At 32.1% G+C, this 67,230-nt stretch overlaps 1 protein-coding gene across 1 annotated transcript; it reads left to right on the forward strand.

Annotated features, from left to right (window-relative positions):
• Nucleotides 1–546: 546 nt before the first annotated feature.
• Nucleotides 547–27,960, forward strand: LOC127711581 (carbonic anhydrase 1-like). The gene is made up of 8 exons (XM_052217670.1): nt 547–760; nt 2,925–2,954; nt 10,466–10,639; nt 16,647–16,795; nt 17,756–17,848; nt 18,833–18,896; nt 19,379–19,530; nt 25,589–27,960. The coding sequence occupies exons 1-8, from the start codon at nt 688–690 to the stop codon at nt 25,700–25,702; spliced, it is 849 nt and encodes a 282-aa protein (XP_052073630.1). The 5' UTR covers nt 547–687; the 3' UTR covers nt 25,703–27,960.
• Nucleotides 27,961–67,230: the final 39,270 nt, after the last annotated feature.

The raw sequence follows: 67,230 nt of genomic DNA on the forward strand, positions 1-67,230 counted from the left end.
CTTTTCAACTATACTGATTTTTATGTTGTCGAATGTTCATTTTCATCCTGTCTTGTGCAAAGTCAATGATTTATTTTTTATTATTATTTTTTTTTTTTTAGTCTTTACTAGGCCAAGTTATTCATTTTCAAAGCCCCACTCCCCCCCCCCCCCCCCCCCCCCCCCCCCCCTTTTTCCCATTAAAATTCATTTGTCATCTCCTAAATAAGGGTACGACCGTTTGGTTATATCCAGCTGGCCAGACAAGCGATTTTGCCGAAGTAGGAAGACATGACGAAAATGAAAAATCTGCAACACCAAATGCAGGAATAGATTGTGTTATAAAGTGAAAATAAATTTTACCGCGGAATAAAAAATAGCCCAGTGTAGCAACAAATGTAAATAATGATCAATCCAGAAAAAAAACCATCTGCTCCCAGTCCTCCCGCGTGAAATGGGCCCCTTAAAACATCTATATAGTGTTACAAAATATATTTGCGATGCCTGATAAATTATTTTTTGGACTATTCTTCAAGTCATACTTTCCTTATCACCGTTTGGTATTGGCTAGTTTTATTTTGACCATACACCGGATAAATAATTGGGGCATACACAGGGATATCCGTTAGAATTGTCTCAAGCGTAATAACTAAAACGTGTACATTAAATCGAATTTGACTGTGTGGAAACACCCAATCAATCAGCCAGATGTGTACACGGATTTCCAGATTGGTATTTGTGAAATCTTCACGATCAATCTTTCATGGGTTGATCAGAAAAGGTAAACAAAAATCTATTTTTACAAAATGTTAACATAGACATGATTATACACATAATTTACACAACTTTTAAATTTCCGCTGTGTTTACACACAAATCGCACTGTTGTAGTTGTTTGTCGTAACGTGACAAAGGGATTTAATTATACACATGTTGATGTACTACAGGATTAGTACTTGATGCGGATAATGACCTCCTTGCTTACTCCCCTTGTTTATGAGGGTCTTAAAGGAAATTTATAACAATTGAGGCACGTTAAGTATTAACCTTACCATATTAAAAACAGTCGCTATGTTTATTAGATTGTCTATGTTATTTTCATACCTTAAATTATAAAATTTAGATTGTACTTAACAACGTGTGAAAGTTTCTTTTAATGGAAATAGAAAATGCGTTAAAAAAAATTATATAATTCAAATTGCATGCATGTTGTACGTACATGATGAGTTTTATTATTATAAGTTTCTGAATTACAATTTTGTCCATGTCGATTATATTAAAATTTTAATATGTTTAATTAGATTGTTTGCTACAATGTACTAAGTCTTGTAAAGTTTACTCTTTAGTTGGTTGCCTTTATTTGTTATCTATAGCCACTTCATTTAAACTTTTGTGGGTATAGTTGTCTAATTGGCAATCATACAAGTTAACATCTCCTTACTTTTATATTTTGCTAACTATACAATATATATGAATGAATTAGATTATACTTAACCCTTTTAATTTGGATAGTGTATGAGTTCTGTATACATTTAAAAATTACGATTTTGTAAACTGAAATAAAAAAATGAATGCTGACTATATATGGTATCAAATATCGATCCGATTTATAATAAATTAAACATAAAACTTACTAATAACAGTAATAAAACAAAAAAAACTTTGAAAAAAACCCAACTTTGGTAATAATTATTTCATTTTATAACATGGGGGAACAGTTTTAAGGTGGCGGGTCATCTCTTCAGTGAAAGACTCTTCTTTAAAAATGAAAAAAAATCGATTGATGTTGTAGTTCGCTTAACGTCCAGTGACAAATATTCAATGCATATTCAAGACGAGAAGAAATAGACGAGAGATACAATAAGTTGGATGAAGGGCGTGCGGGAATTTCGTCTCCAACTGGCAAAGGGAGAATATATGTTGAAAAAGCGAAAACTTGCCAACGACTACATTCTCCCTTCACGGTGCATCGTAATTAACGTCCCAATTCTAACGAGAAGTGACTACGTATTTATACATTCAACACAATCAAACAGGGGACCTTGCGGGGGAGTCGTACCACTCAGACGTAGAAATTGCGGCCAATTTTTATACCAAGAGGTTACCTCTGAAACAAAAAAAATGCAAATGCGTGTATTGTGATTATTAAAATATTTTCGAGGCGACCATATTTTTCCACAACTGAATTATCCACTTTGATTAAGTAATTGAGCTCAATGTTGATCAAGTCAACACATGTTTAAAACAAGAATGAACTTTAAGTTCATTGATATTGCTTCTATGAATTTTAATTGTTGGGTTATCTTTTAATTTATATGTATTGACGTCTCCTTTTATTTAATGTAACTAACTTGTTTATCAAAATAATGAATTTTAATAATCATAATAATAAAAGACTATTCGTAAAATGCAATTTATACAAATTAAATTTCCCTTCAACTCTCTCTCGACCAAGTGATTTAAATGATGCGTTCAGATAAGTGTATTTTTGCCACAACTTTCGCTGTGACCAAAAATGAATTCTTGGCATCCACATATTTATTTTTTGAATGGCTAAAATATTCTTCCCATATTATACAATGTAGTCACCAATTATAGCATACCCTGTAGCTGTTCAATAATTTGTTAGCATGGTCAGTAATGAGGTTTTGCCGAAATAGACGGCCAACATTTTTTTCGGGCAAATTTGATTTTAGAAAATATAGTTCAAAGAACATTGTTGAGAAAAACTTATTGTGGTTGTCAAAAAGAAATGAAATATATGCTTTCTCTCTTTTTTTTTTTAAATTGCAAACGCACTTGCTACATGCATGCTTTCAATTTTGACAAAATAACACTCCAGAACATGTGAGTATTCATAATTTTAAGCGTAATAAAATAAAAACGGTACAATTAATGTTTACTGTCATGAATGTACTAAATGGTTATTTATCTGTTTATTTATAGCTCATTCCTGGGGATACCGACAGGGAATAGGTATGTACACATTATACATATATGGGGGTCGTAAACAGTGGTTCAGAATGCAGTTTGTCGCAAAACGGATAATAGTGTTATATTAACAGTTGCTGTCATGAAATACACCCCATATAAGTAAACATTGAACAGTCATGGATGTGCCTGTTGTAAGTCAGGAGTCGGTTTCACAAAAAAACTTACGACTAAGATTGATCGTAAGTATACTGAATTGTTCATGACGTAATTACGATCAATCTTATAGTCGTAAGTTTTTTTGTCAAACTAACTCCAGGAACCGTAACTTCACCCTATATAATTCAATGGTTGTCTGTTGTTTCTGTATATAATATTTCTTTTTCGTTTATTGTTTTGTACAATTTATTTTTGTATATAATTAAGGTGTCCCTGGTTATGGTGAGGGTTCGGCGCCACCAAACATGAATAAATCCGTAACATTCTGTATATGCCTGTCCCATTCCAAGTCAGGAACCTGTAATTTAGTGGTTGTCGATTGTTGCTGACAGTCATATTTGTTTTTTTATTAATTATTTTGTACATAGATGAAGCCGTTAGGATTTTTCGTTTTAATTGTTTAACATTTGTCGTGTTTGTTATGTTGGGGCCTATTATAGCTTGTAATTTTGTATGGGTTTTTGCTCAGTTTTGAAGGCATTAGGGTGACACATGCATGGTTGCTTACTTCTACGTCATTTGGACTATATAGTCATATATACCACATCTTCATATTTCTATATGGTCTAATTACAGATCAATGCATATTGTAGGTTAGAGTTCAGTTGTTTGGTTTCGCTACAAATCAAACAAAATTAACCCAAACTAGCCATTTTGCACCATAACATTAACAATTTCGTAATACTAGTATCTCTGCATGTGGCTGCCCTTAATCGCCTGTAGTTCAGCAGTTGTGTATTATTGTCTGTCAATTTTTATTCCGTTTATTGTTTTAGCATAAATCAGGTCGTTTGTTTTCTTTTTTAAATTAATTCACAATTTGTCGCGTTAGGGCCTTTCATACTTTACTTTCCTATGTGGGTTTTGCTCATTATTGAATGTCATACGGTGACCTATTGTTGCTTCTACGTCATTTGGTTGATAGTTGTCTGATTGGCAATCATACCACATCTCCATATTGTTTTTAGTTTTATCATCATGTTAAGTAAATTGTGACCAATATATTTCCTCCTTCGAATTAACTAGTACTGCTTTCATATTCATATAATTTGTCAATCTATGTAGATTGTGATTCAACAACCGTGTTGATCTCGTGGTAACGCGACTAGTTCGTTTGCGGAAAGTCGTGTGCACGATTCCTAGCGAGGGCATATATAACAAAAAGATGTTTGGCCAATTTTCCTGCATTTATTTTACCGAAGTGCAATTTTCTCAAAGTCCATTATTCTTAACTAAAATTCGTTGGTACTGCATGCGAATACATGTCTTCCTGTGCACTACTACCTTATGAGCTAGCTCGTAAAAAGTCCGACTTTTTGTCTATTGCAAAGCATAGTACATTCTCATTTGACATTGAGACTAAATTGCACAGAATTTTTATGTAATATTTGTCGCCGAATGTTAAATTTCTGATGTATATGATGAGACTTCCGTTCGATTATTCTCCGGTTTTATTACCCATACATCTTTCATAGCGAATATACATGATATACAGAGAGATGTTTTCGAATGAAAAAAAAACCAAAACAACGATAATCACTAGCATTCACTGTGAAATACCGCCACCACAAGAGTGGATTTATTATTTAATCCCCTTTTGTAATTAAAGGACAATATTTTACAACACGTATTTATTTAAAATCTCCCAATCATAGATTAAGAAATTTTTATGAAACTAAGGTTCTTCCAAGTCCTTCAGAAAAAGTTGATCGTAGATGAATTCGGCTATTCTTTATGTCTCGTTTGGTCATATAGCTCTTAATAGGTTTGAGTCTTATACATCATTGGCTTTCAAATGTTAGGATTTTAGCGTGCCTGATGAAGGTAAATTCAGTGTTCAATTCATTTAGACCCCCCAAGGATGACTGGGGAATAGAAGTGTGGTCACTTGGTCTTCTTCCGACCGGCAATAAAACGCTTGCCAAAGTGGGCGTCTGTTTGGCTGTGCGGGATGTAATAAGATAAGAAAACTTTATTTTGATTCGGCATAAGTTAAAAGACACAACACAAGCTCTAAGGAGCTTTTGACCGAATATAAAAACATATACATAACATAAAAACAGTCTAATTTGACATATAAAACAACCTGTTATACGAAGTTAAATCTCACTTACATAGCATGCAATAAAAATTTAGCAACAAATTTAAAATGAAATAAAACATGCTAGACCAGAGCAAACAAAAGCAACATAAATAATAAACATCTCAAGAATTATCTGCAAGCAGAACATCGACATTCCAAACCATTCCAGGACTGAACAAGACTTTTAAAATGTGAAAAACTATTTTCAGTCCTGAAATGGTTTGGAAGGCTGTTCCATAAAGTAGCAGCAGCAAATTTGAAAGATTTTTTACCGTAACGGGTTGACTTTACCTGTGGAACATCTAGAATATTTACATACCGGAAAGAATACTTAGATTTTTTGACACTCACCAAATTTTGTAAGCACACAGGAGCTATATTATTTATAATCTTAAAAGTTTCTAGAGCCATTGTTCTAATCCGTCTAATCTGCAAGGAGGGCACCTTAGCTTTAAGTAAGAGGTCCTCGTAGGGGCTGGTAAAATCCTCATATACAAAACGGAGTGCTCTTTCCTGCACCTTTTCTAATTTTTTGGAATTTTTCTCAGTGCAAAAATGCCATGCCAAAGGACAAAAATTAAAATTACTAAGAATAAAGGTATGAAAAATAGTAAGTTTACTAAGTCTATCCAAAACTGAGCCCAAACGTTTTAAAACATTTAATTGCTGTGATGCCCTCCTACAGATTGAGCTGATATGAACATCAAAATTTAACTGATAGTCAATTTCAATGCCTAATAATTTAACTGTTTTTTCACATGTAAGGTTCGAGTTTTGAATACGTATAGATGGGTTTTGTTCAAAGGTCTTTTTGCCAACAGCCAAAACTTGAAACTTATCGGGATTTGCTTGCATTTTATTCACCCGGAACCACTCAATAAGTATTTTTGACTCAGATTCCAAAGTTGAAATTAATAAATCAAAATCTGGAGTACAGAAAGACAAAGTATTGTCATCTGCATAGTTATATAAACTACCATTTTTAACAAAAAGAAAAATATCATTTATAAATATGTTAAACAACAATGGCCCTAGTATAGAACCCTGTGGTACGCCATTATGGATGTCAGCCAAATCACTCAGAACATTGTTGACTTTAATTTGTTGTTTACGATTAGATAAATAGGACTTTAAAAGAGCAACTGCATGGGGGGATACACCATATGCTGATAATTTATCTAGCAAGATATTGTGAGGCAGGCAGTCAAAAGCCTTAGAAAGATCCATTAATACCGCTGCAATGTACTGGTTTTTATCGAGAGCTTCACGCCAATCTTCTAACACTCTGAGAAGTGTGGTCTGACATCCATGTCCACGTCTAAAAGCACACAAAAAAGGATTAAATATTTTATCAAAGTATTCAGTTAGTTGAATTTCATATATTTTTTCAAAGATTTTAGAAAATATGGGTAAGACACTAACTGGTCTATAGTTTGTTTTTAATAATGGATCACTCTTTTTATGAAGGGGGGTCACTTGGGCTTCTTTAAGTTTGTCAGGGAAACAGTTATTTTCAATTGATAAATTTACAAGAGTTGTCAGCTGTGGTGCAATATAAGATTTACAATTTTTTACTATTTTTGCTGGAATACCATCAGCTCCTGTAGCCTTCTTTATGTTTATTTTATTCAAGATTTTATTGACATTTTCGTTAGATACTTTCTTAAATTCAAAGTCAGAAACATGCTTTCTGTTACTCAAAATTTCTTTTATACTTGGGTGATTTGAGGGGTCATATACCACATCTGCTCCAATTTTGTCTGCTACTGTGGAGAAAAAATTATTAAAAACATTTGAAACTTCATTTGGACTATTTACAATTTTGTCATTTTCACACAATAAGATTTTTTGTTCTCCACAGTTCCCCTTTTTTGAGAAAAATGGTTTGACTGTTTTCCAAAACTCGCATGATTTTGACCCACCAGAGCAACGTTCTAAAAAGTATACTTTTATTGATTTTCTCTTTATCTTAGTTACCAAATTTCTTTGTTTTCTAAATTTCTCCCAATTTTTGTCACTCCGGTTTTTAGTATATTGTGAATAAAGCATTTGTTTTCTATATATGGCCCCTCTCAGTTCTTTATTCATACATGGCAGTGGTTTTCTTCTTTGACACCTAGATTTGACAGGTGCATGTTTATTTAATATATTTTTAAAATCTTTTTCATAATCATCATAAATACTATTTAAATCTTTCTCAGTACAGTTTTCTGAAATCTTTATTTTCTGTAAATCATTTGTAAATTTGTCAATATCAAAAGTTTTGTAACTTCTATATGTTACGTCCCTGCATTTTTGTGCAGGTAAATTCCCTTTCACAACTGTAGAAATAATATTGTGACAGTCACTAACACCATTTGGACTATTTGTTGTTTTAAAACACAAATTCTTTTTACTTGTAATAAGGGATGGGTTACAACCCTTTTTAAAACATGTTGGACCTTTAACCAGTTGTGATAAGTTGAAAATATCACATATATCATGTAAAGTCTGAGATTTTTCAGCAGACAACATATCAAAATTAAGGTCACCAAAAATAATAATATTTTCATATGACACAAAACATTTATCTAGTGATTTTGTAAAATTATCAATAAAGTCATTATTTTTCATGGATGGAGGTTTGTATGCTCCCATAATAAGCCATTTGGCATCATTTATATAAATTTCATAGCAAATATTTTCAAGTTTATCAGATTCAAAACATTGTTTTCTACTGGAGGGAAAGTCTGATTTAATCAAGGTAAGTAAACCACCGCCGTGCTGATCTCTGTCACGCCTTTGTAATTTATAACCATCAACTTGAAATAAGTTGTCTTGGAAGGTATTGTCCAATTTCGATTCGGCGATCATCAATAAGTCAACTATATTGTCTGTGAGAAGTTCTTTTACCTCATCAAATTTGAACCTGAGACTGTTTATGTTTACATATGCCGCAATAAAGTTCTTTGGATGCAGACGTCTGGTCTCTCTCAAATCTTGGAACAAAAGTTTGTTTACACCGGAAGTAGAGTTTGACGATAGACTGTCATTTATAGGTGCGTTTGACTCCTCGTTAAAATCAATAAAATACGAATCGCTAAAATCTGGTAAATAACATATTTTGCAGAACCAGCTGTCAGTTGAATTTCCAAGTAGTTCATATTCTTTTAAGGGTAGATTTATACATTTTAGATGAAATGTACAAGTTTGCAGCCACGTCCGGTCAGAATAGGAACGTTAAATCCGATGCCTCGTGTAAAGAGAGTGCCACGCTCTCTGCATGTTAAGAACCTTTGCAACAACTCTTTGAGGGGTCCGTAGGTGGCCTGTTGATGAGCAAAATTTCTGTCCTTATCCAATATACCCTCATTTTCCCGTGGCAGTCCAAATTTCCCCGACCTTCATCCCGGATGGCCTCTCTTACAAGACCTACCTATTGTATTTATTGTTAACTTGTTCTCGTACTGAACATGCATGAAATATTTGCCACTGGACGTTAAACAACCAACAATTAATCAATCAATTCATTTAGACTCTAATATAAAATTTACTTTTGATATTGTACAACATTATTGTCTGCAGTAAATTTATGCGTAAGTACAGCGGCTGGTATTTGTTGAAGAATTGACGACATCATTTTATGCAATGCAGATTTAGTGTTTTTGTCGTTTGTAATACCGGTGTGATACTAGTGTGCCGTGCTGGTCCTAAATCCGAACTGATTTTTTATTAAATTATTTTGCTATGCTACTTTTGAGATAAGAAATAAAGAGAGGAGGGAAAGGGGGAGGGTGTGTGTGTTGAGTTCTTAAAGAAACTCAGTCACATGATAATGTGTCTATCCCAAGTCATGCATGAACCTCGTCATTGGTTGCCTTTATCATCTTTGTGCTATTTTTTATATTTTTCTGTTGTTTGTAGATCGTTGGTCATATCCCAAGTCATGCCTGAACCTCGTCAGTGGTTGCCTTTATCATCTTTGTGCTATTTTTTATATTTTTCTGTTGTTAGTAGATCCTTGGTCATTTGTAAAATTTATACATAACAGGTAAAGGTTTGGGCGAGTTAGAGCCAAGCATAGGATACATATATAGTTGTCTGTATATTTAACCGTGGCCAATATATCTGTTGGGAATGTTTTGTGTATTGTTTTTGTCGTATTGGTAGATATCCTGGGCATACATAGAAGTTTTATTTGACATTAACACGTACTAGTATGTAAATAACAGCGTACATAAAGCCAATCTAATTAAAATATTGACCTCTGATTTCGTTATCCTCATAAGCTGATGAGGAAAACGATATCAGAGGTCAATATTTTGATTAGATTGACATAAAACATATAGTTCTTATCAATTGGCTCGGTGTTCTCGAGGTAGTGTGCTCGTATCTAGTGCGGGAGGTTGTGGGTTCGATCCCGGACTAGGTCAAATTAAAGACTTGAAAATTGGTATTTGATGCTTCTCCAATAAGAACGCGACAATAAGGAGTAAGAGTAAAGAGTTTTTGTCGACTAGTAGTCAGCATAATGTGTCCAAGTAGGATGGCATGTCTTCCTGTGGACCGTAACAGTGAGAAATACAATGTAGCATGTTAAAAATCAGACTCAGCGAGGTCGGTTTAGTACCAAATATGTTTCATATTCCAATCACATTAACAGGTTATCGTCCTGAATATGCATTTAATTTACCACTGGACGTTGAACAGCCATCAATCAATCAATATTTTTCTGATCACAAATGAACAACGTATGTTTTAATGTGGATGTTCTATGCAAGGTAAACATGCAGGCGTAACGTGAAATTGTGCGTAAAGCGTACTATATAGGATAGATGAGGCCCCTCATGGGGTGTCCAAGTAATCACATAATCAAAAATTGTTTGCCAATATAATCACATAATCATTAATTATCTTTTTAAACAAGATAATCAAATAATCAAAAATACAGTCCCAGATTATCAAATAATCAAATAATCTTGAAATATTTGGTATTGTAATCAAATAATCACTATAAAAACGGCCAAGTAATCACACAATCAAAAACCCCACGAGGAGGCTCATAGATGTTTGCCATAGAATAGCTTGCATGGTTCAAACCTTTCTTCACAGGAACACACGTAAAATATGTACTGCGTAACTGATTATTCCTTTACTTTAATTTTAATTTTATTTTTAATTTTATTATCGTATATGTACTAAATTTATATGTATCTGAAAACACACTGAACAATAATAGTATTTTTTTCACTGCGATTTTTGTTCATTTATTTAGTACCAGAACAATGGCACACATTGTTTCCTCTGTGCAATGGGAAATTCCAGTCTCCGATTGATATTAAGACAAGCGATGTTGTGTACGATTCGTCCTTGGAAAACTTTAACCTTGGGGAGTTGGAGAAGACTAGGGATGTCGACATGGTTTTGTGTACCAATCATGGACGTTCTAGTAAGTGAAGTTTATATTCTTTAAAGATACTTAATTGTCGCACCTTGGGTAAATTAGTGACTAGTGATGTTGTGATTGGTTTAACGCCGTCACGTGTTGAACCCTATGGATCCGTAACATAGGGGTCTGTAGTTTTCATATGAATATCATGACGTAACGTCACGTCTACTATTAATGATGACGTCACCTATTAAGGTTATTGTATTTCATTGGTTATTTTTATACAAAACTTGCACAGGCACTTGTCTCTGAAAAAAATATCCTATATATACCTCAATATAATTTTTTTTCAGAGACAAGTGTCTGTGAAAACTTGGCAAAAAAGACCCGTTTGCGATAAATTCGTTATGCGATTCTACCAACCATTTACGGATCCATAAAGGGTCAGTAAAATCCATAGGGGATTCAGTTTTCGGTTTCGCCCCCTATGGATTTTTCTAACCCTCTATGGATCCGTAGAGGGCCAGTAGCAAACCATATAACATAATAATGTTTTCTGGTAATTTTTGTGTATCGTATAAAACATCAATATACAATAGACTAAATTTCGGCTCATTAAGAAGTAACTGTTTAAAAAATATTTATAGAAAATATAAAGAATTATCGCTATTTTGTTGTATTTTTCCTTTTTTTTTTTGTGATAATTTTTCATATCATGCTACTCGCTTGAGATAAAAAATTATCGTCAGAAACTAAGAGCGCACATGCCGTTATCAATGTAAAAATTAACGACGTCATAGGCAAAATAGCAATAAACAGATTATCAATGGTCTTTCAAACTCGAGGATGTTTCTCTGCCACATTTCATCTCAGGGTTGTCGCCCTTCGATGAGATTGAAGCTGAGAAACACCCTCTCGTTTGAAAAACCATCGATAATCTATAAATATCTCCAATACATCAATCTTCAGTTTTTTCCTTTCTTTTTTTTAATCAGAAATTGCACCTTGGGTAAATTAGTGACTAGTGATGTTGTGATTGGTTTAACGCCGTCACGTGTTGAACCCTATGGATCCGTAGCATGTAGGGGTCTGTAGTTTTCATATGAATATCATGACGTAACGTCACGTCTACTATTAATGATGACGTCACCTATTAAGGTTATTTTATTTCATTGGTTATTTTTATACAAAACTTGCACAGGCACTTGTCTCTGAAAAAAATATCCTATATATACCTCAATATAATTTTTTTTCAGAAACAAGTGCCTGTGAAAACTTGGCAAAAAAGACCCGTTTGCGATAAATTTGTTATGCGATTCACTACCAACCATTTACGGATCCATAAAGGGTCAGTAAAATCCATAGGGGATTCAGTTTTCGGTTTCGCCCCCTATGGATTTTTCTAACCCTCTATGGATCCGTAGAGGGCCAGTAGCAAACCATATAACATAATAATGTTTTCTGGTAATTTTTGTGTATTGTATAAAACATCAATATACAATAGACTAAATTTCGGCTCATTAAGAAGTAACTGTTTAAAAAATATTTATAGAAAATATAAAGAATTATCGCTATTTTGTTGTATTTTTCATTTTTTTTTTGTGATAATTTTTCATATCATGCTACTCGCTTGAGATAAAAAATTATCGTCAGAAACTAAGAGCGCACATGCCGTTATCAATGTAAAAATAAACGACGTCATAGGCAAAATAGCAATAAACAGATTATCAATGGTCTTTCAAACTCGAGGATGTTTCTCTGCCACATTTCATCTCAGGGTTGTCGCCCTTCGATGAGAAGCTGAGAAACACCCTCTCGTTTGAAAAACCATCGATAATCTATAAATATCTCCAATACATCAATCTTCAGTTTTTTCCTTTCTTTTTTTTAATCAGAAATTGAAATGTGGAGTGCATCAATGTGATGGCAACCAAATTACACAAAAAGGTCAAAAGACATTTAGAGGTCAACATGCTTCAGAAATGATAACTTGAAGACATGCGTCCAGTCAGTATACTAAATATAGTTCCTTTGTCGATTTGGGGTCCAGAACGACTTTTGTCTCCTGTCGTCGAGACTTATATGTGCTGTTTCCGGTTGCAGCGTCTACAATTATTAAAGTTTGTGATAATGTCACTTTTAGAGGAACCACTAATAGTGGGTCAATGATATTTTAGTAGGCAGTTGTATTAGCATTAATTAGCACATCTCATATTCATCGAGAATATTTGGTCTCGCTTCGTCAGTCATAGTCCATTGGTATTTTAAATTGCTGCCATTTTAATTTCAATAATCACATTATACTATCAAAATTAATTATAAAAAGGCGAGATATATCTCTTAGTGGCCGCCTAGGACTCGTCCCTAACTTTACATTTGTGTCGCCTGAGACGAAGGTCAAGAAGCCAAGAAAAGAGATTGTGGGCTGAGGCAAAGAAACAAAAAGAGAACAATTCGGGGGACTTCCTGTTCAAAGTCAGGGACCACCATGGGCGAGGAAGGTAGTCAAAATAAGAAAGTAAAAAGAGGAACAAATAATGTAAATAAAAATGTACAAAAGAAGGGAAAGGTTTTTAACGGCACTAATGTAAATAACTTTACAGTTCTACCCAAATTGAACTGTTTTTAAAAATGCAGATCAGCTATTCAACAAATTGTCGGAATTGATCGTCCGAACCAGACACAACAAACTAAATATAATTGGAATAACAGAAGTAAAATCAAAAGCAAATAGATATAAACCATCAACAGCGGAATACTCGTTACCTGAGGTAGGAAATTACAAAATATTTGAGAAAAACCTAAAAACAGAAGAAGGAAGAGCCTTTTAATGTATGTAGATTCCAACCTAGATGCTACAGAAATCCAGATGAAGACCGAATTTCAAGAAAACATATTTATCAAAATTAAGCTAAATCAAAATAATAAACTTCTAGTAGGTTTGATTTATAGAACCCCATCCAACAGCTCCAAGGAGTATAATGATAAACTGGTAAACTTAATGTCAGAGGCAACGGAAATGGAGTACTCCCACATACTCATTATGGGAGATTTTAAATATCCTGAAATCAATTGGGAAACATGGAATACAAAAGGGGAAAGATCAAACAATATTGAAAATAGATTTCTTGAATCACTACAAGACAATTTCTTATGTCAACACACAACAAAACCTACAAGATGGAGAGGAGCTGACACCCCAACATCCTAGATTTAGTAATTACAAACCAGGAAGAGATGATTTCCAACTTAGAGTATATGAGCCCGCTTGGAAAAAGCGACCATTGCGTCCTATCTTTTGATTTTAACGGTAACATGTGTAATGTAAATATAAAAAGAACACCAATAATTGCAAAACTGTATAATCATGGAATCTACAAAGATTTTATTCAAGAGCTAAATAAAATAAATTGGCATGGTAAACTTAATGCTGAAAATTCCATTGATAATAATTGGAACTATTTTTTAACCATTTTAAAGGATCTAGAACACAGATTTATACCAACTAAAACTATGACACAAATAGGAAAAAAGAAAAATGTATTCCCAATAGATAAAAAAACTAGAGAGCTGATTAGAAGGAAAAACATTTTATCTAAAAAAAAATCATAACTAAACAAGACCCAGAAACAAGAACCGAATACAACAAAGTCAGAAATCAGGCCGCCAAAACATCGGTAAATAAACAAAAGAAATTATTTGAAAAAGGATTATCTGATAATGCCAAGACAAATCCTAAAGCCATATGGAGTTATATTAAATCCAAATCAAAAACAAGAGAAGGTATAGGTGAACTACATGTTGACCCGGAAGATGTAAAATCTGAAAAAAACGGATGATGATAAACAAAAAGATGAAATATTATCAGAATATTTTACTAGTGTATTTACAAATGAACCCCAAGGCAATATCCCAGAACTTAAACCAATTTCCATACAAAACAAAATAGAGATATTTAATATTGACATTGATATGGTATCGAAGCACTTTCAAAAAATAAAAACAGATAAATCTCCTGGCCCTGATAATCTACACCCAAGACTGTTGTTTGAAGTTATGGAGGGCATAGCTGAACCACTAAGCATAATTTTAGCCAATCACTAACTCAAAAAGTAGTCCCAAAGGATTGGAAAAATGCCTTGGTGAGTGCAATCTTCAAAAAAGGGAATAAATCACAAGCGACAAACTATAGAACAGTAAGCCTAACATCAGTGGTTTGCAAAATTATGGAGAAAATCATAAGAGAGCATATTATTAGCCATATGAAAGAATATAAATTATTTTCAAATGAACAGTACGGATTTATTTCTGGAAGATCAACAACGCTACAACTACTGCAGGTAATAGATAAATGGACAGAAGCTATAGATAATGGTCATGAGGTTGATTGCACATATACACAGACTTCATGAAAGCCTTCGACAAAGTACCACAGAGGAGACTCGTAAAGAAAATTGAGAAATTTGGGATAGGATAACAGACTTTCTGTCATATAGAAAACAAAGAGTCTCAGTGAATGGGGAAACATCAGAGTGGAAAGATGTAACATCTGGAATACCCCAAAGCTCAGTATTAGGCCCCCTGTTATTTGTTCTATACATAAATGACCTGCCAGAATGTGTCACATCGGATGCCTACTTATTTGCTGACGACACCAAAATCTTCAGGATCATTCAAGACAAAACAGACCAAGATATACTGCAAAATGACTTAAAATAACTTGGAAAAGTGGAGTGATACATGGCTCTTGAAATTCCACCCAGAAAAATGTAAACATAAATATAAGCAGAGGGGTAAGAGAAGACAGCACAACATACAACCTACTAGGTCATAATATTATCAAATGCAGAGAAGAGAAGGATATTGGAGTAGTTATAGACGAAGATTTAACCTCTTAAAAGCATATATGCAAAAAAGTGAACAAAGCTAATTCTATCTTTGCAGCAGTAAGAAGAACATTTAATAATTTAAATGCAGAGATCTTCCTTCAACTATATAAAACATTAGTGAGAACACACTTAGACTATGCTAGTTCAGTATGGGCACCTTTTAAAAAGAAATGTATTGACAAAATCGAAAATGTACAAAAAAGAGCGACACGCCAGATACCTGGATTCAATAAATTAAGCTACCCAGAAAGATTGAAAAAGCTTAGGCTTCCAATATTGTCATAAAGAAGGGTCCGAGGGGACATGATTGAGACTTATAAGATAATAAATAGAAAATACGATCCAGAAACTAGTTCATTTCTCAAATTAATATCAAACACCGAAAATAGGCATAGCACAAGAGTTAATAGTAACAAAAACATTCACCAACGATTTAAAACCAGTCTGAGGAAAAATAGCTTTGCAGTAAGTATTGCCAAATTATGGAATAAGCTACCAGATACAGGTACAAAAGCTCCTTCTATTAATGCTTTTAAAAATAGACTAGATAAGTACTGGGAATACGAAGAAATCTATTATTCTGATTATCGAGCTGAAATAACCGGAAGCAGCAACAGAAATAATAGAAATAATAACACAATATATGAGTCTGGTGAAGAGGAACCGTAAGGATCCTGTACCGGAAAAAATCATTAAGTATCATTAAGTATAGCGATCCTACTGTCAGTCGTGGTGTTTTCAGAGTCGTCAAAATTTAGTTTTAAAACGTTGTTAAAGTTTTTTTTAGCCATTAACAACTTTTTTAAACCTTCATTGTGTTTACCAAAGCTTGAATATACGCTTCTTCATAATAAGCACACTGATGCATGCTGACAGCAGCAGTTACAGGCGAGACACAGGATACCGCGTAACCCTTAACGATTTAAAAAAGGATAGAAACTACCTTAACAGCGCACCTTCGCATTGATTGAGTCATTTGGTTATTGTTTCGTTGTACCCACAGATTCCTTTGTTCACATATCATGCATATGGACCTTTGCAAAATCCGCCATTTTCCATGCCATTTCTTGCGAACTGTTCGACCATTCCTCTTCATTTTTTTTTTATGTTAAAAGATATCGCTTTGTTTGACTTTGAATATTTTATTGCACTTATATATATATATGTATGTATTTCAGTACAAGTCAACCTTCAAGGACATGATATTAAGGTGACAGGAGGAAGTTTACCAGGGACGTATAAAGTAGAACAATTCCACTTCCACTGGGGACCAAATAATAATGTTGGTTCAGAACATACATATGACGGAAAACAGGTGACTGCTGAGGTATGTTGTGTCAAATAGAAAAGTGTGTTGTAATAAAAGAATATGAGGTCTTATACTAAGGAAAGTTGTTTTTTATAACAGAAAAGGTATGATAAACAATTTTGATGTGGAAATATGCAATATGTTACATAAGCAGTTGCTGAGCCCATCCTTAAAACATCTTTGTTTGATGTTGCCTACCCATGCCTTGAAGTGTTGGGAAGGTAGGTAGATTTTATTTTTGTTCGGCCAACAACATAAGTAACATGTTTTAGACAAGAAAAACAACGTTAGAGCAGGAAAAAAAATCATTAAAACAAAATTGAACCGATTTGTGTCATAACATTTTTCGGGTAGGCTGATTCTAAGGTGGGTAAGTAGGCAACATCAAACAATCTAAATCTTATTTTTGGCCTGACTGATACAAAGCAAAAACCTTAATTCCCTCGAAATAAACTGATTCAGAAATTCCAGTTCTAGTCCATGTAATCCATACTAGCCAGGGCCTCGATAGCCGAGTGGTCTAAGTAGTTGATATCACTACTGTATCACTAGCCTGTCAACACTGAGGTTGTGAGTTTTAATCCGGCACGTGGCAGTTGCGCTCGACTCCAATCTTAATTGACTATGACTGTCAGTTTTCCTACCGAAGGTCGTTGGTTCTCTACGTGAACTTCGACTTCCTCCATCAATAAAAATGACCGCCAAGATATAGCACATAAGTGTTGAAAGTGGCGTAAAACGCCAATTAATCAATCAATCTGTGCTATCCACATTGTTCTTTCAAATGACACTTTGTCCAATCCATTCATTAGGATTACTAGTTCATATTGTTGATGCAACATTTCAAAAGTTACAGATGTAGATGTGGTCGAAAAAGCACTGCTGTTTTAATATTTCGTTTCTTTGCTATTGATACTTAAAATAAATCTTTATTAAATTTATGGAGATGTTTACTAGTATAATAATGTATTTTTTCAGCTTCATATTGTAATGCATCTAGATAAATACTCAAACGCTGGAGAAGCCTTGAAAAACGTAAATGGACTTGCAGTTCTAGGTTATCTAATAGATGTAAGTTGTTTTGTTTAAAACTGAAAGTGTTTATATCGCTTTGTTTGTAAGAGAATGATTTGCAAACCCTTTCTCAGTCTATAACATTGTTGTAGTTGACACCTTTTCTTACAAATGTGTTACTCTAAAAGAAATGATAAAAAATGAACATTGATTAAAATTATATCAATATTTTCTACATATATTCAATATGTTTCAGTATTGTCATGATTGTTGTCCTTTGTGGTGTTGGTGTGTAGTGATTTCTAAACCAACTGAGATTTAACCCACATCTCAGTTAATTTATTTATATCTTTAGGATCATTTTTAGCCATGTTGCATAAAGTGCAGCTTGGCTTATGGTGTTATAAATGTAGAACAGGTTGGCTGCAAACAGGGATGACCTGTTTTGTGTAATAAAAACAACTAATTTTTCAATTTATAGCCTTCAATCTCAATGAAAATCTGAATCTCACTTTAATATACATTTGGAGAATTTTAAAGTTTTGCACAAGGGTTCATATAAATATTATATTAATATATTCCCGTCCTGTTATGCATGTACTATTTGCCAATGGACACTAAACACCATCATCATCATTATCATCATACAATGCTTCTTTACAGCTGTCTTAAACTCATTTGACTTTGACCACATGGAAAAGGAAGATGAAACACTTATAGGGACAACTTAATGTTAAATATATGTTGGATAATATCAGTGAGAAAGCAATGACATCTGTTGACCGAGTTCGAAATTAGACACATGTCTATCTGTTATAGATGCCTAAGTAATACAAAAGTTTGATTAGTTGTAATGATGTTCCAATCAACATAGCAATTTGATAAATATGAGTAAAAAAACGTTTCAGGAGTAACTGTTTGCGTGTCTGGCGCAAATACAAAATTTCAATCCTGGTATCTATGATGAGTTTATTTGCATCTAAATATTAGAACATATTTGGTTCTAACTATAAAGCACTAATGTATTCATAATGTTTTCAGGTTGGTTCTCATAACAAGAACTATGATGAAATAACTAACAAACTGAAAAATGTTCAAAAACAAGGTATGTATATTTCAATTATTCCATTGGAAGAGTTCAGGTCATTATGGTTTGGCTAAATCAATAATCTAAGATTAAATTCTATTCAGTACCACCAAAATAATTTTCTAAAAATTATATTCTATACATTAAACATGTTACAATCAAACTCTTATGCTAATTGAATATCTGACACTTTAAAAATGTTTTGGTTTGCAACAAAAATCGAATTAACTGTTTGGAAATTTTGTTATTGGTTCATATTATTTAATCATTTAAAATTGATAGTTACAATGAAATATCATAATTGTCGTAGAAAACCCATTCATATAAATAATTTGCAAGCTGTTACATTTTAGAGAATGTAGATTTCTTTATGTGCTTTGTTTGGCATTTACATCCATTTTTTTCTGTGCAATTACAACTGAGTTCAGGCTGTGAATTCTTTAACATTTAAAATCATTTAAAAACTGCTGTTAACTATAGTATGATTGTCTTGTTCACAGATGACATAATACCTCTTCAAAGATTCAAACTTAGTTCACTACTACCATCGTCTACGTTTTACTACAGATACTTTGGATCAATGACAACTCCACCATGTGCTCCTGTCATATGGACCATGTTTAAAGAAAACATTTACTTATCAGAAAACCAGGTAATGTACCAATGACATGCAAAATTTGTCAACGCTTTTTTGTAATACTAATTGAATTTTCCAAAGATATAGTAACTTTTGTGTTTCCCTACACTGAAGCTATAGCTACATATAAGAATCTCTTCTGTGCTCCTGGTTTGTTAACACCCCCCTTGCGCTTTGTTAATCCACAGTTCATTGACAGAATCCAAACAAATTTGCGAATTCATCTACGCCTTGTGCTCTTGCTGTTTTAAATTTTGATCTGAGTAATATTTAGGGTTTCAAATTATAAATAGAATTGAGAATGGAAATGGGGAATGTATCAAAGAGACAAAAACCCTACCAAAGAGCTGAAAACAGCCCAAGGCCACCAATGTGTCTTCAACGCAGCAAACAAATCACGCACCCGGAGGCAGGTTTCAGCTGGCCTCTAAACAATAATGTATACTAATTCAGTGAAAATGGACGTCACACTAATCTCCGAAACATATAAATGAACCAAAATTAGAAAACGCACAAGACTAACAAAGGCTAGAGGTTCCTGCCTTGGGACATGCGTAAGATTGCGGAGGGGTTAATTATGTTTTTTGAGATCTCAACCCTCTCCTATACCTCTAGCTAATGTGGAATAAACAAACACACAGCAATATGCACAGTAAAGCTCAGTTTAAAAAGAAGTCGCAGTCAGATATTAGAATAGTTAACAGAAAAAAACTAAGCAAAATGACGATGAGCAACACAAGTTAACAAAGTACTACTGGCAGTTACTAATATGCCAGCTGCAGACCTCAATTAAACTGATGCCTGATCTTCGCTATTTCAGTGTATATTATTTGGAAACAGTAAGCTACACATGTTTCTTTGGACGCTTAAGTCATGTATTGTTACAAATAATTGGTACACTAGTATTGGCCTTTCAATATAAAAATTATTGGTTGTTATTTTAATAGTGATAAAGATAGTTTGTATCAACAAATTAACAAACTTTAATTTCAGTAATTAACAACCATTTGATGTAACCATTTAGTTTTCAATTTATTTCTACAACGAAATACATGATATTTGTATGGCATGGTATTGGTTGCAAAAATTTGATATTTTTCATTTAAATGCAATATTTCTTATTTAATTGGTATATTTCTTCATTTAAATGTAATATTTTTTTATTTGAATGGTATATTTTTTCATTTAAATGCAATACTTTTTATTCAAATGGTATAACTTTTCATTCAAATGGTATAATTTTTCATTCAAATGGTATAATTTTCGTTCAAATGCAATATGTTTTATTCAATTGGTATAAAATGTCATTTGAATGCAATATTTTTTATTCAATGGGTATAGTAGTTTTTTATTTATATGCAATAATTGCATTATGGGAAATTCTTTGACGTCATAAGGTCAAATTTGCAACAACGTTTGTGATTGGTCGGTAATTGTTTGGATTTCTACCCTTTTTTTCTAAACTTGAGTGACCAAGAATTAAAAAACGCGTCAGAATATCGCCCCTCTAACTAAATTTGGCGTTCGTTCGAGTTCGTGCACTTTCTGTTAATGCCAATAATGGCCTGGACGAGCAAAAAATGCGAGTGACAAGTAATAATAATTAATTTGACACACAACTTGTTCATGGATAGAAACAGATGCCTGCGTGCATGGCAAAAACACCTCCAATGAAAACCTTTTCTGAAGAAACTCTCCTACAGTCTACACATTGAAATACAAAAAAAATACATAGCTAGCCCCCTCCCCCTTCTAAGTCCAGATACATGTAATCATGACGTTCTTTAGTGATATATCATTTTTTACTTCTTGATCCTCAGAGACGTTCAGGAAGGCACACATAAAAACAGAATAAAAAGCATCCAGGACGTTACAATTATTTGGACTAAGCCTCCTCTTTTTTACTACTTTTTAAAAAAAAATCACCTAATTACGACAGCAGAACCAGAAACCCACAAGTAGAGACATAAGCTGTTATACTCCGGAACTAATTCTTTAATAAAGACAATTCAGGATAAATTGGAACCAGTTACTAACCCATGTTACAACAATAGTCCTATGACATAGGACTTCACTATATGAGGCGTGAACTTCATATTTAATAATATCTATAATATGTGCTCTCATGTCTTATGCTGCAAATCATTTTACATTTAGGATTCGTTGCTGAGCTTTTTTTTCTGTTCTCGTCTCCGAATCCCTTAAACAGATTTTTTTCAAGCCCCACAGTAGTTCAATAATTACTATATGTCTTTGCATAAATAAGTATGCAGGGCATATTTCAAAACATATTTTGTCTTCAGGACTTTTAAATGATTTACTTTTCAATACTGCATTGGGAAGGGGGTATACAAGTTTATTTTGTGACACATTATATAATATAATTAGGTATCCAACAAATTAAATGATTGTACGTTTAGCTATTATCTAGACCCGTACAAAATGTATATAATTAGACACATTTAACAGGGGCGGATCCAAAACCTCGGTGTCTAGAGGAGGGGAGTAGGTTCAAATTGAGATATTTGTATAGAGATGTATATATGCGAGTATTGGCAGTAATGGTTATGGTGTGTGTGTGAGGGTAGGGGTTTCAGATCAAAGATCGTTTCTATAATTCTGTATCTTTTAGTTTTTACCATTTCACTCTATTCTTTATCCTTTAATTTGGGAAAAATATTGATTGACCAATAAGGATATATATAAAATCGATGTTAATTAAACAAAACTTGCAGCAATTTTGACCCCCCCCCCCCCCCCCCCCAAAAAAAAAAAACTATTTGAATTAGGTTTTTTATTCTTCATTGATTTTCTGATGTCGTTCCTTATCCTCTCTATGTAAACCCAATTCATGTCCTGATAAATGGTGACTCATGCATAGCATCATATGTGGTTATTAAAACAAGAAACATATTCATATTATAATAATTAATGTATGCTAGGACTTATAAATAGATGTCATTAGTCCCAGGTCATGTAATAAAGTAGGTCTTATAAAAATACAATAGCATTTTAATTTTGATGATTATATATATGTTTATATATTTAATAATGCCATTTTTTTGGAAAAAAAGGTAAAGGGCAAAACGTTTTTAAAACATATCAATGGGGCGCGGTTTTTTTTTTGTTCTTCGGTAGTGTGCCAGAAGAAGTCCATTTCTGTTTTTTTTTGCATTGGGAAGATCTTCTGGCTCTCTTCCACCTCTTCTTTTTTGATAGGTTGACGGCAGAGGCACATAACAAACATGGCGTCGTTTAGTCTAAATGAAATTAATAAATTTATGAATGCAGATATATTAGAATGTGAGCTGTTTTATAAACGTTTTTATGGTATGACAGCCTTAGTAGGACATCCCTGTAGGACGATAAGCTGGATAAATATAAGAACTACACTGACAATAACAGTTAAGGGACGATTATTTGATATTCTAGGGAAGGGATTTTGATTGATTGTTTAAATTTATAGATGAAGGATGGGGAAGGGAAGAGAGGGCATTATTATTCATTTCAATCTGTCGCTAATCATGCCTATTTTTCAGCTCTTACCAGGCAACCATATTCATATATGAAATCCTTCTGTCCCCCACCCCAACAAATAAATAAATATCAAATGGTTTTCCTCTTATTTAACACAAGTTTAAATTGATTGATTGTTTGTTGCTAATTTTAACGCCCAGTGAAAATTATTTCATGCTTGTTCAGGAAAACACGAGTTTAGAAGTCACGTATATAATATAAAAATGAAGAGATGGAATATGATTGCTAATAAGGCAACTATCCACCGGAGTTCAAATATTAAGTGCATGTAAGCAATTATAGATAAGATAAGATAAGATAAGATAAGAAAAAATTATTTTAAGTCGGGTTACATGAAATACTACAAACATAAGCTCTGTAGAGCTTTTTGCCGTCATGTAGACAAATGCTTTTTGTAGACAATCGTAAGGCCTCCAACAATGACAAAAACCTGATACTGTAAAGTCGTCTATAAAAGGCCCGATTTGAAAAGTGTGAATAATTCAAACCAAAAAACTAACAGCCTAATTATACATAACAAAACAATTTACAAAATATCAAATATGAGTCGAGACAGGAACCAACGTCAACCACTAAACTACAGGCTCCATCCCTGGGACAGGCAAATAAAGAATATGGCAGGGTGGATATAAAAACGAAGATGTGGTATGATTGCAAATGAGACAACTCTCCACAAGAGATCAAATGACACAGAAATCAACAGCTATAAGTCACCGTACGGCCTTCGACAATAAGCAAAGCCTTCACCGCATAGTCAGCTATAAAAGGCCCCGAAATCAAAAATGTAAAACAATTCAATCGAGAAAACTAACGGCCGAATTAATGTACAAAAAAATGAACGAAACACAAATATGTATAACAAAGCAACAAACGGCAACCACTGAATTACAGGCTCCTGACTTGGGACAAGCACATACATACAGAATGTGGCGGGGTTAAACATGTTAGCGGGATCCCAATCCTCCCCCTAATCTGGGACAGCGGTGTAACAGTACAACAACATGTTTGTGAGCAACCCATCCCGAAGCTGGGACAGTGGTGTAACAGTACAAGAAAATAACAACCTGCACAAATCAGCAAATGAACTCAAAAGATCGGTACGAGACACAAAAAAACTAACATTAAGACAATAGACACAAAGCACCGACATAAGAGTATTTGCAATTACTGGAAGTTTGCTCTAACCTAATTACAACCGATACTGAAATAAATCTTGTTCTCCCAGAACTGAGTTATCAATCAGTACACAACGCGCGGCAAAGGATTTATTAAAAAAAGAAAACAGTCTTGATAAACGTCTGGTTTACGTTGTATATAGATATAAGAAGATGTGGTATGAGTGCCGATGAGACAACTCTCCATCCAAGTCATAATTTGTAAATGTAAACCATTGAAGGTCAACGTACGGTCTTCAACACGGAGCCTTAGCTCAAACCGAACAGCAAGCTATAAAGGGCCCCCAAAAAATTAGTAGTGTAAAACCATTCAAACGGGAAAACCAACGGTGTCTAATCTATTTAAAAAAACCGATATACTTGCATATAAATCCATATACAATGAAACGGTTTTTGAAAAGTGGACCGAACGTTTTGACCATCGAAATTTTGCAATAGAAATACTAGTTATGACCACAAGATTTTAACAGCCAGTGCAGGACTCGCACGAACGTTAGATTTAGTAAGAGGGGCGATATTCTGACGCGTTTTTTAATTCTTGGTCACCCATGTTTTGAAAGAAAGGGGAGAAATCCAAACAATTTCCGACCAATCACAAACGTTGTTGCAAATTTGACCTTATGACGTCAAAGAATTTCCCATAATGCAATTATTGCATATAAATAAAAAACTACTATACCAATTGAATAAAAAATATTGCATTCAAATGACATTTTATACCAATTGAATAAAAATTATTGCATTTGAATGAAAATTATACCATTTGAATGAAAAATTATACCATTTGAATGAAAAATTATACCATTTGAATAAAAAATATTGCATTTAAATGAAAAAATATACCATTCAAATAAAAAAATATTGCATTTAAATGAAGAGATATACCAATTAAATAAGAAATATTGCATTTAAATGAAAAATATCAAATTTTTGCAACCAATACCATGCCATAATATTTGTTCAATGTCAGATGACTACAAAAGGAAATGAACAATATTTTATAGCTGACTATGCGGTATAGGCTTTACTCATTGTTGAAGGCCGTACGGTGACCTATAGTTGTTAATTACTGTGTCATTTGGACTCTTGGGAAGAGTTGTCTCATTGGCAATCATACCACATCTTCTATTTTAAATATATCTATTATTTGACAGAAACATTGATATATTTTTACTGCTCAAAAACAGTTAAAATAGTTTGTAACCACTTTGTTTCACATTTCTGCAACGACAGCCCTATACATGTCATCACTATATCTCTATCCATGCTCTGAATTGGGTGTTCACTTGTTAATGTTGTCAGTCCATCCATCTTTAAAAAAGAATTATACGTCTTCAGAATATTATGCTTCATTTTTTCAGCTGCAGGAATTTAGAAACCTTAGCAATACAGATATGGATCTGATACACAACTGCAGAAGTCCACGACCATTAGATGGTAGAATTGTGACTTCAAATTCTAACAGTTCTTCTTAGCATGAACATTCACTGTTATCAGAAGTCCATTACTAGGACTTCATATTTTATCCATATGTGTTAATGTTACACTGTTTGAAATACTGCCATTTGTGTGTTATGATATTATGAATTCCACTTTTGCTGATATTAATCATTTGACTCCACATTTCGGGTGATGCTAATACAATCAATATTTCTTACTCTTATTCTTTTACATGCTTAAAAGAGCATAACTGGTAGTTATTTTGTAGGAACTGTTAAGCAAGCTTTTTGAAAGCAAATTAGAAAATCATTCGTAATATTTTACTCCATCCTGGTGTTCAAATTGGTGAAGACCTGGGGCTTTTTTCCCAAAAAATCTTACAAGTAAAATTACTTGTAAGTTATGAACATTTCATTATAAACTAATTACAATTGATTTTAATCGTAAGATTGGTTTGTGAAAAGAGTCGCAGACCTTTTATATATTGAATAAGAATATCCATTTCATGCATTTATAACTTTAGGATGTTCACATGTAAGGTGTGCAATATCCTCCTTATAATCATAACCCCTCTGAAAAATCCAGAGGCAAAGTTTTATCACAAAATATTTTAATTTTTCTGATGCCTGTTTTGCAAAAACAAGAACACAGACCTATCTTTGTTATGTATACTTTTGATGTATTATACATTGTGAACTGTCAGATCAAGTTCTTGCGCATTTATTAAAAATATTTTTATTTAAATTTCGGCAGCATACATCCCTTATTTAATTATATCTTTTTTGTAGTTAAATCTTACATTTAATGTTAATATTGTTTTTTAAAAAACTTACTGTAAACATTAAAAATATCTCAAGAAGGTTATTTTCTCTTAATTTTTATCAATTTAAATGCTCTAAAATATACCCTTCACAATTAGTTTGGTACAATGAACACTACTGATAGTGACTTGAAGGCTGTAATAATTGTTCCAGATGCAAATTAAACACCATCATAAAGGTGTATGCAATGAAATTGTGAAGTATCCACATTCACAGTATGACAAAGTGAGTAAATTAATTCCTAGTCACCCTTGACCGTCTTTAAATGAAGCGGTATCATGATTTTTTTCTATTATCTTTTGTTGCGTAAGGAGAATCATTTCCTAAAAATACACATACAATTAAAATTATGATTATATTAAAATAATTAATTTTATCATGATTTTGTACAGCATTCTGACACAGAGATGCAATATACTTCTGTTTATGAACATAATCCATAAGTCAATATCCTTTGTTAATTGTCAATCAGCGACAACAATTCTTTTCTTCTTGTGATAGATCAATGATATTTTCTATAAAGATGCATTACTATCAGTACATATCCGTGTGACAACTATTTCGAGGTCATGCCCATAGGTCATGATCCAGCGATAATTTTCTATGTTTAGTTTTCTGTTTAAGTTAATTTGATAGGAACTACTTGTAATAGATCAATGATATCTTCTATAAAGCTGCATTACTAACAGTACATATTAGATGAATGACTATTTTGAGACCTTGTCACCTAGGTCATGGCCATGTGACTTTGAATTAATTAGTAATTTTCAATGCTAGGTTTTCTGCTAAAGTAAGTTTGATATGAACTACTTGTGATATATCAATGATATTTTCTATAAAATTGCATTACTATCAGTATATATCAGTTTAAAGATCATTTTGACACGCTGCTCTCGATGTCGTGGTCCCAGCTTCTTTGAATTAACTAGCAATGTTGCTGTCCATTAGATTGTCTTTTACTGAATTTTCTGTCAACAGGCAAGACATATCTCTGTGTCAACAGTTTATTGAAAATCATTATTAGGAATATTTGCTTTGTTAAAATTGTTCAATTTTGATCAAGTAAATGTGTTGAAACCTGTGTTCGGTCATTATAAAAATGTAGAACATCATTTATAATAACTTCTCTTTAGATCGTATCGTATAGCACTTTTTGGAAATAGTTTATAGACTATTTTCATTGTTAGTTTTATGAAAACAAAATCAGTATGTGTAATGTAGATTATCATCCTCAATAATTCATCTTTAAAGTTTTTTTGTGTAATTTGCATTTTGGTTTATATTGAAAAGTTAAATGTTAGATTTTAATCGTTCTTGAAATAACAGTTTCTTTCCATTGAAAATGTGTTTTTGTTAAAAAATGATTTACTTCAGACTATGTATATTTTTTTTTTATTGAACTCTAGAACATATATGCAATTGTCTGAAATAAATACTCAATGCTGTGTCGGTTAGGCCAGCTTTCATTAAAATGTCTTTTCTTATTGTCAGAAATAACAAATAGCAAAACCATTTGATAAGTCATAAAAACTCGCATGAAAACTGATGAAAATATAATACACCATTTTGTATTGTGTACAATCATCAGTCTTGTGAATATTTTTCTTAAACCAAGATCTCATAATGTTATTGGATAGCATGCGTTTATCATGTTCTTTTAAACATAGTGTCAAATTTCTGAAAGAATTTTGCATCAACCATAATATATTGGTGTAAATAAGATACACCAAATCTGGCTATCGCCCTCATTGTTGTTACTTAAATATTCAGCGTATCGGTCTCCTCTGTTCAATTGCGATTTTCTCTAAAACTAGTATACAGGTAGACATGATAAATAATAATAATAATAATAATAAAGAACAGCAATAACGTATAGAATGTGTTATACATATATTTGTTATAACATATCAATTTAAATACACATCTAATTGTTGAGTCCAAATAGGAACAGTAAACATGTGTGAAAAAGAACATCACGTTGTTATACTAGGCGAGTCAACAAAATAGAAATAAGAAGATGTGGTATGAGTGCCAATGAGACAACTATTCATCCATGTCACAATGTGAAAAAAGTGAACAATTATAGATCAAAGAACGGCCTTCAACGCGGAGTATTGGCTCACACCGAACAGCAAGCTATAAAGGGCCCCAAAAATGACTAGTGTAAATCATTTCAAACAGGAAACCCAACGGTCTAATCTATATAAAAAACGAGAAACACCTATGAAACACACCAACAAACGACAAGCACTGAACAACAGGCTCCTGACTCAGGACAGGTGCGGGTTAAAACGCATTAACAGTCACCAACCTTCACCCTAACCTAAAACATTGGTATAACATTACAACATAAATAGACACACAATAAAATATCAATTGAAATGACTTAACTCGATCAAAAAGACAATACACAAAAACATGTAAATATACGCTGAACGAATAAGTTTGATATATGACACAATATAAATAAAAAAGGTGTTTCAATGTCAAACAGACATCGTTAACCTACGACAAAATGGCGTTGAATAAAGTAACGTACAAAGGTAATTTAAATATAATAATTTTGTTGTTATAATTACAGAGACATTTTTTACAAAATAAATTTGTTATTCATAGTACGAGTACAGAACTGAATTTTTTTTCGTCATACTAAATACTTATCAAAGGTGGTACATATTAAAAATAGTAAGACGAGATATAACACAAAATAAGTAGAATAGGCATTTATTTACCATATTTATTTTCAACCCACTTTTCTGATTTGTGTATTTATATTTTTCCTACGTTAATACAGAGGATGAAAATATTTTGCACTCTATGTAATAGTATGAAGGAAAATAATAAGATACAAAAGTGGCTGTTACAAATTGAACGTTTTCGAAAGACAGACCATATTTTTTTAGATATTCAAAAAAATTAAGTCTGCCAAGAAAATGCAGAAAATATAGATCCGACAATTTTGCTTTTCGTCTGACACTTGCTTTTTGTCCGTTGCTTTCGGTCCGTTTTTGCTTTTTGCCCAATAATTTTGTTTTTCGTCCGACACCTTTGCTTTGTGTCCGTTACTTTTGGTCCGATTTATACATGTTATAAAAAGGCTAAACAAAACAATATGCTTTTATAAGAAACAAAATATTTTGTAAAAATGTTCCCCGAAGAGCATTTTGCTGATTTGCCATTTGTCATCACTGAAAATCGACCGGTATATCTAGTCTATTTTAATATAAGGGGTCGGCCTTTTGATATTGGAAGGGGAAAGGGGTTGGGAGGAAGATTTTGAAAATGAATGATATACCCTGTCAATAACTTGAAAAGATAAAATTGCCCAAAATTGATAAAGTGGTGTATCAAAAAGTGATAATGAATATTACATCCGAAAAAAACCCTCCTGTCCCCTACCATCCCACCCTTTTCCCATGGGCCGAAAATCAAATGATCAATCACCATATATAATGTTACAATTATCCCCGCTGAAACTACAACCAAATATCAAAGGAAACTTGGCAACAATCAGGCCTTAATAATAAGATTCACGAAGAAAAAAGGCTTCCGATGAACCCGCCGGTAGCCAATTATGACCACGTGGTTAACATAGATAAAAAAAAAGTGGTAAAAAGTAAAATAGTAAAAATACCGAGCTACAAAGAAAATTCAAAACGAAAAGTCCTTTATGAAATACAGTAAAAATCAATTGTATATCTAAATCCTTTAAATCATACATGTTGATTGAGAATATCTGACAGGGCTACATTGTAAAATGCTAAGAATGTAAACAACTTCTAACCGTCATTTTTACTAAAACTATCGGACAGACTCCAAAACTGTTCATTTTCAAAATCCTTCCACCACCCAAAAAAAGGTAGTCCCCTTACTAACATGTATCCTGGTGAAGGTGAAATCCATTTTTTGATTCAAAGCCCAAGCTTTATAACAGTACCGAAACATAACTGTACTGATTAAAAGATTTGTTTTTCTCTTTTAAGTAATGAAGATACATATGACATAAAATGTTAAAGCAACTGTCAAAAGAAATATACCACTAACTGATGAATGACAAGAGCTGTTTCATAAGATTTCTTTTCAGGTTCCTAATGGAATCCATACTGAAGGTTTTATTTTTTTTTTATTTACCAGTATTATAAATGAAATTCTTTTCTTTTAAATTTATATGTGTTAAATGTTTTAATATACCCAGTCATCCAAGTCATATTTAGTATTGTATGTTTTGTCTTGTAGCGATAATTCAATTGTCATTATTTCTTCCTTGGGTGGGCAATTTAATTAGTTAATAAAAGTGTTATAGGAAACAGGATAGGAAGGTTCATTAAAATTATGTGTAAGTAACTGCGGGTACAACTTGGATTGGTACTTCTCTTCTTTTATCTTTTTGTTTTATTTACTGACAAGGTAAACTGTTAAACTGATTTTTAAATTTCGTTCAGTGGTTGTTCTGTTCCCGGTTATGGGGAAAGATTGAAATGATTAAAATGAAAGAATGTGTCACAGCTTATATCGGTGACAAATATCACTATATTATGTCATGTAGTGCTCTCATTTAAGATTGGAAAAAGCTGTTGCCACATCATTATACGTTTAGTCACAGTATTTACAGCTTTAAGCAATCAATAAGGTCAAATAACCATATCATTCGCGAAAATCTTTGTAGATTTATAACAATTATAAAAGTGAGGGTCATCCTCCTGGTTAGTCTACACAGCTACTTTGGCATATGTACTTTTGTAGTACTACACATTTGAAATACTGAAATCGTGCCATAATAATGTAGAATTTTACTTATAAGATTATGGCACTAAAATAGTACAATGATTTTGAAGTACTGAAAAAGTAATACATATCAGTACTTCAATATTTTAGTACTACAAAAGTACACATGAAAAAGTAGCTGTAAATACTGTCCACACGGGCAGAAATGTTTTAATATTATAGTACATACTTATACATTTTGTGTAACTATATAATTTGTATTTTATAAGAAATAAGGTCCAAAAGTTCAAATTTAAAATAATGCTCATTTATAACATATACTGAGTGCAAAAGAAACGCAACTCTATAATTTTTCTTTATTATCTAATGATTTTTAATTTTCTTTTTTAGAACTTTGTATAGTTGGTTAAAAAATGACTTGAAACATGTAAAGACTACTGTCGAAAACTTTACGGTTGAATGATTTTAAACAAATGTGAAGTACAGGATTATTTGAACGGACGTAAATCGAGTTCAACGTTTTTTACGCACGAATGATTTTTGTGCGTTTGTCATGTAAAGCTTAACTAATGTCATGAACTTTCCTTTACTTATTGTTAAGAAACTTCAATAAACATGAGAGTAAATTTCAGTTGGGCTTTCATACAACCAGCGATAAGCTGGTTGGAGAGCTGTTTCATAGGCACTCATACCACATCTTCTTACTTCTATATATAAGCAGTTTGTGGAATGATATAAGGAGGCCTTTCCTAGTATATAGTTGCTCGTAGACTGCAGATTTATCTTCTACATTAATCCACAAATTCCGCTAAAATGGATCATTTGATAAATAGGCCACGTCCCTGGAGACAAAAAGTAACAACCGCCTAGCAGGACCCATATATTTGTCTTTAACATCTCCAATATTGATTCTGCACGGCTGTCCAATCGACACGAGTATCCATTGGTGTTCACCTTATCGTCAGAACCTTTGGAGCTATATCACATGTATCAGTAAAGCGTAGTTTGCGCGAAAATTGATAAAGAGCACGGCAGCCTTTCCTTGATGACATATTAACAGCCGTCCGGTGTACAAATAGATTTATGTAGACCAAAACTCATCTTCTGTCAGCAATGGTCACATAGGCAATTGGCGACCTTCGCGTACCAAAGTCAGGCTTTGTGCTGTGGCCAAATGTAAAAGGTGGACAACCAAAGAACAAAAAATATTCATTTCATCTTTATGTAAAAGAGAGGCGAAAGATACCAAAGGAACATTCAAACTCATAAGTCGAAAATAAACTGACAACGCCATGGCTAAAAAAGAAAAAGACAAACAACAGTGTTCAAAACACAACATAGGAAACTGAAGACTGAACAAAACGGTTCTTTATTCAACAATAGTGTAATCATATGATAATAAACCCTCCAATATATTACAGGATACATTTAAAACAAATTAATCTATAAATACTATATCATACTGAGTCACAGTTATAACATTACTGTAGATCAACATAAACATTTGGTAACATGAATACTTATACAACCGAGGGTTGGGTTTTCATTGGCACTCAGTATACATGTTAGCCGCAATTTTTGGAATGTGCTTATTCCTGTACTGGCCTGCATTCGAGTGGTTTTCGTTCGTTTCCTTTTGTGTACATTTCATGCAGAAAAGACTAGTAATTTGTTTTTACCAATATTTAAGCTAACATCTTGAACACTGAGAACACCTAAAAATTTAAGATTTAATTGCAGTGATAAATCGCCTTTAGCCATCAACTTTATACGTTTGTGCGTTTTTGCGATTCATCTTTTATAGTGAAATCTCTTCTACCAGCCAAGACAAACATTTAATTCGGCCGTCATGAAAGTTTTCGACAGACATTCATATAATAACATCAATTTTGCCGGGCTTCAAAGATATTGTGAAACTGCCTATTCTAGAGGTGGCGTGAATCAAATGTGGATACTAAAAATTCCAATGATCTTTTAGAGTACATAGAATCCAAGACTCTTTCGTCTTGCAACAGTATTAAAACATTTGACTTTTCTACACTTTACACAAGTATTCCACATTCCAAACTAAAAGACAAATTGAAAGAGTTGGTATTGCTTTGTTTCATAAAAAAAACCAATGGCCAACGTAGATACAAGTATCTTGTCTTAGGGAGGGATAAATCCTACTTTGTAAAAAATCACTCTGATTAAAAAAAAAATCTCTGAAACTGACATTATCAAGATGCTTGATTTCTTGATTGACAACATATTTGTTACGCTTGGAGGACGTGTTTTTCAACAAACTATCGGCATTCTATCTTCTTGCCGACTTGTTCCTTTATTTTTATGAGGGTGACTTTTTACAGGAACTTCCTAGGAAGAAGGAAAAGAAGTTAGCCGTATCCTTTAACTGTACTTTCCGCTATATAGATGATGTTCTCAAACTAAATAATATAATTCAAAATTTGGTGACTGTTGAACGCATCTATCACATCGAACTAGAGATAAAGGATATAACAGATACAGTTAAGTCTGCCTCATATCTTGACTTTCATCTAAAAATTGACAATGAGGGTCGGTTGATAACAAATGTTACGACAAAATAGATGATTTCAGCTTCCCAATTGTGAACTTTCCATTTCTATGTAGCAACATTCCCGCAGCTCCTGTATACGGAGTATATATCTACCAATTGATACGATATTCCCGGACTTGTATTTCCTATCACGATTTCCTTGATAGAGGGTTGCTGCTCACAAGGAAGCTATTAAACTAAGAGTCCCAAATGGTGAAGTTGAAATCATCCCTTCGTAAATTTTATGGACGCCATTAAGAGTTGGTTGACCGTTCTGGAATATCCGTTTCACAGATGATAGCGGATATGTTCCTAATGTCGTAACTACAATCCCCAGATTTTGGAGGGGTTCGTGTTACTTAGTCTTTAGTTTTCTATGTTGTGTTTTGTGTACTATTGTTTGTCTGTTTGGCTTTTTCTTTTTTAGACATGGCGTAGTCAGTTTATTTTCTATTTATGAGTTTGAATGTCCCTCTGGTATCTTTCGCCCCTCTTTTGTAGCTACAAATTAAATCACATTCTAGGGCTTTCAGATAAGATTTTCAGAGACCATTGGAGACAGTGGGTTCGAAAGGGGTTACCCCATTCAATATATAGAATATTTGGGATATTTCAAAGATGCGGATGAGAATTTGACGGAATATAGATCTTCCGAAACAACGGATAAAAAAATTAAGTTTTAACATATAATTTTTTTAAGCAATACTATGGATCAGCCATGCACAAGTAAACCCTAATGCATCACTGGTAAATTATTAAGTCAGGGATTTCGTTACCATAAACTACGTAAAACTTTTACTAAATTCTCTCATAGATACAAAGATTTGATTAGTAAATTTGGCTGTACCTAACTAGAAAACTGTGATCCGAGTAAACTCATCGAACCTTTAAACAAACTTATTAGTAAAGGTTATCTTACCAATGTTGTAATTAGATCTTTGAATATAGTTTACATTGGCACTAATATCGATTTTGTCTTGACGTTAAAATACTAAATCCCTGGGATGTGTTTTAGTTTTAGTTGATTTTAGTCTCTGATGCATGATTTTTTATTATTAATTGTTTTTGGCTTTTAACTAGCTGTCAGTAACTGCGAGTACTCTCAAATCGTATTTTCTTGTTTATTTGACCTGTTGTAATTCAGGGTTATATCTGGTCTATATACCAGCTTTGATAAGTGTTTAGTATTACTATAAATTTTTACTTTTTCGTACTATGAACATCAAAATTATTTATTTTGTAAAAATATTTCCTTTCTCTATTTGAACTGTACACGTATACCTAACAACAAAATTAGTTTCATTTACCTGTGTTTAAAGTAATTGCAAATGGCTGATATTTTTGTTCAAGCATACTGTTTTTATTAAATTGTTTAATATTTCACAGCGGTAAACATGTTACTTGAATTATTCTTCCCTTAGTTTATTCATTTTGTATTCACATTGTATCATAGATCAAATTTATTTGTTCAGTGTATGTTCACTGGTGTAAATATGTCTTTTGATTGAGTTAAGCCATTTCAATTGATATTTTATAGTGTGTCTTTCAATGTTGTGATGGTACACTATAATTTCAGATAAGGGTGAAGGTTCGGTACCATTAAAACGTTTGAACCTGCTGCAATTGTTTGCACCTGTCGTAAGTCAGGAATCTGATGTTCAGTAGTTGTCGTTTGTTGATGTGGTTCATAAGTGTTTCTCGTTTCTCGTTTTTTATATAGATTAGACCGTTGGTTTTCCAGTTTGAATGGTTTTACACTAGTAATTTTTTGGGGCCCTTTATAGCTTGCTGTTCGGTGTGAGCCAAGGCTCCGTGTTGAAGACCGTACTTTGACCTATAATGGTTTACTTTTATAAATTTTGACTTGGATGGAGAGTTGTCTCATTGGCACTCATACCACATCTTCTTATATCTACCTATTTATAAAGTCTTCTTAAAAAAAAATTATAATACGACGGATCTGCTTACCCTTTCGGAGCACCTAAGATCACCCCCAGTTTTTGGTGGGGTTCGTGTTGCTTAGTCTTTAGTTTTCTATGTTGTGTCATCTGTACTATTATTTAGATATAAGAAGATGTGGTATGAGTGCCAATGAGACAATCTCCATCCAAGTCAAAATTTATAAAAGTAAACCATTATAGGTCACAGTACGGTCTTCAACACGGAGCCTTGTTTGTCTGTTTATCTTTTTATTTTTGGCCATGGCGTTTTCAGTTTGTTTTCGATCTATGAATTTGACTGTCCCTCTGGTATCTTTCGTCCCTCTTTTATCCCGGGTTTTTTAATTTGTGGGGTTCTTGTTGCTCAGTTTTAAGTTTTCAATGTTGAGTTATGTTGAGTTTTGCTTCTTGTCGTCGTTTTTCAATTTGTTGCCATGCCTTTTTCGGTTTGTTTTCGACCTTTGAGTTTGATTGTCCCTTTGGTATCTTTCGCCTCTCTCTTATATACATTATTTTATGTATAATTGATATTATTAACATTTTTTTGTTGCAAAATAGTAGATGTCATCCAAATTTACAATTCAGTTTGTAAAAAAAAATGATTTTGATTAGACTATTGTGCTGAAGATTTTGATATTTCTTTCTAAAGATGTTCAAGAGGATATTATAGAATAAATTATTTTCATTTACTTCTATCCTTGTCTTTTCGTTTCAGTTATTATGTATAATCCCTGACATTGTTTCTAGTGATGATGCAGAATTTCTGAAAATGTTAGTAATTATATATAATCATTAAAGTTACCTGTGATTATACATAATCCATAATTATACAAATTTACTGTAATATATAGAAATAACTATTTTTGGTTTTTCTCATATACAAATATAAAATCTTTATCAACCACACTTGCATCATATATTAATAAAATCATATGTTTTTATCTATATTTACTTTATTTATTAAGACCTTAAAAACGTTTTTTCTCTCACTAGTTTGTATTGTCAAATCATTGATGTTGTAATGTTTAAGCCCTTTGGGCCCACAAAAAAGGAAAATGAAACTTTTCTATTATTTTCTATTATTGTGTAGCCTATTCTTGTCTAGTATATTCTAGTTTAGTTTAATCAGTCTTTTTTATTCTATTATATTGTAGTCTAGTCAAGTCTATTATATTCATTGACAAATCTATTATATTCAAGTCTATTTATTCTGTTCGTTTCTATTCAATTATTTTCTATTCTATTCTATTATAGTATATTCTAATCTAATCTACACTATTTTAAGCTATTAAACTCTAGTCTATTCTAGTCTAAATAGTTGCTTTTTATCTCAATAAACAGATTTCAGGGTATATATAAAAAGAATGTGGCAATATTTTTGAACACGAAACCCGTAACAGCCTATAAAATAAACCTTCAAAATAAGAAGATGTTGTATAATTGCCAACGAAACAACTTTCCACAAGAGACCAAATGGTGTGGACGTAAGCAACCATAGCTATGTTGTTGAACGGCTTTTAACACGGAGCAAACGCCCACATTGCAAAGCTACCTTACAAAGGCCCAAAATGGCAAATGAAAAACAATACAAAACAAATTTAATAATCGACAAACGACAACCATTGAATTACAGGATCCTAACATTGGACAAGTACATATGAAATGTCGGGGTTAAACACATTTTCTGGCACTAAACTCCGCCCCCTTTCATTGGTGTAACAGCTCGAAATAAAAACACACGTTTAAATTTTGATAATTTCGGATAATGTTAGAACTCTCCACAAATTTTGTTTAACCTTTTGAGCATAGGTAATCGAAGAAGTTCGCCCATAGTAATCACTAGAGAGTAAATACTAAGGTTGTGAGTTCATATTCATGTGATCGTCTTCAATTCTAATTTACTAGGGTTGCCAATTTTGCTGCAGAAGATCGGTGGTTCTATCACTTTGACACATACTGTGAAAGTACTTTTATTCGTTGGTATCAATTTTCGTGGTTTGAACAAAGTTACATGTTCGTGTGTTTTTAAATTCGTGGATTTTAGTTTTCATAAAATAAAATGAATGAAGAATTTGATGCAAAAAGAAACGAAGATTCTTGAAAATAATCATATTTTGTTTGAAAATAACGATTTGTGGGACATTGCTAAATAAGGTGTTTATTTCAACTTACCTCTTAGTTTTTCCTTACTGACAACATTCGTCAAATTTTTAATATAATTATAATTGCTTTCAGAAATAAGCTGATTCATCTATGCTTACAAATTGTCTCGATTGAAGGAAATTGCAAAGTAAACATTTTAATTGTTGCACACGTGTAAACAGAAGTGATGACAGCCAAATATGAAATTATTATTTTTTGTTTGTTTGAGAATTATAAGGAGATAAAATGAACACTTCAGCATCGAATATCATCAATGGAAGTCTACTTTCATCGATTAAAACTAATTTTTCAAGATATTTAAAGGTTAAAAGTTGTGTCGTTATGTTTATAAAGATTAAATGTGTAAACTCCTTCTGAAGTTTTATATGTATTTCATAGTGCGTTTGCTGATATTCATTGTATTCTATAGATTAAATGCCCGAATCTATGTAGTCAAACCTAAAGGGGATCTTTCCATGTCTTGATTTGGATAACAAGTGTTATATTTCGTTTGAAACTTAAATTCGTGGATGAAGCCATCCAAGAAAACCACGAAACGTGGTACCCCTGAATAAAAGTACTTTTTGAAAAGCAAAACTATCGGACAAAAAGCAAAAAGGACCAAAAGCAATGAACAAAAAGCAAAAGTTTCGGACAAAAAGCAAAATTATCGGACAAAAAAACCAACACTGAACAAAAAGCAAATGTTGGACAAAAATTACGTATTACACATTTAACAAGTTTCCAATTGTGAACTATCAATTCTTTTGTAGAAACATTTTAAGTTCTATCACGCATGATGATATTAAGGACATGTTTAGAATTAATTGTCTTGTACAAAGGTTCACATAATATAAGCTAAATTCTGGTTTGATTGTGTCAGTTTAACTCCCACAAATTTACTGAATTTAGATAGTGATAATATTTACCCTAGGCAGTTGAATTTCTGACTTACTATGTTGTTTCCTTCTTTTGCAACAACAGTAAATTCCGTAGGTTTGAAAATGAAGAACACTTTTATTTCTCGCTCTTGTCCTTTTTTTATATCGGACATGTCTAATTTAAGAACTCCTAGCTCTTGCACGTAAAAACCGAATGTGTACATAGGATCCTGCTCGGTTGAAGTATAGACCCCAACTGTGGCTGTTGTGTCAGATGCTCTGGTAGGATGGAATATCGTTTCAAAATCATTTTTACCAATTGTCACCGAGTCACCTTTTGGCACAAGAACTTTAAAGATATTACGACAAAATGCCCGATTGTCATTATACTCTAACAATGCCTCCAGATGCTTGTCAGGGTCAAATGGTAAGTTGCAAGCTATACCATACGTACGAGGAGCAACACGTTCTTGGATTAATTCAGGTGTATTTCCAAAAATTACTGCTCCTTTTACAACTGATAAAATTGCATCATCAGGGCACATTACAATCATTTCCGAAAATTTCTCTATAACTTTATTACGAAGCAATGCAGAATCGGAATATCCACCTACCAACAAAATCGTTTTTATTTTTTCTAAACCCGGTTTCTTCAGTAGTAATTTAATATGATTTACTATAGCATCCATCGATTCTTTAAACAATGCTACTATTTTCTCCCTTGGAACTTTCAACTTATCGTTTTGTTTGGTAACCCCTATCTCCGATATAAATTCTTTAGAGTGAAAATTTGCATATGTATCAAATAGACTCCTTGAAATCTGGATACATATTTCCTTACGAGCACTATTTTTACCAATTGTTCTTTTCTTTAGTTCAAAGTGTCTTTGTATATCGAGAAGTTCACTCTTGTATTCATGCTTAAATTTTGTCCACACTTTTGTTCCAAAAATATCCTCCATGAACTTCATAAAAGCCTGGTCTACCATTGTTCCTCCCCATGGCCCACCAGTAGGCTCATGGAGCTCTTTCAATCTTCCATTCTTCATTATTTTGTAAGCTGTTACATCTACAGTTCCACCTAAAACGTTAAGTGAGACCTAGATGAAATAATCTTTAAAATGCAGGACAAACTTAAATAACAAAAAGATATAAAAAGTTACTAAAATATTCTAAAATTGAATTCAAATGATATTAGATAACGCTTAAAATTATGTAAAGATGTCTGCTATAAAATTTTATTCATTTGAATTGGTTTGAAATAACAAAATTTTTGAAACAGCCCATTTATCTGTAAACTCATTTAAAACAAAAAGTGTTTATCTCAATATTCTTGCACATGTTATCATGGTTATAGTACAAAGTTTTTAAATAATTTTTATTTTGAATATACATTTTCATGCAGTTAAGCAGTCGAATACCCAAATTATTCCTAAAGAAAAATCACAGGTATATTGTCCATGCCATATATTCTAGTTTTTACACAACCGTAAAATTGTTGCGGTCGTATAATGGTATACCGTTGTCGTCGTCGTCCGATGAAATTTGGTTTCCAGACAATTACTTGTTCTATAAGTGTATGAATCTCTATAAAACTATACCACAAGGTTCCATACCACAAAAAGAAGGTTTGGATTGGTTTTGGGGGTTGTTGTTCTAACTGTTTTTGAATAAAGGGCCAAAATGAGACCAAACCAAGCATTTTTCTTTGTTTCTGTACAATTACTTGTGTATAAGTGTATGGAACTCTATGAAATTGCACCACAAGTTTCCATTACTCAAAAGGAAAATTGGGATACATTTTTTGGAGTTAGGGTTTAAACTGTTTTTCGTTCAAATTACAGTATTTGTAACATATTTATAGTCTAAACATAGACATATTAAAGCTACATGTAAAAATATAAATGAATGTTCCGGTTGCATATTCCAATGCTTACCTCCGCAGTCCAATATTAAAAGGGACTGTCCTGTACCAAAGGAAGATGTTGAACCTGCGAGGTGGCCTGTTCCCTGATGAGCTGATTCTCGGCAGCATAATGCTGCTGCTTCAGGTTCATATGCCAATGTAAGCTGTGTACCAGGAATACCTGCCTACAATTAAGCTGTGCTTTAAAATGCAATATATTAGTGATTAATTGTCAAATTTAAAAAAAAATTAAAATGTAAAACAATTAATGCATACATGTAGAGTTCTATAATAATGATAAATACCATCAGAATCTTCAATACCGCTTCAAACATTATTTTGCTTTGCATTTGTATTTGAATATTGTCGAGATGGTCTGAAATACTAAAGACACAACTTTGCTCCTATGTTTTTTGCGGTTTGTGTTGCTCAGTGTTTTGTTTCGTTTCCTATGCGGTGTTTTGTTATTGTTGTTTGATTTGTTTTTTATTTGTGTCGGTTAAAGTTTGTCATGGGTTATGTATGTTTATTGAGTTTTTGTTTTTCGAATCCCCCTTGATATCTTCTCTCTGTCTTAATTTAAGAAATATAAAGGTACAACCAAAGAAAAAAAAATATGAAATTCCAATACTGTTATACTTCGCCTTGTGACATAAACCTGGTAGCAATATTACATGAATAGTAAATCGCTAATTGGTAATACTTTTTTTCAAACAAAGAAAATAAAAGAACAAATTAAACATAGATAAAATTCAAGCCTGGCAAATAAAGTGATTATCTTGTGTTCCTTTGCCAAATGTTCTTAGTTCAGTGTAACACGAATCGTTGTTATTGGTTCGTAAATACCATATTAACTCAACCATTTACCGCTTCGTATACACCAATCACAGTCTCGGTTTGTTTTTACAATAGTTATGTACGACAACAAAAATGTTAAATCAGCAAAAACATAAACACTTATGATCTTTAAGATAAGTTAGTGAAAAATGAAGTTCCTTATAAAAGGGTTCTTCGAAGGGAAGTCACGAAGATACAAAATAAATCCCAATACACTGAGTGTGCATATGAAGCTTGTGCGCGAAAACGTTAAACCTCTCGTATTTGAAAAATTCGTTTGAACCTGACAGTTAAAAGTTTTTTTTATACTGGAAAGACAGACCCAAAACAATTTTCAACATCGAAAGTGGGTTTTTTTTTTTTCAATCACAAAATCAGCGTACAGTTTCGAGAACCTTTATTTAAGTACTAAGTATACGCGAGTTATTGTGCGATACTTTGATATAAGAATTGCCATATGGTCAACTGTATTTAACATGTTTAATCATACTTATCATGGTTTAGTTCAATATATACGGCTAGTAGTCATTACCTCTAAGGCTGCTAATCTCATAAACTGTTTTGCTTTATCATTCCATATAGCCGGCACAGTTAAAACCCATGATATATAATGCAATGGTATTGATGGTATTCTTATCTTCAGGTTCTCAAGGAAATTGTTCTTAAGAAACTTAAGGGACTCGGCAAACACTTTCATTGCTGACATTCGCCGTCCATTCACATCTTTTATCTTAAAATTTTTTGAAATTGCTCGTATGCCAATTTGGGATGACTGCAAAAAAAAGCATTTAAAAACGATTAAGCTTCATTGTTTTCCTCTGAATCTTTTCTTCATCGGTAAAACATTATATTGGACTTTTCATTGGTTTAACATCGTATTATAAACTTTAATCCGAAATGAAAACTATGAAGAATATGTGTATGTTCATCTGCTTTTGATAACGACCAAACAACAAAACAATCGATAAAATTCGTAATTGTTATAGGAATAGACAAATCAAGATAAAAAACAAAGGCTGAAGCAATCGCATTTACTCTAATAGAAACTTGACCGGTTACGTCGACAGGATAGGAGTCCTCTGCTTTGAATTATTCACCTGCCACGCAATTCCACGATCAGTGAATATTACACAATAGGGAATATGACATAATCAGTAAATGTACAGATCAGATGTAACAGTTATTTTAAATAATTTTAATACACAAAAATTATATAACAACGGTTAGCAACATTTTTTGATATTGCCTTTATATGTTCTGATATTAGTTTTTATTTTCAACAGTTTTCGTCATCACCAAAAAGTTTTGCTTTTCAGTAACCTATTATGATTCTTCATTCTTTCGATGCTTGCATTTTTGCATTGCACATGGCGATGCTTTTTCTCAATATGTTTGTCCCAAGTCAGGAGCATGAAATCCAGGGACCGTCGTAGGTTGTCGTCTGTATCAATGTGTTTTCTTTCAAAATCTCAGATTAAATTAGGCCTTTCGGTTTTTTATTCTGTTGTAGAGTTACACATTTTTGCATTCAGGGTCTTTAATTGCTTAATATACGGTATTGAATTTGATCGTTGTTGAAGACTGCTTATTACTTCTTTGTACTGTAGTCGTTTGATGAAGAGTTTTTTCTTTTTTGTTATTGTACAAAAACTTTATATTTTCATAATAAGTTGTTGAAAACGATATCCACAAGTTGTCAAAAATTTAAACATTCTAAGAATACAAAAATAGGTTGATAAAGTACTGTGATTATCATTTGCACTTTGTCTAGCTTTTTTTAAACATTTTTTTTTAATTTGTATTTAAAATAAGCTAAACTTTGAACCCCTAAAAACTTTTTTTTTTATTCAATTTATTTTTAGTGGTTTAAGGACAAATATCACTGACTGTTCCTCATTATCAACACTCACCAGTAACAGGAACAACTTAAAGCAAACATGTTGTATCGTGTGAAAAGAAATTGCTAACATAATTCAAAAATAGTAAGCCCGCAGGAATCTTTTTGCAGAAAAGGGGAAAAGTTGTTGAAATCATTTTTCAACCAATGCACTTTTTATAAACTCAAAATGAGTAATTAAGTTATCCGTTCCAAAATATAATCAATGATCCAGCAGATTAAGCATATTGGTTTTATTTGTATTTATAAAAATTGTATTTCTAATATAGGAAAAATTACCCTTTTTTAAACTGAATGAAATAAATAACAAAATATCAAGGAACTAAATACAGGGAATGCAGGTTACTGAAGTGTGTATAAATCCTGCTCTTATTTGAGAACACGTCATTTTACTCCGTTGGTTGGGCGAGGATGGTGCAATGTCAGAAATTAAATAAAGTTAAGCAGCATTTTATAAACTTGTGATGTTATCACTTTTTTTCCAATTTTTTTATGAACACACTTTTTCCAACAAGCCTCCTCCTCCCCCCTTTTTTCAAGCATTTTTTTCTATCTTGCTGGTTTCAGATTGTTTTAACTTCACGAAATACTTACGTGTATGCCACCCTCATCACTAAACAAACTCATTTTGAATCTACTGAAATAACTCCAATCGTCGCCACTGTTTTCATCTGTCAATTCTGCATAAATTCTTTCAGCTTCATAACCAAAACTATGAAAATGTTCGTACTTGTCAAAAAGGATACATGTCGGGACTTTAAGTGTAACCAAACCATCGCCAGATTCCCATCCACCATTTCCTTGAATTTTCAGTTTATTTTCTTGGAATCCATCAAGTAGAGAAAAAGCCCATCCCGAATAAGTTGTACCAAAGTCAATCGCAACAACTATAACATTGCTATTTTCTGTAACTGTAGGCTCGTATAGTAACCCATTTAAGCATGCCGGCTCCTCAATATTTTCATACTGTAAAGTAATCGACATTTCATTAGCGTTTGTTGTCTTTGTATTCGTTTTATCAGCGTCATCAACTAGATATTCTAGTTCTTCTGCACTTGATAATCTGTCATTATCGTGTTGATTTGTGCTGTTTACTTTATTTGTTTTCTCTGTAATCAAATCATGCCTAATAAAGATAACAGGAATTACCAAAAATATTGGACAGCACAACAGACCAAGCCAACTACCAGCACTTGAATCCTCTGAAAAAATATACATACAAATAAAGACAAACAACACCGACCAACACATGGTCCAGAAAGTCTGAATCTTTATTTTATTTGCATCATCCATGTACTCAGTATCGTCTTCTAACATGTCTAACTCATGTGTACTTAATACATCGGTTTCGGTGTCACGATGTATAACAGCTACAAATTCGTCAGATCTTGATTCATGTTCGTTCGCGTCACTTTGTAAATCATTTGAATCTTTTGACAGTTCTAAGCTGGAATCTGTGGTAATGGATTTTCTTGCTGACATGTTTGACTATTTTTATTATGAATGAATCGGGTTTCTGACTTCAGAATTTCCCTGAATGTATTGTGTTTTCGATGCCTACATGATGTAATTTTTGCGTTATTTTCTGAAAAAAATATAATTATTAGATTTAAGTGGCAATATCTAGATGGAGCAATGAATCTTTTTGATGCATTCTTGTAACTGATGTAACTTAATGAAGGCGATTGATATGAATACCCAACCACGTCCGTGTGACTGTGCAATTACGACTAGCATACAAGGGGCAGGTTTGAAGAAAACTGAAGCAGCCGAAGGAAAATCTGTCCATATTCAGGATTTTGACAGTCGGTCGTTTTTCTTCGATTTTATTTTTTTTTTTCATTTTTCGTTTTAACTTAATTTATTTGCCTAATTATTGGAAAGGGTTGCGACAAGTAATTACAAAGTTAAAGAGCAGTGGAAATAAAAGAAAATGAAAGGGTCTTCCAAATCTGTACAAGTCGGAAAGACAAGCATTCAATCAAGTAAGTACCTAACCAGGAAATTAAGGCAAAACTTTAGTTTTTATTCGTGTTAGTCTCGTCAACTTTAATATATGTATATTCAATGATACGGATAAAAGGATATGCGGCCCATATATATTAATTAGATAGCAAGCAAACACTTCAAGCCAAAAGACATTAAGTAGACATCACAGGGTAATAAATAAACAGTACCGAATACAGTATCGCAGAAAAATGCTCTCATACTGAAAGCAATCTCACGATATTAAGGAATCATAGATATATTCTTAGGAGGAATCTCTTCATGCTCGGAGTTTTTTTAAGTAGGCTCTTCTCAGTAGTGTATGTGGCAATAATTATCATCATCCATTAAGATGTCATTCAAATCTATAGCACTTCTATAAAAGGAAAGTAAAGCATTAAAGAGGAAGCTCAATTAAATCCTGTGTAAACATCTGGTCTATTCAAATACAACTTGCATGATTTTACAAAAAATTAAAATAGATAACAAATTCTTCAACAATACTGTGTAATGCCTGGAAAGAAATACCAAGTCTCCACCTAAGTAAATGTTTTTAAAACATTTTCTCATTAATAATCATCCTTTTTTAATACAAAAAAATACTCAAATGTTATATTTAGATAATATCAATATAGCCTTAATTTATACTAAATAAAATGACACATAAAAGTCATCAAAGACACACACTATGGTAATTGATTTATAATCATTTGTTAAACTTTATATACTATTGCAAACTTAGTTCTATAATAGAAAATGATGGCTTCTATATGAAAAGTTGTAATTCGTAATTGGAAGGCTAGGTTGAAAGACTTTTCACAATTTAATGGTTATAATAAATTTGATTTAAGTTCAGCAATCCTCTATATCTTTTTCTTGAATAACTTTTTTGGTTTTTTTAAATGATTATTAACGGATAGAGTGGACCAGAACTTTATAACAAAAAAAATATACTTTGTACTGGAATCCCTTTTGTCTATACAACTTCTTTTCTCAAAATATTTTATATATATGATATCAACCGGAAAGTATTGAGAAGATGTTTTATTGAAACTGTTTATGTTTCAAAAATTATATACAGATTAAATGGAATTAATAAGAAATTATGATCTTTATAATTAAGCTCCAATATAATTTCTTATTAATTTTATTTATAGACTTTCCTTTTCTTTTTTGTAGCTTTATAATAACTTAGAAAAGTGCATTAAAATAATTGAACTGCCCAGACCAATTACCATTACCATGATTTATACCATACTATTAAATATACAAAGTATTGGTGTATCTTTTTCTAAGCTCATAGGTCTTAGCTCCTAATTTTATTTTAAATTCTAGTTCTTGAATACACATTGATTTGTATAAAAAAATGTCAACTTATTTTTTAAACTATCTCTTTTAAGCTTAATCAAAATGCAGAAAGTTATAATTACATTTGACACCCTGAATGATATTTGCAAGATTTCCATTTCATATAAACCTCCTTTTTCTATTTATAAAAGTGAACAGAAGAACAAATCATCTTCAAAGTGAGAAGTCATTTGTACAATCTATTCTGCTAAAAATTTAGAATTTTGATTTATTACCCTAATGTTTTAAGTCAATTGAATACCAGTTTAAAACATACCGTTATTGTATACTATATATTAAAACTACAGTTAAAAGTTCTTATATATGCTAGGTCCCTCACTTACAATATTTAAATATGTATAGTAATAGTTCAATTGGTATGCTTAAAAGCATTTTTGATTCAGCATACTACGGTCATGATTGTTGGAACATGACAATAGGGAGTCAGGCCTATACCACTTTAGTTTTGGGGTTAAATTATAATGTATCGACCATATATCTATCAAATAATCTAATATCTTCAGTTTCTATTTTATTTTTTATAAGTGTTTCCCTCTATTTAAATTGGGATCAATTATTATAGTTGAAGCATAAAAAAGCATCTAAAAGCATACAGCATTTTGATATTAACAAAATATTTCATATGGAGCATAAAAGAGGATGCTCTAAGATAATTATCCCTAATGAAACAGTAAAATTGGTTATAATCCTACCACATCTTCTTATTTTTATATTCCCTCAAACTATAATGTATCATGCTGTGATATAAACCTTTGATAATAATGTTTTGCCTCTACACAGCTTTTATACAGTATTATTGGACAGGATTCAGAGAGACTTTTATCAATATTTACTTTTAAAGTTTTGTGATCATATTTCTAGTACTTGTATAAATTGAATATATAACACAAAACAAGCAAAAAATAATTGTTTCAACTCCAAACAACTGCCACAATGTCCTATACTAATGAACATAATTATGCCCAAAATTCTAACTAACTTTGTTCATTTTTTTTTTTTATAATTATACTCCTGAAGCTAAAAACAAAAATTAACTACTTTGAATCTTATAGAAAAAAAATTCGGTATATATATTTATATATTTAGGATCTGTTTTATATTGATAGTATGTACTGATAAAGGCCTATATAAAAAGACTTTCTACATACAGGTGTTAACTGAGCTTCCTCTACATTGCTTTACTTTCCTTTTGATAGAAGTCATTTAGATATATTAAAAAGTCATTCAAGAAAAAGATATAGAGGATTGCTGAACTCAAGTCTATTTATTTTACTCTATTATATTGTGAAAATATTTTCAAGGTGTAATACCATCAAAAGATAGTACATCCAGTTTTATGCAAAATAGGGTAGATTTTTTTTTTAATATTCCCTTTAATTTGACAGTTGTTAGAAATTGATCCTGCATTTCATCGCAGAAAAGTTTTGTTTGGGTCGTTATCGTGTATCTTGGGTGTTTCAAAGAAAAATTATTTTTCTATTTGGTGTTTTTATAAAATATTCTGGAAATTTAAGGGGACATGGCTTCTAAAGCTTGTAAACAGGGAAAAAAGGGGGAAGAGAAATTTGATTGGTTAACTTCTGGTGATGTTTATTATCTTATCTGCAATCAAAAGTTATTTTGTATTTTCACTGTAGTACTGGACAGGATAAAACTTTACTCTTGGCAAGGTTTTCTTTATTTAAAACGTCAGATAAATTCTGCACAATTTTTTGAAACATGCCAATTAAACAAAGACTAATATTGGATAAACAATTTTTATGTTAAATTTTCACTGCAGTACTGGACAGGATAAAACTTTAATCATGCCAAATATTTATTTATTTAAAACAAAGATAAATTCTGCACAATTTAAAATAAAATGTCAATTAAACAGAGGCTAAAAGGGGAAAACAATGGTGGTATTACCCCCTCAAACCAGACTTCCAAAAATGAATTACAACTTCCCCTAAAGTAGCCATAATTCTATAAAGGAACTAAGTTTGCTATTTTATTAAAATGTATTACTATTGTTCAGTTAGTGGCTTAACTTAAACAAATAATTTTCAAAAGTACCTATACAAGTTATGTTGAAAATGAGGCTATCTCAAATATTACTTTCTTGTCATGTATAAGTAACTTTTGTTGCGTGAACCGATCGCGAGGGTTCACGCATATATATTAATTGATGTTGTAGTCTTTCGGAATACCGGAAATACCTATTGTCTTACATCAGTAGTTAATTAGATTATAGTCGCATATGTTACGTTGTCTGAAATACAAGCTGTGTAAACATTGAACATTAGCTTGTAAGCGAAAAAGTTATCGTCAATGGTTAGGCGTTTTTAAGATTTTAAAACTGAGCCTTTTCAGCGAAATAAAAAAAGAGCTAAGTCCCATCTATGCAGTAATTATTGAGTTTTTAAAAAATGTTCCTATTTTAATTAAAATAGCAAAAACGGAATTATTATAATCTTATTATTTACTTGCTAAAATATTGGAACAAAATTTCTTTTATCGTTATCAAAATACAAATTGAAATAAAAAGAAATAAATTGGAGAAAAACAAACTGAACCTTAAAGAATCGTTGAGATGTATGAATTGCAGATATGAGATATTTCATTTTTGATAAACATTTAACTAATTAAAATATTTTTGGCGATATGATGAGGATTCTGAAAGAATAATTAAATTTTAAGGCTTCATATCTGAGATGACGGATATAGAAAAGTTGATTATGCATAAATTATGCAATAGCAGGAGTGAAATACTAATACAGGGTCAGAGATAAAATACCGATTGTCTTTTATAGAGACTGAGTGATAAAAGATACAATCAGAGATAAGATAATGAATTGTTCATAAATGAATATGCGTTTGATTCCTTAAAATAATTCTATAGATATGAAACGATTCACAGACACTGAGTGATATTCTTTGGAGTTGAGGTGATGACTCTCTATTTATTTAAAACTTATGGTCTATGAAATAAAAAAAATGAGGTCTGATATATTCCTCGATGTTTTGATTGAAAAATATTATACTTAAGTTACTTACGGTATGTGATTGCGAAAATATTAGCAATTGTCCAAAGAATTATAATAACAGGAAGATGAATATTATCTATTTTAAAAAATATAGTTATAAATGGCATTGTCAATTCTTTTGTTTTTGGTATGTGACAACACCCCCACACTGAATATGATAGCCAATGACCAACCCATACAAACCAGTGTAATTGTTTTTCCAAAATTCGGGATTAACAAAAAATAGTATAACTTATGGTTTTGAACTATTTTTAAACAGGCTCCAACAACTAATAATCATGATTCATTTCATTAAACTTCTTTACAACAAAGACTTTTCTACTTTAGCCAGGAAGCTACCTCTAATTTCCAAAATAGCACATAAAAAAGGAATTATCATACAGTGGTTGCCTCTTATTTATCATGTTGTAATGTTATCTATCGGCAGCGACCGAGGGATGGGAGAGAGAGAAATTATTTCTTTAACAAGAAAATTATGCCCAATATAGAACATCAGTTTCATTAAGAATCCATGCCAGTTTATCTACATCTTATATGGTCATAATTATAAATTAACTTAAAATTTGTTTGAAATACTAAGGCTTTTCTTCCTCAGGAATAGATTACCTTAGCTGTATTTGGCAAAACTTTTAGGAATTTTTGGTCCTCAGTGCTCTTCAACTTCGTACTTTATTTGGCCTTTTTAACTTTTTTTTATTCAAGCGTCAATGATGAGTATTTTGTAGACGAAACGCGCGTCTGGCGCAAATACAAAATTTCACGTAAAATGACGTAAAATCATGCATCTTTATAAAACAATTATCTGATCTTTCATTTCAAACAGGCATTTAGGTTCACGATTGCATTTCGTTTTTTTTTAAAGAAAGCAACTTGTTTATATTTTTTATAGGTGTCCATTCATACAGGTTTTACTAGCTTTAACAAATTTTCACAGACATCTGGTTATTTGTCCCATGAAATATAAAACTAATCCTCCTGAACCACTAATTGCCTTTTTGACACCACGCTTCTGGGTCAAAGATTGGTCTTTTGGGACTATTAAAATATCATTTTCCTTGAAAATCTTAAAGGTAGACAGATATAAATAGATGGAACCTAATGATTTAATTAAGACTTGAAATTATTTATAATTTGCAACCTAAAACAATTACATATTTTCCTTAAATAGTTGTAAGTACTAAGTTTTTTCAAAGATGTATAAAATAACTTATAAAAGTAATATTTTTGTCATTATTTTAAAAGTAACCTTTTATCTCTGTACTCATCTCAAATTAGATAAGTTATTAATTCTATTTAATAAAATGATATAAAAACTACATTTAGTCCATGCTTCTATTGACATTTAAAATAACTATTGAGTTATTTCATATTTTTTTAAATACAAACAATACCTATATGAATTATGTAAGTAACTAAAAAACAAATTGTTTAGTAACGTCCCTAACTGTTGTTTGTGTCTTGGTGAGTTTTTTGTAGCATATACAGTATAAAATATATTTAAATTATATTATCTAATTATAGAATTTTTTATATAGTATTTTTTTTATTATTAAAAAAGAATGATTATTAAATATATTAAGAAAATATTTTAATGACTTTTACTTTTTGTGGAGACTTGACATTTCTTTCCAAGCATTACACAGTACTATTGAAGAATTTCTTATCTATATTATAATTTTGTAAAATCATGCAAGTTGTATTTGAATAGACCAGATGTTTACACAGGTCTTAATTGAGCTTCTTCTATAATGTTTTACTTTCCTTTTTATAGAAGTGCTATAGATTTGATTGACATCTTAATGATCATGATAATTATTGTCATATAAACTGCTGAGAAGAAGCATGCTCGGAGCTTTCTTGTAAGAATAAATCAATGATACCTAACCTGTTCATATGAAATCATTCCCCAGTAAAGATAATATTTGTATAATAGTCAATCACTGAAAAGGTCTTCTAATGCATTGTCTTTTATTTCAACTTTTGAAAGCTTTTAAATATCTTCAAATTTTTACTATTTTCTGTTCGTATTTTATTTTTGGTCTGATTAAATAAAAAAAAATGAAAGCTTAATTAATAAATGTTTAACGAATACAGAAGCCAAGAACATGCTTCGAATTTTGCGTAATAAAGTCAGCAAACTTCACATACCTTTATTCATTTATCTGTTTTCAGTGAAGGAAGTTAAACAATAAACGTAGTCGTAAATATTAAAAAATATTATCTTCAGTTAATATTGACATAATAAGAAATACAAACAAAAAGGCATGACAACTTCATTGAGTCCGAAGAACAAGCTAGGTGATCTTACAGTGCATGCTCTCTGAGAGGAGGTCTTTAAACATGTTTGAAGTAAATATGAAGAATTTATCATCTGATTTTAACTGATAAACGAAACCATAAAATTATCCGAAGAGTGCAAAATCAAAGTCGTCGAATATTTATGATATCCCTAAAATGTATGTTATAAATCTAAATTGGGTTTAGCTTTGGTAGATAAACAGTACTAAGACTATTGTGTTTACTTATGATATATATATACTTAGAAAAAAAGACATTTTAAATGTTACTTACGTAATTTGAGTATTAACTTTATATCCCTTTACGTATTTAGAATTTCGAATAAACGCTAGTGGCCTTCTTTTATAAAATAATATCAATCTAACAATTCTAAACTTTTTTAAAATTATAAGAATTATTTTCAGAATGATTTTTTATTTTTTTACAGGACTTAAAGCCTCTTACACTATGTTATAACTGACCAATGTATGCATCGACCGAGGACCTTTCAGCATCTTCAGAAATATGCGATGGTTGTATGGACTTAAACCCTTCTTTGTACAAGACCATCGCGCTAAGGTTGATTTGTACTAGCGTTCTTACAAGATCACAGCATCAGGAAAGACTTTATTAATTTGTATATTTTTTCAAATTTGTAGACATGGTTTTTTGATTAGTGACTTTATTCCTCACAGCATCATACTAATCATGCTAATTAGAATCGAACATTTTATGAAATTAATCGGGCAGCTTTTTTATGAATTAAAACAAAATCATTTAAAGCTCAAAGGAAATTTCAACGCGATTTTTTTGTGTAGAGAATACTTATATACCAAAGTTGATATGCTTGTACTTCACTTTTATATTTTTTCAAATTTGTAGACATGGTTTTTTGATTAGTGACTTTATTCCTCACAACATCATACTAATCATGCTAATTAGAATCGAACATTTTATGAAATTAATCGGGCAGCTTTTTTATGAATTAAAACAAAATCATTTAAAGCTCAAAGGGAATTTCAACGCGATTTTTTTGTCTAAAGAATACTTATACACCAAAGTTGATATGATTGTACTTCACTTTTATAAAACGAAACTCTGTGAAATCTTAAAATCGTACTTTAAATCAGGCAAAACCCCTTATACTTTTCTTCTTGAATTGTCTGAATCTCTTGAATACCTGTTGAGGGATTATTTTATAAGAGACTTAGACTAATACATAGTAATTCTATTTAGAGCTAGTACAGATATATACCATTCATATAAGATCTGTAAAGTTTCAAAAGGCATAGAGTCATCTTGAAAAAATACACTTCGTGTTTACACCAAAATGGTCGCACTTCGTCATTTCTTTTCTTTGTTAACATATTTTTATCAAAGTTCTATAAATTACGTTGATATTGTTCTGCACATCCACTTAGACCCCAGATGTTATACTAATGAGTACATGACCATAACATATCAAGCTATCATGAAGAACGTGAAAGCAATTGACTGGACAGGAGTTTAGCTTTAAAATATATTCTTTGTTACACATTTCAGATATTCGGCTTTGAGCGTTCCCGGTGAAGGTAAAGCCAGAAAAGCGCATCGGACGCATGAAATTTATGATGTGCTGTCTTCATTTTTTTTCCATTTCCCACTTACGATAGTAGAGGTATGTTATATTTTCAGTCTGTGTGTCCGTCTGTACGGAATCAGGTTAAAGTGTAGGTAAGTTTGTGTTCATTAACGATACCTCATCATAGATATTTGTAAATGCATTTACGACCATACAGGTGGATCATCGGTATATATTCCCTCTTGTTAGATTTTGTTTTATATTTTGTCAAAATGTAGATTTTACACTGCTTTTTAAAAGAAATATGATAAAAGTATTGGTCATTGTGCTATTTTTCTAGTTACAAGTAGTTCAATCTGATTAAAATTCAGATCAATCACAACTCACTTGCTCGTATTATTGTATATATAGTGAAATCAGGGATCTGTTTTTTGATTAAATTGCACTAGTTGTATTTTATTTAATCCATTATAGATAAAGGCGATAAAGGGCATGTTACATATAATGGATATAAACAGACATATTGTTCTGTACATAAATTAGGCAATTAGTTTTCTCGTTTGATGAAGTGTTGCTGTAAAGTTTTAACATAGTATGGTACTGTATGATGATGATGATGAATTGAGAATGACGAACAACTGAAAGTTAAAAACATTGCACCTGCTGTGTGTGTGTGTTAATATTCAATAAATATTTTTTTCTATATATCTAGAATAAACAATAGGAAAACCTTAATACATGTCCTAGTTGAAAAAGCAGCATGCAATATTTTGTTTGTTACATATTCAATCGACGTGTTGTGTGATAATATTCAAAATTTAAAACTTTTGCTTTCTCAAATTTATCTGAAAAAGCTTATTCAAAAATCTCTACGACGAAACTGGACTTCTGCAAATGTCTAGTCAAAACCACAGTGTCCCGACTATTAACGGGTTACATATATGACACAAAACTCTAGCAAGGGAGGGGGTGGTACCCGAGCATAAAAGAAACGATTTAACCCCACTGCATTGCATTGCTGTATATTGCAAGTCAGTCTATTTTTACCAATCACGCTGAAGGAAGGACAAACATTTGCTTCCGAAAACTTGGAGATCAAACATTTTTGACTTATACTTCAGAAATCTGTCATGTCTTGTGTTAGTCCTGTATATACGACGTACGCTATCCGTTGTAGATATGTCCTATTTTCGGTGCAAAATATAGTTAGCATGCATTTTGTGTCCGGGGATACATGGACACGTATGTATGGCTGCATCATATATAAACAGCATTATATCTGTACATAAACATTTAATAAATAGTGGACAAAAGTGGATACAGTAACCCAGTGCTATTTCTTATATAAAACTTAGGATACAGGTGGACACCGGATGACACAACGTTATTTCTATATCAAACCTATAGAAACTAGTGGCTACAGGCGGACACAGATGGACGCAGTGCAACTCCTATAAAAAAATTATAAAAAACTAGGGAAACAGGCGGACACAGCTAGACACAACGATATTTCTATATAAAACTTGAAGATATAGGGGATACAGGCGGACACAAGTGAACACAACGTTATTTCTATAAAAAAAACCTATAGAAACTGGTGGTTACAGGCGGACACAGCTGGACACAGTGCATTTTATATATAAAAATTACAGAAACAGGAGGCTATAGGCGGACACAAGTGGACACAACGTGTTTTCTATATTAAACTTATAGAAACTGCTGGCTACAGGCGGACACAGCTGGACACAGTGCTATTTCGATATAAAATTTACAGAAACAGGGGGCTACAGGCGGACACAAGTGGCCACAACTTATTTTCTATATAAAAACTTATAGAATCTACTGGCTACAAGTGGACACAGCTGGACACAGTGCAATTTCTATATAAAAATTACAGAAACAGGGGACTACAGCCGGACACAAGTGGACACAACGTGATTTCTATATAAAACTTATAGAAACTGGTGGCTACAGGCGGAAACAGCTGGACACAGTGCTATTTCTATATAAAACTTTAAGAAACAGGTGCTACAGACGGAAACAAGTGGACACAACGTAATAAAAATTATAAAAAAACTGGGGATACAGGCGGACACAAGTGGTCACAAAGTAATTTCTATATAAAACTTATAGAAACTGCTGGCTACAGGCGGACACAGCTGGACACAGTGATATTTCTATATAAAAATTACAGAAAAAGGGGGCTACAAACGGACACAAGTGTACACAACGTAATTTCTATATAAAACTTATAGAAACTGGTAGCTACAGGCGGAAACAGCTGGACACAGTGCTATTTCTATATAAAACTTTAAGAAATAGGTGCTACAGACGAAAACAAGTGGACACAACGTAATTTCTATATAAAACTTATACAAACTAGTGGATACAGGCGGACACAGCTGGACACAGTGCTATTTCTATATAAAAATTATAAAAAAACCGGGGATACAGGCGAACACAAGTGGACACAAAGTAATTTCTATATAAAACTTCTAGAAACTGCTGGCTACAGGCGGACACCGCTGGACACAGTGCTATTTCTATATAAAAATTACAGAAACAGGGGTCTACAGGCGGACACAAGTGGACACAACGTTTTTTATATACAAAACTTATAGAATCTACTGGCTACAAGTGGACACAGCTGGACACAGTGCAATTTCTATATAAAATTACAGAAACAGGGGACTAAAGCAGATGTCGCTTTAAAGCTCCGCCCACTGCCGGACTACGTTTGTGTATCGCAGTTGACGAGTATTGTATGAACCTGCGTGACCTCAGAATGTGTTTTGCAGTCGCATTCCAATGACGTATTGTTAGACTTTATGCGAACTCAGGATTACTTTTATACGTTCTCTTTGTTTTCAAACATTTCTTTAGAGCAATAAGAATTAAGCCAATTTTCTGATAACAGACAAACATGAACAGCAGTATTTTCTACGACGACAATCATCGATTTCAAAACATGAATGTGTACATGTGTAACAAAATCAACCATGTCAATTTCAGCATGCATGTTAAGTGAATGTCAAGTTCAGTTCAAAATTCTGAAGCGTAGGACAACTCGTACTCTTCTGTTTCAAATTGGACAATGTTTTGTTATTTGTTTTTACTGTTGAAATTAGTTGTTATGTTAAAGTAGATAATTATTCACCTTGAGCGATGTATTATTGTTGACCATTCGAGATTCTTTTTTTTGCGAACCCGTCTTCAGCTGAATGTGTGATTTTATTATTACTACGCGGGCCTCAAGGGATTTTAAATCGAAAATAAATGCAAAAAAGGTGAGTTTTTGTGTCTTTCAAAGCACAAACAATATACAGAATTAATTGCAGGATAAAGACAATAACTGTTTAGTGTCTTTAAATATCAGCTATATTTGTACTCGGCTCGAAACAGGAGTAATAGCTCGCTAAAGCTCGCATTAAACTTGTTTCTTAGCCTCGTACAAATACAGCTGATATTGACACTAAACAGTTATTCACTACTGTAACAACAGCCCATGAAAAGGCCGTGAAATGTCTGTGAAATATCACAGGGCCGTGAAAACCCCGTGAAAATACCCCGTGACGTTTGTAAAAAAAATATTTCTAAAGGCCGTGAAAAATATTTGATGTTAGAAAAAGACCGTGAAATTTCAATATCCCGTGAAAAGGCCGTTATAATTTGTCCTTTCATGCTTAATAAAAAAATATCACGGCCTTTTCACTGGTTGTTGAAACCAGTGAAAAGGCCGTGATATTTGTTCATGTCAATTTTTTCTTATCCTAATTCAGATTTAAAACATCCCATGTGATTATTGTAATATGGTCTAAATATTTCCACTCACATTTTTCTAAATATCCTATAAACTTTTCATTATAAATATATGTCTGTTTAAATATTATTATATGCAATACTACTGTACAGGACTGACTTTTAAATGGAACCATTCATTGTTATAATTAATGACTTTGTGCCAATAAATATTTTGTATTTAAAGAAAAGTATTTTGCTTCTCGTCTGTACATTATTATAACCAATGTAAACATTAATTTTAATTGGAACCGAAACATGTAAAAACGAGAACTTCCCGGAATATCAGACCGTATCCGGATTCGTGTTTCTTTTAGAGTAATTGTAATATTTCCGCAAGGTTGGAAATTTGAAAGACGCCGCAGGTCGATTTATATTTACTTTATAGATGCAAGACGAGTGACAGCAAGTTTGAGGTAAGTTAAGTTATAAATATTTTATTCTTTTATGCATCATATCACCAAAATGTTGATGACGTTTGTGAGCATTTCCATTGAACTGATTTTCACTGAATTTGCAGAAACCGCGCAAACATGCATGTGATATATTCACTTATATGTGAGACTGTTGCACTTGATTCCTTTAATCATTTCAGTTAATGTTTTCTAAGACTTACCGGATCCTTTAAATACGATTACGGTTTTGTTTTGTTTATGTATTTGGGGAAAAAAGGGGGGTCCTTTTTCCCCACACTGGCCACATAAAAAAAAAGACATTTATGTACAGTACACTACGTAGAAATAGACAAAAATAATTGGAAATGATTATAATAGCAATAAGTATCTCTGAAATGGAGTTCACTCTGATAATCAGAGGCGTAACCCCCTTTGAATGTGTCGGGAGTTATTTAAGTATTTTCTGACATGGCCGTCGGGACTCAGAGTTCAAAAGGGATTAATCACAGGCGTAGCAGGGAAAGTATTTAATATTTGTACGGCAAAATGTCCCTTTCTAGAAGGGTTTGTGCCATATGATAAGAATAATTGGTATGGCAATGAGGTGTTTATAAAATAATTGGTATGGCGAATGTGCCTGCAGTAAAAGTTGCTACGCCCCTGGTCCCCTGTAAAATAAATAGCTGTGACTCATTACGGCCACTTAGTCTAGACAAGTTTGGCTTTAGCCATACATATTATTACTTCAAAAATTATTATATAGGGTTGATGATATAATTGGTAAAGATGCAAGTTTGTACAAACTATCATGTGAATCTAGCCATAGTAAACCCTTTTTATGATATGGGTGATATAGAACTTTTGACAGGCAAAATTGAAAATGCACAGGAAAACAGAAGGAATTGCATTGCATGCTGCTGCAATACAAGCAAGAGATGCAAATGCAAAAGAACATGCATGAACAAAACTGACGTACCTTGTGGAAGCAAATGTCACCATGGGCGAGAGTGCCAAAATAGAATTCAGATAGACAATTAAATAAATATTTAATTTCAATTGATTGAATGTTCACTTATTCACTTTATTTTTCTAATTGTAGTAATAATAATTTGTAAAACTCAATAAAAAAATTTTGATAAATGTTTTGTCTAAAATTAACCTAATATGATCCAAATACATGTATGGTTCGACTCGTACAAGACCGTATGAGTGTACGCGAATGGTAGGACCGTATGAGTATACGCATACGGTCCGCACCGTACGCGTACGGTCCAAATACTCATATCGTCTGGAACATAAACATAACATCAGTACATTGAAGCTGTATGAATATCCTGGATATTGACTTGTTGATTGTCAAAACAAATACCGTACTGTTATGCCTTAGGGTTTATTCCTTAAATGACTACATCCTTTGATATGCCGACAAAGTACAAATAAAAATCTTATAGCAATGACAGAATAGTGTCTGATTATAATTAAGAAACAGTAATTATAATTTGTGCATCCAATTAAAAGTCAAGGTATTACATATTACCCTTTTTCTGTTTGTTTGCGATAAATAAATATTTTTGTATAATTATTTTTCTGTTTTTTTTTTATTTGTATAATTATTTTTCTGTTGTTCTTTTTATAAGTCAGGAGATTGGCTTTGTTTTGAAGCAATGTTAAAAAAATTCTTTTAGATCTGACATTTCATTGAAATTATATCTGAGACTACTATAACACATGTGTTATAGCTACTAGAAGTATAAACATATATTAAAGATAAATAAACGAAAATAAGGAATATACCTGTACATCATATCAAGTTACTCATGAACTGTTAAGGATACCAATAATCATGTTATTAAGAATATTAACGATAAAAGATAAAGAACTATAAAAACACATAAATATCAAAGCACGTGTCGCAAATGTCAATCACATTCAAATTAAGCAGCGATATATATCTACAATTCCAACAGTCATATTTAAAAAAAAAGTTTTTCCTTTTAAAGTCTTCACCCTAATGTCGATGATAAGAGACTACCCGTGCAACAACGAACTAGTAAACTTGTAGCAACATTGTTGAAACTGAGGAACATGTACTGTTATAGTTTCCATTGTAAATTAGCGAAAATGAATTCCGAACATTGGCGCAATTGAAACATTTAAAAGAAAAAAGATTGGCGCAAATGATACCTCTGAAAAACAATAATTGGCGCAAAATGACTCCTGCCGTACAATGACCTGCGAACTGAAATTTTTAGAATCATTTTTGTCAGAACATTATATTTTTACATTTTTTCTAATTTAAAGACATTGTCTATAATAAATTGCCAGTGACTGTGATAGTATTATTACAAATAGTGCCAATATCTGCCAAATTTATTTTAGATACAGATGGGTGCAGTCCTAACCTGTACAGCAAGTTAACTTGATAACCAGTCATTTGGACTGGTCAAAGTTAACCTGTGACAGGATTTAGGACTGCTCTGACCAGTCCTAGGACCACAATCTAGTTAACTTGAAAAGCGGACTTGGTCCTAGGACTGTTTTTATGTCTGCCGAAAAAGATAACTAGGAAACAGGTCCGCTATTGATATAAGTTAACTTCGTTACCAGTTCTGTCATAAGTTAACACAAGTTAACTTTGATTTTGACAACTCCGATCGAACCAGACCTGATCTCAAGTTAACTTTTGGCCTGGTCTGCTCAACACTAAGTTAACATGTAACCAGGACCGCTCTACATCGATTTGTTTTTAATATCTTTTAATGTCTTTGTTTCTTGGTATAAACATAAAAAAATAAAGTCAATTTAATACTTCCGTGATATAAACATGATTAAATACATGTAGCTCCGTGTTGAAGTGATCTATTTGTAAATAAAGTACGCATAAAACTTTGCTTGTTTATATACAAATTTATCCGTGATCTGCCTTTCTATATATTAAAAAAACGATAATGGTTACAATGCTAACGAGCTGAATATATATTCCAATACATATCAAATTCTTTAAATCGTATTAACCATATTTGCACTTTATAATGTAAATCTTTATAGCCGTAAAGTTAATCAGAAATATTTTTATGTCGGGATAGAATATATAATACAAATGACAGCAATATTGGAACACAATCACTACAAAATTTTACCCGCATAAATTAAGAGTGCCAGCATGTCCTCCTTTTGTTCAATATATTGATACATAACAAAATTTCAGTAGTTTTGATACCCCAGGCTGGCTCGTATAGCAAAATTATTTGACCGTATCAACCAAAACTTACCAAATTTGCACTTTATCATGTAAATCTATATATAGCCAAATAATAATTCAGTAATATTTTATATCAGGATGTATTGTATAATACAAATGACAGCAATATTGGAACATAATGTGAAAACAAAATATTGTCAGTATAAATCTAGATTGCCAGCATGTCCTCTTTTTAATCAAAATATTGTCTCACAACAAAATTTCAGTAGTTTTGATACCTCAAGCTGACTCCTATAACAAAATTATTTGACCGCATTAACCAAAACTGACCATATTTGCACTTTATTTTGTAAATCTATATAGCCGCATAGTAAATAAGCAACTATTTTTATGTCAGGATTTAATGTATAATACAAATGACAGCAATATTGGAACACAACAACTACAAATTTTTGTCCGCATAAATTTAGAGTGCCAGCATGTCCTCCTTTTGTTCAATTTATTGATGCGTAACAAAATTTCAGTAGTTTTGATACCCCAGGCAAACTCATATAGCAAAATTATTTGACCGTATCAACAAAAACTTACCATATTTGCACTTTATCATGTAAATCTATATAGTCGCATAATAATTCAGTAATATTTTATGTCAGGATGTATTGTATAGTACAAATGACAGCAATATTGGAACATAATGTGAATAAAAAATTTTGTCCATTTAAATCTAGATTGCCAGCATGTCCTCTTTTTAATCAAAATATTGTCTCGCAACAAAATTTCAGTAGTTTTGATACCTCAGGCTGACTCCTATACCAAATTATTTGACCATAAAAAACAAAACTGACCATATTTGCAATTTATTTTGTAAATCTATATAGCCACATAGTAAATCAGCAACTATTTTTATGTCAGGATTTAATGTATAATACAAATGACAGCAATATTGGAACACAACAACTACACATTTTTGTCCGCATAAATTTAGAGTGCCAGCATGTCCTCCTTTTGTTCAATATATTGATACGTAACAAAATTTCAGTAGTTTTGATACCCCATGCTGACTCCTATAACAAAATTATTTGACCATATTAACCAAAACTGACCATATTTGCACTTTATTTTGTAAATCTACAAATGTATATAGCCACATAGTAAATCTGCAACTATTTTTATGTCAGGATTTAATGTATAATACAAATGACAGCAATATTGGAACACAACAACTACAAAATTTTGTCCGCATAAATTTAGAGTGCCAGCATGTCCTCCTTTTGTTCAATATAATTGATATATTGATACATAACTAAATTTCAGTAGTTTTGATACCTCAGGCTGACTTGTATAGGAAAATTATTTGACCGCATTAACCAAAACTGACCATATTTGCACTTTATTTTGTAAATCTATATAGCCGCATAGTAAATCAGCAACTATTTTTATGTCAGGATTTAATGTATAATACAAATGACAGCAATATTGGAACACAACAACTACAAATTTTTGTCCGCATAAATTTAGAGTGCCAGCATCTCCTCTTTTCGTTCAATATATTGATACATAACAAAATTTCAGTAGTTTTGATACCCAAGACTGATTCCTCTAACAAAATTATTTGACCATATCAACCAAAACTGACCATATTTGCACTTTATTTTGTAAATCTATATAGCCGCATAGTAAATCAGCAACTATTTTTATGTCAGGATTTAATGTATAATACAAATGACAGCAATATTGGAACACAACAACTACAAATTTGTGTCCGCATAAATTTAGAGTGTCAGCATGTCCTCCTTTTGTTCTATATATTGATACGTAACAAAATTTCAGTAGTTTTGATACCCCAGGCTGACTCCTATAACAAAATATTTGACCATATCAACCAAAACTGACCATATTTGCACTTTATTCTGTAAATCTATATAGCCACATAGTAAATCAGCAACTATTTTTATGTCAGGATTTACTGTGTAACACAAATGACAGCAATATTGGAACACAACATCTACAAAATTTTGTCCGCATAAATTTAGAGTGCCAGCATGTCCTCCTTTTGTTCAATATACATGATATATTGATACGTAACTAAATTTCAGCAGTTTTGATACCTCAGGCTGACTTGTATAGCAAAATTATTTGACCGCATTAACCAAAACTGACAATATTTGCACTTTATTTTGTAAATCTATATAGCCACATAGTAAATCAGCAACTATTTTTTTGTCAGGATTTAATGTATAATACAAATGACAGCAATATTGGAACACAACAACTACAAATTTTTGTCCGCATAAATTTAGAGTGCCAGCATGTCCTCCTTTTGTTCAATTTATTGATGCGTAACAAAATTTCAGTAGTTTTGATACCCCAGGCTGACTCATATAGCAAAATTATTTGACCGTATCAACAAAAACTTACCATATTTGCACTTTATCATGTAAATCTATATAGTCGCATAATAATTCAGTAATATTTTATGTCAGGATGTATTGTATAGTACAAATGACAGCAATATTGGAACATAATGTGAATAAAAAAATTTGTCCATTTAAATCTAGATTGCCAGCATGTCCTCTTTTTAATCAAAATATTGTCTCGCAACAAAATTTCAGTAGTTTTGATACCTCAGGCTGACTCCTATACCAAATTATTTGACCATAAAAAACAAAACTGACCATATTTGCAATTTATTTTGTAAATCTATATAGCCACATAGTAAATCAGCAACTATTTTTATGTCAGGATTTAATGTATAATACAAATGACAGCAATATTGGAACACAACAACTACACATTTTTGTCCGCATAAATTTAGAGTGCCAGCATGTCCTCCTTTTGTTCAATATATTGATACGTAACAAAATTTCAGTAGTTTTGATACCCCATGCTGACTCCTATAACAAAATTATTTGACCATATTAACCAAAACTGACCATATTTGCACTTTATTTTGTAAATCTACAAATGTATATAGCCACATAGTAAATCTGCAACTATTTTTATGTCAGGATTTAATGTATAATACAAATGACAGCAATATTGGAACACAACAACTACAAAATTTTGTCCGCATAAATTTAGAGTGCCAGCATGTCCTCCTTTTGTTCAATATAATTGATATATTGATACATAACTAAATTTCAGTAGTTTTGATACCTCAGGCTGACTTGTATAGGAAAATTATTTGACCGCATTAACCAAAACTGACCATATTTGCACTTTATTTTGTAAATCTATATAGCCGCATAGTAAATCAGCAACTATTTTTATGTCAGGATTTAATGTATAATACAAATGACAGCAATATTGGAACACAACAACTACAAATTTTTGTCCGCATAAATTTAGAGTGCCAGCATCTCCTCTTTTCGTTCAATATATTGATACATAACAAAATTTCAGTAGTTTTGATACCCAAGACTGATTCCTCTAACAAAATTATTTGACCATATCAACCAAAACTGACCATATTTGCACTTTATTTTGTAAATCTATATAGCCGCATAGTAAATCAGCAACTATTTTTATGTCAGGATTTAATGTATAATACAAATGACAGCAATATTGGAACACAACAACTACAAATTTGTGTCCGCATAAATTTAGAGTGTCAGCATGTCCTCCTTTTGTTCTATATATTGATACGTAACAAAATTTCAGTAGTTTTGATACCCCAGGCTGACTCCTATAACAAAATATTTGACCATATCAACCAAAACTGACCATATTTGCACTTTATTCTGTAAATCTATATAGCCACATAGTAAATCAGCAACTATTTTTATGTCAGGATTTACTGTGTAATACAAATGACAGCAATATTGGAACACAACATCTACAAAATTTTGTCCGCATAAATTTAGAGTGCCAGCATGTCCTCCTTTTGTTCAATATACATGATATATTGATACGTAACTAAATTTCAGCAGTTTTGATACCTCAGGCTGACTTGTATAGCAAAATTATTTGACCGCATTAACCAAAACTGACAATATTTGCACTTTATTTTGTAAATCTATATAGCCACATAGTAAATCAGCAACTATTTTTTTGTCAGGATTTAATGTATAATACAAATGACAGCAATATTGGAACACAACAACTACAAATTTTTGTCCGCATCAATTTAGAGTGCCAGCATGTCCTCCTTTTTGTCAATATACATGATATATTGATACGTAACTATATTTCAGTAGTTTTGATACCCCAGGCTGACTTTTATAGCAAAATTATTAGACCGCATCAACCAAAACTGACCATATTTACACTTTATTATGTAAATCTTTATAGCCGCATAATAATTCAGTAATATTTTTATGTCAGGATTTAATGTATAATACAAATGACAGTAATATTGGAACACAATGAATACAAAATTTTGTCCGCATAAATTTAGAGTGCCAGCATGTCCTCCTGTTGCTCAATATATTGATATGTAACAAAATTTCAGTACTTTTGATACCTCAGGCTGACTGCTATAGCAAAATGTTATGACCGTAACAACTAAAACTGACCATATTTGCACTTTAGTATGTAAATCTATATGGCTGCATTATATTTAATCAGAAGTTTTTTTTATGTCAGGATGTATTGTATTATAATACAAATGACAGCAATATTGGAAAACAATGGATGCAATATCTTTTCCGCATCAATTTAGATTGTCAGCATTTCATCTCTGTATTAATAATATTAGACCATCACTAAAGTTAGTAGTTCAGGATTGTGTGTATAACAAAACTATTTGACTGCATCATCTAACACTGACATGTCTGATTTCATTTTTACTTTATAATGAAAAGTATAAGAAGTTCTCTTCTGGGAATAGTATACTGTTGGTACATTATGTCGGTTGATTGATTTTGTTTGTAGCTAAACCTCAAGTGGCAACTATTTCATTCATGTGCACAACGAGTATATTGTTTTGGAAGTCCCATATCATCATTTTTAATCCGTAAAGACAAATCTGACGAAATTGACGAGATTGTTCATAATTATTCAACACCTTATGTATCCGGACACTGTACAATTTTCGTTAGAATATTTTGTCGAAAACAGAATCGTAAATCCAAGGCAAACAAGGTGAATTACGATGAAATATCCATGTAGGCCCTAATGCATAAAGTTTAATTTAGGAAGAGACTGTAAAAAATGGGTCTCACTAATTAGCGACAAGAAGCGTCAAGAAGCGACAAGAAGCGTCAAGAAGCGACAAGAAGCGACAAGAAGAATAATTTTCGCGACAAGAAGACTATTTAGCGACAAGAAAACATTTTTTCTTTATTAAGATTACTTATTCCAATATTAAAAAATATGCATTTGATTTTTTTTTTAATATATGGCAAGGATTTGTATATGGGCAGGAATAAATTGATAATTTTTTTTTATTATATTGATAGATGAAGAAATTAAACATTTGTGAGGAAGAAAGGGATTGTGTAGTTTTTTTTATTATATTGATAGATGAAGAAATTAAATATTTGTGAGGAAAAAAGGGATTGTGTAGTCCCAGATACGCTTTGTTATATTGTAAGCGTGTTAACATTCATATCTAGATCTAACACAATCGTTATACACTATGTACATGGTGGTTTGCCAATTTTTGAAGATGCTTTATTTGTAGAACTCTCACTACCAAAGACGTACAAAATATACTGATTTAACAAAGATGCGTTTCGGGTTCTAGCAATTGCACAGAGCACGTACTTTTGCAAGAATAAGACTGAAATGCTGACAATTTACTTTACACTTGAAACATAAAAGTTGAATGGCTTCAGTCAGCTGGTTAGAGCAAAGGAAATGCACACGCTATAAAATGGAAATAAAAACAAAGATTTTTCAACTTTCCTTTGAAGAATTTATTGAATACAAAAACATGAAATATTATTTCCTTTCTAACAGTACAATTCATTGTTCGTGATAGGAACAACATTAGATGTGGCTTCATCCTAAGGTAATAACAGTACACACAATGTGAAACATCAAATGAGATTAACGAGGCGCGTGTCCCTTGTTTTATTGCTAAATAACATCCAATTAACACCTTCAACTTTGTACACGCGTCAGACTATACAATTACACGCGCCAGAATATACAATCATTGTAAATAGTGAACACCTGTTGAAAACTCAAGATTGTCATATAACTTTCCTTTAATCTTCAATCAACATTAAACTATTCATAAAGTTAACATGATAAATATCGTTAAATGAGGCAATACACAAAATAAAATGATGAAAAATAT

This window comes from Mytilus californianus, unplaced genomic scaffold (genome assembly GCF_021869535.1).
Source record: "Mytilus californianus isolate M0D057914Y unplaced genomic scaffold, xbMytCali1.0.p SCAF_8, whole genome shotgun sequence".
Classification (NCBI taxonomy): domain Eukaryota; kingdom Metazoa; phylum Mollusca; class Bivalvia; order Mytilida; family Mytilidae; genus Mytilus; species Mytilus californianus.

Excerpts from the sequence above, each read along its gene's own strand:
- LOC127711581 (XM_052217670.1), top strand. The coding sequence starts at position 688 with ATGTGTACACGGATTTCCAGATTGGTATTTGTGAAATCTTCACGATCA. Across the intron at positions 761-2,924 it reads TCATGGGTTGATCAGAAAAG|CTCATTCCTGGGGATACCGA; the intron begins GTAAACAAAAAT and ends GTTTATTTATAG. Across the intron at positions 19,531-25,588 it reads TTTACTTATCAGAAAACCAG|CTGCAGGAATTTAGAAACCT; the intron begins GTAATGTACCAA and ends TCATTTTTTCAG.